Source organism: Anabas testudineus, chromosome 14 (genome assembly GCF_900324465.2).
Source record: "Anabas testudineus chromosome 14, fAnaTes1.2, whole genome shotgun sequence".
NCBI lineage: Eukaryota > Metazoa > Chordata > Actinopteri > Anabantiformes > Anabantidae > Anabas > Anabas testudineus.
Window position 1 is genome coordinate 384,211 of NC_046623.1, and position 72,089 is coordinate 456,299.

At 38.9% G+C, this 72,089-nt stretch overlaps 3 protein-coding genes across 8 annotated transcripts in view; all 3 read left to right on the forward strand.

Annotated features, from left to right (window-relative positions):
* The first annotated feature begins 18,231 nt into the window (after window positions 1-18,231).
* LOC113170860 (CXADR-like membrane protein) lies at window positions 18,232-25,066 on the forward strand. The gene is made up of 7 exons (XM_026373149.1): window positions 18,232-18,238; window positions 18,503-18,660; window positions 21,133-21,331; window positions 22,157-22,324; window positions 22,602-22,724; window positions 24,157-24,298; window positions 24,700-25,066. Exons 1-7 carry the CDS (start codon window positions 18,232-18,234, stop codon window positions 25,064-25,066), a joined length of 1,164 nt encoding a protein of 387 aa, XP_026228934.1.
* Window positions 25,067-30,473: 5,407 nt separating this feature from the next.
* Window positions 30,474-47,880, forward strand: dact3a (dishevelled-binding antagonist of beta-catenin 3a). The gene is made up of 3 exons (XM_026370336.1): window positions 30,474-30,897; window positions 43,760-43,889; window positions 44,749-47,880. Exons 1-3 carry the CDS (start codon window positions 30,607-30,609, stop codon window positions 46,389-46,391), a joined length of 2,064 nt encoding a protein of 687 aa, XP_026226121.1. The 5' UTR covers window positions 30,474-30,606; the 3' UTR covers window positions 46,392-47,880.
* Window positions 47,881-61,733: 13,853 nt separating this feature from the next.
* LOC113169876 (myotonin-protein kinase) overlaps window positions 61,734-72,089 on the forward strand; it is a 20,641-nt gene continuing 10,285 nt past the window's right edge. For 5 of the 6 annotated variants that reach the window (XM_026371626.1, XM_026371630.1, XM_026371627.1 and 2 more), the window contains exons 1-7: window positions 61,735-62,107; window positions 65,977-66,068; window positions 68,338-68,421; window positions 68,639-68,734; window positions 69,231-69,379; window positions 69,768-69,861; window positions 69,966-70,163. In XM_026371626.1, coding sequence (XP_026227411.1) covers window positions 61,942-62,107; window positions 65,977-66,068; window positions 68,338-68,421; window positions 68,639-68,734; window positions 69,231-69,379; window positions 69,768-69,861; window positions 69,966-70,163 — 879 coding nt within the window. In that variant the 5' untranslated portion in view covers window positions 61,735-61,941. Of the gene's footprint in view, window positions 62,108-65,976; window positions 66,069-68,337; window positions 68,422-68,638; window positions 68,735-69,230; window positions 69,380-69,767; window positions 69,862-69,965; window positions 70,164-72,089 lie in introns of all 6 variants that reach the window. The other variant, XM_026371628.1, reaches the window with a different exon arrangement.

A 72,089-nucleotide genomic window follows, 5' to 3' on the forward strand; every position in this document is an offset into this window, starting at 1 on the left:
TACTGGAGTAAATTTAGGATGACTGCCTATGTATTGGTACATTTCTGAAATAAAATTTTAAATTTCAAGTTAAAATGCTATTCGATATGCAATGGAAACTATTTGAAAAATGTTTTGAATAGTATTTTAGTTATTAATAGTATATAGTATTTTTTTATTATTGACTATGCGAATATTCGATAATCACTGACCATCCCCACTATCAAAGTATAGATTTTATATCTTATTATACCTGCCAAAAAATGCCTGGAACACTAAACATTAGCAACATTAGACACAATGAAGCAGAATTTTGACAGTTGTATGTTTGCATGTCTTTTTAGCCGATTAGCTCATTTTTAAATTATAAATGTTTATCCAGGCCACTCTTTACTGCGAAGAACACGGTTCTTTTATTATCAATGACTATGCCAACAATGATCAAAGGAGACTCATTAGGCTGATGCCTCTCACAGGGCCATGCTTTTGCAAGGTCTGAATTTTTGAACCTCTTCCAAGGAATTTATCTGTTATATTTAGAGTAATGATTTAAATAATTCACAAGTACAGAGGTTGTGCTAGATTTAATCAAGTATTGCTACTGTTTCTTACTCCTAACACATTCAGCTGAGTGTTTCTAAGTTAGTGGAAATACTGTTATTTCTGACTCTCAAGTGACTTGACAGGCAATCCTTTGAAGGACTCCCTTTGTTTTCTATTTATTGTGCTGTTTATTTGAGAGAAAGAGAAATGTTATTTTCAAGTATGCTGTATAAAGTTAGACATACAGTTTTCATATAATGTCTGGAAATTATTTCTTCATTTAAATCTAAATATAAAGATTTAAGATAAGTCATATATATATATATATATATATATATAAACATAAGATATATATGCCGGGCGGGTGGAGGGAGGCCAGGAGGAGGGACCGGGCGCAGCAGACCAGGAGTGCCTCTGGCGGACGGCCAGGAGGTGGCAAACAGACCAGGAGTGCCTCCGGCGGACGGCCAGGAGGCGGCAAACAGACCAGGAGTGCCTCCGGCGGACGGCCAGGAGGCGGCAACCAGGACCGGAGAGACGACGAACCAGAAGGCACAGCCTCGGGTGGACAGCCCGGGGGCGCCAGGAGAGCCGCACACAGGAGAGCCTCGGGCGGACGGCCCGGAGAGCCACAGACAGGAGAGCCTCGGGCTGCCGGTTGCGGAGCGCAGACCTGGAGAGCCGGCTGAGGAGCAGACGCCTGGAGTGCCGGCTGAGGAGAGCTGGCTGAGGAGCGGACGCCGGGCAGAAGCTCCGGTGGCGGCGTCTGGAGTGCCGGCTGAGGAGCGCCAGGCGGGTGCTCCGGTGGCAGCGTCTGGAGTGCTGGCTGAGGAGCGCCGGGCGGATTGACCCGCCTGGAGACAAGACAGGATGGGGAGACAGCGACGACGACCTCTGCGTCTACCCGCCTGAAGACAAGACAGGAGTTGTTGTGATGGTGGAGGCCAGAACTGGAGCTGTTGTGGTGGTGTTGTTGGAGGCCAGAGCTGTTGTGGTGGTGGTGTTGGAGGTCGAAACTGTATATGTTGTGGTGACCAGAGCAAAGGTGATTGCAGCAACCAGGGTAGCTGCGACCATGGTGACAGAAACAGGATCAAGAACAGGAGCGAGGACAGGAGCAGCTGCCGAGACAGGAGCGGTGACAGGAGCTTTGGCAGGAGCCGGAGCGAGGACAGGAGCTGTAGCAGGAGCCGGAGCAGGACAGGAGCTGTAGCAGGAGCCGGAGCGAGGACAGGAGCTGTAGCAGGAGCCGGAGCGAGGACAGGAGCTGTGGCCGGAGCCGGAGCTGAGGCAGCTGCGATGGCCGGAACTGGAGCTGAGGCAGCTGCGATGGCCGGAACTGGAGTTGTGACCGTGACCGTGACTGTGACTGGAACCGGAGCCGTGACTGTGACTGGAACCGGAGCTGTGACTGGAACAGGAGCCGTGACTGTGACTGGAACAGGAGCGGCTATGATGACCGGAGCGGGGTCGATCGCAGTGGCCGGAACCGGAGCTGTGGTGACTGGAACAGGAGCTGTGGTGGCTGGAACAGGAGCAGGAACCGGAGCTGTAGTGACTGGAGCGGGAGCAGGAACCGGATCTGTAGTGACTGGAGCGGAGACTGGAACAGGAGCCGAAGCTGTGGTGACTGGAGCGGAGACTGGAACAGGAGACGAAGCTGTGGTGACTGGAACTGGAGCAGGAACCAAAACTGTGGTGACTGGAGCGGAGACTGGAACAGGAGTCGAAGCTGTGGTGACTGGAGCGGAGACTGGAACAGGAGCCGAAGCTGTGGTGACTGGAGCGGAGACTGGAACAGGAGCCGAAGCTGTGGTGACTGGAGTGGAGACCGGAACAGGAGCCGAAGCTGTGGTGGTCATGATGACTGGAGCGGCCTTGACTGTGACTGGAGCAAGAACAAGGGAGGATTCAGAGATGGGGACCGGGGAAGCTCTGAGTCTCCGATGAGTATCTGTTGCATTTCAACAGGCAGAAACACCAGGACAAAGTAACAACAGAAAACCATCAGTGAGACTGGGAACAAAGTAACAAAACAAGACTCCAAAGTATCAAAGAAAACCGCTGCGCAATGGCAGGAAAGCAACTCACTGAGAAACAGGTAACAATGTCCAGAGTTCAGAGAGGGGAAACAATGTCCAGAGAAACCAGGGGAAAGCAGACAGGACTGGGAAGGACGAGCAGGAGCAGGCAGGGTTGAGCAGGCATGGAACACAGGCTGGAAACAGGTTGGGGAACGAGCTGGGAACAGGCTGGGAACAGGTTGGGGAACGAGCTGGGAACAGGCTGGGAACAGGTTGAGACATGAAGACGATCTGACAGAGGGGAAAGGGCTGAGGAGAGTTTTGTAGGGAGAAGGGAGCATAGGTAAGTCCAATGTTCAGCTGATTGCTGTGAGCAGAGGGAGAGAAGGGGCTGGTGGGCGGAGTCCAGAGAAGGATTGAGGGAAGAAAACCAAGGCCGGCCGGGGCAAGGCCGAAACCATGACAATGGACTTAATTTTGTATTTTTAGTTATTTTTCTTTACTTCATAAAATACATTACCATTTTAAATGAGCATAACCTTTACCTCCACAGTTAATCCTATTACAGAAGAAGATTTACATATGCAGTATATTTTATTTGACTTATCTGTAAGGTAGTATTGTTGCCGGGCGCTGGCTGCTGAATGTTAACATTGCCCTTGTTATTTATCTCAGTTGAAATACAATAAATACATCAAATGTGATAAAACACAACAAGAAGCAACATACTTTGTTTAACATACTTCAGCCTTTTTCTTCTAGTTTGACCTCATGACTCAGCAGTATTTTTATTAAGGCCCTTTTGCAGCTTTAGCAAAAGGGGGAGTTGAGTTTGGGGGGTGGCTGTGGCTCAATAGGTAGAGCAGTTGTCTGCCAATCATAGGATTGGTGATTCGATTGCCACGTCACATGCCAAAGTGTCCTTGGGCAAGATACTGAACCCCAAGTTGCCCCCGGTGAGTCAGGTCAGCTGCATAGCAGCTCTGCCATCAGTGTGTGAGTGTGTGAGTGTCTGTGTGCTTGTGCAACTGGATGGGAACTCCATACAGCCAGAGGCAACAGACACTTGAATTTTCTTTGATTAATTGTAAAATTAAGAGAGAATCTGCTCCACCAAAAGCAACATGGAATAATTTGGCAATTGGAAATTTTAATTTATGGACACATAGTGACACAGAAATGAAAGTTGTGCATAAATGTGAAAAAGGTGAGAAGTATTACATCAGGCTGCTGCAAAATCAGAGATTGTCTTTAGACACAGCAGGTTTGTTATTTAGTAGCCGGTATTCTCCCTGTTATGCCAGCCGTCAGATTACATTGTAAATGCCTTACAGTGCAGATACTGCTGCACATTCTTTGATATGATGCTTTAACATTAAAGTCTCTGAAGTGAACTGAACAGCTTTAGGAAATATTTGGTTACGGGCATACCATGGTTCTCTCTGTCATAGTTGTAGGTATGCGATGAAGCCATGAGGATCAATAATGTACTGTAAGTGACTGTCTAAAGGACACAAAGTGACACAATTGTCCCTTAAGATAAAAATTTTGGATTTTTACATTTTAATTTAAAGATTAAATTAGACACAGTTTACATACTTTGAATTTGAAAGGCCCTACATGCAGGCATAAGGCCCTACACTAAGCATACAAGTACTGCATGTCAAGTTGTAGGAAGCTCCATTATAGAATAGGTTGAGCCAGGCAGACAGGTTGAATATGGATAAAGGACGGAGTAGTGTATCAAGTCTGCCTGTGTTACCACATCCCATACTGAATATACAATATGTGATATGCTGTAATGTACACATAACTCACGCTCTGACGTGGTTAAGGGGGATTAAGATGTAAAGTCGTGTGTCTTGCGAGACTCTACTTCTAGCGGAAGAAAATTAAAGAAGACTCAAAGAGACACAAGGATTTATGGACCTCTTTTCATGACAAGCAGCCAAGAGGGAATTTGTTATGTACTTTGTTTAATGTGTGTAAAGTGTCTTTATTTTTTCATTTGTGTACATGCTAGCTGATGTGTAAATGTAAATACAGTTCTCACAGTGTGACTAAGGAATTGGAGAAAGCAAGCAATTAACACCTGTTTCAAAGAATTGACCTATGTGTTATCTTGGAGAGGGCCACAGATCTGAAGAACTTAAACTTGGACTCATCTATAGACAACACCTTTTTCCAGTCTTTCAGTGTCCAATGTCTCTGCTCTTTTGCCCATCTCAGTCTTTTGTTTTATTGGCAAGTCTGAGATATGGTTTTGTCTTTGTCTTAAACTACACACTCGCAGATATTTGTCTCTTGCACAGTTGTGCATCAGGGCCTGCAAAAACAAAAACTGCAAAAAGCACCCAGTGTTTCTTTCTCGCCAGCATGATTAATGTAGCTGTAATGTGTTTATGAAATCTGCTGTATTTCATAAACTTGCATAAATAAACTTGGAATATTTTCATCTCAATGTTAATATCATTTAAAACCAGGGGTATGATAGAGGCCAGGGTGGCTGATTAGGTGAATTGATAAGTTTATCAAAAGAGTGTGTGTAAGTGTGTGCACAATTGCCTCTTTAATCCCAAACCCTGTGTGAGATTCTTACTGCTGACAGGAGCAAAATGCCATGGCCCTTTTGATGGATGCTAACCGTTAACATGAAAGGTTATGAGCATCAATCTCGAGCAGCCTGATTAAATGACAGTGTTGGGGATATTTATGGATCCAGCATGAGACATGGGACCTCCAGCAAATACCCCATAACTGAACTGAGTTGTTCTTCAGGAGCTTCCACCTCTGGGACATACACAGATAGACACATACTAAACTCCAAACCTGTTTACCACCCACTCCTGTTCAATCTCATTTTAGTTTTTTTGCCTCTCCTCTGTATGTCCCTACCTTCCAGACATCGCAGCATTGAGTGTGATTATTGGTTTACTTTCACTTTACGCTTGCCAGGAAACATGCAAGAAAGAGACTAAGGCTGTGCATGTATGATAGGAATGGAGAGAACAAGAGAGAGAAACATCTGCAGTTTTCAATAACTGTTATTGATTTTTTTTTTTATTACACCAATATCTTTAAACAATTTCCCTCTGGGATTAATAAAGTTTTTTGAATCTTGAATCTTGAATTGAATCTTTTTTTTCTAAAAAATGCTTCTGTCTGCCTATCTCTCACTGAATTATTGAAAACCTCTACATTGATCTTTGGTAGAGACATGAATCATAGATTGGTTGGGATATGGCTGATCAAATTTACTTACGGTAAGAATTAAAGAATGGTCAGTGAGCCAAGTGAAAAATGCTGACACTTGAAATGGAAAGATTCATGGGCCTATAACTTACTAGTGTTAGACAGAAGGAGGAGGGTGTGGAAAAAATAAGGTAGATGGGGCGGAGAGAGGATAGGGTTAAGTGGGAGTGAGCAAGTGAAGTAGAGTAGGAGGAGAGAAGAGCGGGATTGTTCTATCATACAGCTGCTGGTGAAAAAAAAACTACAGTGACTACAGCGTTAGTTTTTACAGTAAATATTTGATATTGTACACTAGATAAGTGGTCTAATTATTATTAGATTATTTTTAGGTGGCAATAAGTTATTTTACCCTAACAGATGTGATGAGAAACAAAACAAACACATTATTTGTTTCTGAAGGGTCACATTATTGGCTACTGAAACTACTAAAACTGGGTTAAGAACTGTCCAGTGGAAGAAGGCCATATGGTCTGATTGTGACATAGTGGTTTAGTGGGCATGATACATCATTTTCACACATGGATTGGAAACCTACAGTATGGCTGGTAAATTCTTGGCGTTTGTTTTTAAATAATTTTTTAAAATTTCTTTACACATACTTTTTCTGCCTGTCTCATACCCCGTCTGTTCTCTCAGTAGTTATATCCATGTGAAAAGTAGCAGCATCTTTGTGTAGAATAACAAATCCATCTTTCTTCTGGAAGTAATATACGCTATAGTACTAGAATGTGTTTACACTAGTACCAAATGGTAAACCTTTCATCTGCTACATGAGACAGAAACAGTGCAGAAGAGTGCAAAGATATCCTCATAAGGAGCCAATTAGTACTCATAAAAGCTTTTCTCATTTTTGCTCAGAAAGTGTAGTGTATGTTATAGTTCATTATGATGAATGTGGGTGGTGGACTAGCTGCAAATTGCCTGATGGCAGCAAGAGGCAGGTCAGCGCCACTTTGCAGCAACATAATTAAGTTGGCTGGATATTAGAGTCTCTTCCCGTTTCTTCCCTTCATGTCATACTGCTCATGAACAAGCAACTGTCTATGTCAATGTCAAATCACTCGCTGAGCACCAGTGTGTTCACCCCACATTAACATTATTCATGCTGACAGAGACTCATGACACGATAAAAATCCCTCCTCCTCTCCAGGTGGACCAAGATCAGACTGAGTGTTTCTTTTCCCCCCAGGCTGGGATGCAAATTTACAGGGATCAACCTACATGACTTTAATATGATGAAGAAAAAGAACTCTCTCAGAGAACTCACAGAGGTCATAAATGAGGTGGCCAGCTAGATAATATGCTAAAACTTAAAAATGCAAAGGGGAGCTTTAGATTCAGGGGATGATTCTCTATAGCTTCAGAGTGAGTGACACATTTCACATTGTGAAATTGTTTTCACATTGTCATTTAATACTTTATTAAAGTAATTTTTGTCATTAATTACTTGGTTAAAGCTGCTTTACCCATCTCCATAAATTGCTACCTTGCATAATTGATATATAATAACACTATTATAATTTTATCCTTAATCCTGGGCTGTCAAGAGATAAAAACAGCTAAGTATTTCATGCTCTGTGATGATTTAATCACATGCAATCAATTTTTGCTGACAAATACAGAAATTGCAGAGAACATTGCTGGGCATTTTGTAAAATGATTATTACATTTTATACATGCACCAAGCACAGCTGAAATGGCAACTAAATAAAGAAATAAATAGCAATGCATACATGCTCATCATGTCAGCCTATCATGCCTTTGAAGGCGGCTCCCCTGTTTTTGTGACCCCTGGCCAAGAGTGAATTCTTGTTGGGTTGCGTGACAAGACAGTGACAAGGCTGTGACTAAGTCTGCAACACTGATGGGAAAACAGCAATGGTGATGATTGTAGTGATGATAGTGATGTCAGTGTGGTGCTGGCATGTCACTGCTGTCCTCATTAAAAGCCTCTGAATACTAAGCAGAGCTTACAGCTGACTGTGCTGCCAGATCACATAACTAGGGAAGGGGGTCAATACAATTAGCGGTCACAGGAACAGTACAGTTCTTGAGTGTGCCTCTGTTTTGTTAAGTTTTCAAAAACCTCTGACAACCCTGTACTGGGCAATTTACACAGAGGCTAAGCATAAGCAGTAAGCAATAGTTTGTTCATGTTTTGGTATCGGTAGATGTGACTACAGTGTGCACAAAAAGCTTGTCATTATCATTTTAAGGGACAGCTGCTGGCACTTGAATGAAATCCAAATCGATCAATGACTGAAAACAGCTAGGTACTCTATCATTGATTAACATCTATGAAATCCCCCTTATGCAGGACAAAGGATAGGGGCTGACCATTTAAAAAGTATTTTTATTTGTATTATTTTATATATATTTTCTAGTCGCCATACAATAATGAATTACCTCTACTTATCCATATTGGCTGTCAATCATGAACCTGATTTTGCTTATTTGTTACTGATTACAAACATATACAGTGCCTATAAAAAGTATTCACCTCCTTGAATGTTTTATTCTTTTATTGACATTATAAATCAATCATGTTCAATAAGAGTTGGTGACTTTGACAAAAAGAAATTCAGAAAAATACCTTATTAATGTCAAAGTGAAAACACGTTTCTACAAAGTAATGTCAAATAAATAAAAATATGTAAGGTGAAATCAGTGTTTGCATTAATATTCAACCCCTTTAAAATAACTAACCTAATTCAACAGAGGTCCAGATACTAGGTGCTAGTAGTCCCACAGTTAGTGAAATGGGGATCACCTGATTGCAGTGAATGCATCTCAAGTGATTGCAGTATAAAGAAACTTGTGTCTGGAAGGTCCAGTCACTGATTATTCAGTCAGGGGATGGATACAATAAAATGGAACATGTCTAAATCTGCCTAAATCTTTCTTATACTGTCTTAGATTTTTTTCTGTTCTTTTTTCTGCGATGATCGTGCCACTCTCACAGGGTCATAGCGTGGGTTTCCTTCTCAGCTCATTAAGTGTTTCTGACAGATGTCCAGTTTTCAGGGTGTATCTGCACTGACAGGAGAAGTTGCAAGTCTCACATCTTTAAAACGCATACGTACTGTCAGATGACCTTTGAACCCAAGGGCTGTATTTTCACTTGATCATAGTGACAAGTGACTAATCCTCAGTCCAGCCTTGTTTTCTGCTCATCCTGCTTTGCGATTTGTTGACACAGATTTAAGTTGACACTGCAAGGATTCTCTAGATTTTGTACACCAAAGTTGCATTTGTTGATATTTTAAGTTACAAATTAACAACAAAGCTGAACATCTGTTTGACACTGCCGTTATTCCCCTTCTCTTAAGTTCTACTAAATGATCGTTCCTATGCAGCCAAGGGCTCAGACTTCCTCAGTCTTCCTGGTGCTAAAGGAAAATGTATTTTGGACTGCAAAGAATTGTCTTTAGCTAAAAAGGCTGATGCACTCATTACATTCTAAGCACTATAATGCATCAAGTGCATGGATAGCACAGGGTTTTCCCTTTCCTCTTTAATTAAAATAGGTCAGGCAAGTATTCTAACCAGCAAAACAAATACTGAAGGAAAAAGAGAAGGAAAAGAGAAATGAAGTAAAAAAAAAAAGGTGGAACTAGTTTAGATATTAGCAACATTCTTTCTCCATATTTTCATTTTTTGTTAAATGCATCACTGTTTCACCTTAATTGCGTCACCTCATCTGTTTCTAGTGTAACTAGAGACAGTGCTGTCAGTGTCTCCTTTGTTGATGGATATGTCTAGCGCTCTTGCATATCTCTCTCCCACACAGCATATTTGATATTCAGCGAACCACGTCTTGTGGTTCCCTCACCTCACCTCAAAAAATCCCAGGCAAAACTGTTCAGCTCAGTGGTTCAACGATGGTGCACACTTCTGCAAGCTCAACTGCCTCACACTTAATTTTCAATTTGCCTAAAACCGAACTTTTCCAAACTTTACGTAATGTGATGTCACCTACAGTACGTTGTTTTAATTTGCTGTCAAGAAGCAAGATGTGTTAATTGAACAGGGAAACAGGGTTTTGTGTACCATCTGGTCATTCAGTATTTTGATTAGCCTGAAAAAACAAAAATTTATAGATGGACCACAATTAGTTTTTTGTTAAAATCAAGTAATGAAAAATGATAGCACTTTTCCATGTTTTTGTTAGAAATTGCCAATCCAATAAATAAACCAAAAGTAAATAACAGGTCTTATTTGTGTGTTGCCATGCTCGGGCAACCTTGCACATGTGCGGCTTGAATGACTGCAGCGCCCACGTAGATGGAGGGTGTATGAGCTGTCTGAGTGAAACTGGAAATGTTTTAAAAAGTTTTATTTATCTCCTTTAAGCACTGATGATGTTTCTGACCTTATCTTATCCTCGCGCCATGGACAAATAATCACTCATCTGCTTAACAGGTAAAAACAAAGGGTGTGATTATTGCATCATCATAACATGTTATAAATTGCATAAACTATTGTCTGATCGTTACACTGACACTTAGGCTTGCAGGTTGAATTTCTGCGGACCAAATGTGCATGGGTTCAGTTTCACAAATCCGCTAACTTATCTGCACTTATTTTTGAAGGAAGTCTTTTGAAAAAATGTTTTCAAATGATTTTTGCCGGTTACCTGTCTGTTCTGACAGGAACAGAAAAAAACTTAGACATTCATCCTTTTTAAGAAATCTTTTGGACTGCATTGGATAAACGAGGCAAAACAATTTCTTGTTTTTTGAATCTTGAATCTTGAATATGTCTGATGTTGGTGAAGTTGTTTTATATGATCACATCAGTCCTTTAACTACATCTACATTATAATTTTTGTGTTACAAAAACACATCTATAATATCAAAATGTATTAGGCTACATGTTAACCATACAATCAATTATTTTATTCTGTGTCTTTACTGCGACAGATTTTAGTTTACTAGTAAGGGTAAAAGCACTTAAATACTTTCGAAATTTCAGTTAGTCAGTAGTTAGCCCAGACTCAACTGCACAAATCAGGTTAAATTAAGCTGGATTAAGTTACTATGGACATTTATTCTCTGAAGTTAGCCTGATCCAGAGCAGGTTAAAAAGGAATTGAACCTGGTTTATTGACAACTGCTCTACCAAATAAGCCAACTGTCTCCCCAAGTTTATTTATATCTCTAGTTTTTGCTGTTCATATAGTTGTGGTTTGAAGAATACATGTATTGAGTTTATTAGAATTGGCTGATGATTTTGCAAAGGCAGTTTAAACTGTAAAGGTCCCATTCATCAGAGAGTTTTCTGGGACAGGACTGATCCTTATGGCCAGCCTGCAAAATGTTCTTATACTTCACCTTGACCTGCAGCTAGGTTCTTCTTTGGCCAGACATGTTTTTTTTTAGGAAGATTAAATTAATAAAATAGGTGAATTGATAAAAACTGACCAGCTAATAACATTTTAAATTTGGTTAAACAAATGCATTAACTCCTTAAAAAAAACTAAAGGGGGTAAAACAAATTAAATGGACAAAATGCAAACTGTGGATTTTCCCGAGTCACATTTAAGGCTTTTATAGTGTAGGCTGTAACTGTTTAGTGCAAATGTCCAATAACTCTATGCAATTTCTCTGGAAGAAACACTGTTTATTGATTATTTCTGCTTTACTTGTGCATTGAGCTGATCAACTATTGTTATAAGCCAGGATCAGCTTATCAAATTAGGTCAAGCTAGGACCTCTTGCCTGATGTTTTCTTTTCTCTCTCCGCTTTCCACTCCCCCAACTGGTCAAGGCAGATGGTCGCACACCCTGAGCCTGATTCTGCTGGAGGTTTCCTTCTCTAAAGGGAGTTTTTCCTCTCCACTGTCGCCTAGTGCTTGTTTAGTGGTTTTCCATGTAATTCTGTGTACAGTTATATTTGTAAGGTCTTAAACTTGACACAGTACAGTGCCTTGAGATGACTTCTGTTGTGATTTTGCACTATACAAATAACATTAAATTGAATTGCTATTTTACTTATCCTGGCCTTCTTAATTCTGCTTTTGTGCAATACCACTCTGGTCTCTTAAAAAGGATCCTGACTCTGATACAAGTACTTTTTTAAAGCTTTCCTCTGATAGCTTTTACACCCTCAAAAGACAGCCCCAGTATGCACATGCGCTTGGTTTCCCAAGCTTAGCCATATTAAGCTTAATAACAGAAAAATAAAAGTAAAATGTATTTGGTTTTGGTTTATGTACTTATTATATTACCAATTTCTAACAAAAACATGGAAACACAGTGCCATTTTTTTCATTTCTTGATTCAAAAAAAAAAAAAAAAAATGTGTGTGTGTGTGTGTGTGTGTGTGTGTGTGTGTGGTGAGGTCTTCCTGTGTGCCTGCCAACAGTATGTTAAGGGGTTCCTTATGCCAGTAATATCTACTATGTTGGTCTTGTGGAATGGCAAACAGTAAGGTACCACGTTTATGGAGTCTCTCACAAAAGTTCTTTAGTTGCTTTAGGCATTCACAAGAGTGAAACGTTACTTTACTTTACTGCAGGAGTAGAAGAAAAAAAAAGGGTTTATTAATACAAAAACTCAAAATCAGAGAAGGACTGGGAAACTAAGGGAGGTGTCAAAAGGACACGACAAGAAAAATGCCTAGAGACAAAAACAAAATCTAACTGCTGCACGACTCACTGTTACATCCACATACATATGATCTACTTCATAGTTAATTGGGGTCCATACAGCCAACTTTTTTTCTTAAATAGTAATCTTTTCCCACTATGCTATTTACAATGTTTTCAGTTTTTAAACCCTATCTGTTGGTGGTTGAAAAATGTCTTAAACATGTCACATACCCTGAGGTTGAATTGATAAAAAAAATCAAACCTACCTCATGGTTTTTGAAGTGGTATTATAGCTGAGTTCTACATAATGACAAATACACTGTCCACTCAAAATAAAAGTTAACACCTGGATTTAACTGAGCTAATAGGTAAGAGTCTACTGCATGGATAATTATTTTCCAGCTGGCAACAAGTTATTTAACCCTAATTGATGCAGTGGCAGTGAGTAACTTCTCATTTCTTAAACAATGTCGGAAGAAACATCCTGTGTTCATGGAAAATGTTAATCTTTTCAGAAGGGTCAAATTAATGGCATGCATTAAGCAAAGAAAACATCCAAGGAAATTACTGAAACTACTAAAATTGGCTTAGGAACTGTCTAATGGAAGAAGGTCATGTGGTCTGTGAGTTCAGATTTACCCTATTCCAGAGTGATTGGCACATCAGGATAAGAAGAGAGGTGGGTGAAGAGATGCAGCCATCATGCCTAGTTTCTACAGTAAAAGCCTGTTGGGTCAGTTGCTGCAGTTGGTCAGGTCTAGGTTCAGCAATGTTATGTGCCCCAAAAATGAGGTTAACTGGCTAACTGAATGTACTGAACTACAGATTATACCATCAATGAGTTTTTTCTTTCAGTTCTGTTCAGGGCCTGACAAGGTGGCTGTGGCTCAATAGGTAGAGCAGTTGTCCCCCAATCATAAAATTGGTGGTTCGATTCCTGGCTCATGTCACATGCTAAAGTGTACTTGGTCAAGATACTGAACCCCAAGTTGCCCCCGGTGAGTCAGGCCAGCTGCATAGCAGCTCTGCCATCGGTGTGTGTGTGTGAATGGGTGAATGGGTGAATGAGATGCAGTGTAAAGCGCTTTGAGTACCAGCTAGGTAGAAAAGTGTTATATAAGTACAGACCATTTACCATGACACATCATTTTCACACATGGATTGGCCACCACCGAGTCTGGACCTTAACCCCATTGAGACTCTTTAGGATGTCCTGGAGAAAACCTGTGTTTGTATGCAACTTTGTACGGGAATAAATGTTGGGGCATTGCAAAAGCTTATCTAAACCATGCTACGGCAGATGTGGGCCGTAATCAAAGCTAAAGATGTCCCAATGAAATATTAGTGTGTGACTTTTTTTGGACGGGTAGTGCATAAATCCTTGAATTCTTCACCAAAGACATGAAAATTGCACACTACACACACTACAATTAAGGTAACTGAAGTGTTTCGCAGTTTTAAGATATTTAAGGACACAAATTTATCATTCAGCACTGGACAAAATATGGCATGCACTTTCTAACCTTTGTGGGATAGATCTGCCAACAACAACCTTTTAAAGGTAAAAGGTAAAAAGTCATCATAAGTAGACAAAGACTCCTGACATGCAAGTTAAGAACTGGTATTTTTTCTATCTATGTGAAGTCTTAAGTTTATTTATTAAGAAGGAATCTGCTTTAATATCATGTATGATAAGCAAAGAGAAAATGCTTATCATTGACAGAAGCAACATCTGATGTATTTCAAATATAGCCGATTGTAAGTCATCATGATTGCATGTTTTTATTTACAATCATTTTATTTATTTGTTACAAAATATATTAACATTTGTTGTATTCACATAGATATATGTTACATTTTATAGGAAAACATAATATCACCCACATGATGCTTAATTAGCATAACAGGGAAATAATTACACTGAACAAACCTGCACATTTTTTTTTTCCTGGCATTCAGCATTCTGCGCTGTGCTCTAGGGAGAGTAACAATAGTGCTGCAACAGTAAACCCAAAACTGGTGTGTGTTTTTAAAGGGCAGGACCGCTTTCACCAACATATCCGATATCAACACACTGATTTGACTCAAGGTTGGCTCACTCCTGGCTCCAATTAGCTCTTGGAGAAGTCATTAGGCTAGGGGTTCACACCCTCCACTGTGAATGTTTACATGTTATGTTCAATAAAAACATAAATACATATAAAGTTTGTGTGCTATTATTTTCAGCAGACTGTGTTTTTGTATTGTTGTGAGTGAGATGAAGATCGGAGCACATTTTATGACCAATTCATGCAAAACTCCACATAATCCCAAAGGGTGCACATACTTTTTCTTGTATCTAGCCTCAGGGTTCGCGTTTTCTTATAAATTTACTCAGTTAATATTCGAATTTTGTTCCAGTGCTGCTTGTGCTGTACTCACACTAAGACTGGAATTTTCCAAAATGCATGTTGACAAGCTACAAAGCCTCTTGGAGAATGTCCTTTGGACAGATGAGACAAAAATTTTGCTTTTTGGCATGGCACATCAACTCTGTGTTCACAGATGCAAAAATTACCAAGAAAAGAACACTGTGCCTACTGTGAAACATGGAGGAGGCTCGATTATGTTCTGGGGCTGCTTTGCTGGATCTGGCACAGGGTGCCTTACCTCGGTGCAGGGTACAATGAAGTCTCAAGACTATCAAGGCATTCTGGAGAGAAATGTGCTGCCTATTGTCAGAAATCTTGGTCTTAGGCACAAGTCATGGGTCTTCCAAAAGGACAATGACCCAAAACACACAGCTAAAAACACCCAAGAATGGATAAGAGTGAAGCATTGGAGTATTCTAAGATATAGACCAGGATATTTCCTTTACCTCATACATAAATGAAATATCTGGAACTACCTTCTTCCACCTAAGGAATATTGCTAAAATTAGGAGCATCTGTCAGGATTCAGCCCTCAGGCCTCTGCCCTTGTCTGTTTGTTATGTTTTTGTTCATTGTTACTCCCTCCATTTTATAAGCACCCCTCAGTCCTCAGTTGATTGTTGGTTTGTTGTTCATTCATGCTCATGTCATACATGCCGTTCAGTGCATTCACTCTGGTTGGGTGGTTTGTTCGTTGGATTACTTTGGACTTTGTTTGTCGGCCTTGTGTTCCTGTCTGTGAGTTGCCTGCCTTTTGCAGTGCATATTTTTGTTGTTACTTTGTCGTGTTTGCTTAGTATGTTTGTTCCTGTTTAGTCTGCGTTCCGCAGTGTTTTTTGTTTGCTACTTTGTATTTCTTGTTCGTGAGTTTGTTTGTGTTCCGTTAGTGTTTGTGCCTTATCTTGTTTTGTGATGGTTTGTTAGTTTCTAGTTCATGTCTTTGCCTGTGTTCCCACAGCGTTTTCAGTTGTCACTTTGTATGTTTGTCTAGGGTTTTGTTTGTACTTGATATGCTTGTGATTAACATGCAGTCTATATAGTATGGACTAGAGTTGAAATGGTATGAATTTAATATCATTATTGTAGTGCCCAAACATATTTTCAAAAAGTACTGTTACACATTAATCTATGGTTGTTTTTATTATTATTTATTATATTAATATTAATATTATATTTTACACAAACACTTAAAATGTCGACAGGTATTGGAAGTTTTTAAATACCTTTTCAAGTAGCAAAGGTACAGGTCACACATAACATGATAGGACTGTATCAGTAAAAATTAGACCATTTTTTTCATATACTTCTTAAAATTGAAGCTGCCAGCTACACAAAGCTAATAATTTATTAAATCTTAAAGTCTTACTGAGTTTATATGACAGCTGTGTTGACACTTGATATGTAATTTTTCAGTAAATAAAAAATATACCAACTTGTATATAAGTTGTACTGAAAGCAGCTGATGCAAACATACAATAAAAATATTGAAAGTATAAAATCTATGATATGTTAATGTGCTGCCCTTAATGTCCTTAATTTTAAGACAAAAATAAAAAGAAACATTTTTAGTCTTTTCACTGACCAACCAACTCATAAGCAAAGTTGGATGCCTGCCTTATACTTAGAAAATAAATAAATAAATAAATAAAAATCCCTTTGGAACATCTTTTAACAGGAGTTATTGTATCAATCTGATCAGTTTTATTCATATCACCTGTCAGTGGTTTCAGTGTTGTTGGTTATTTGTTTTTCTCGCCTCAATTTTAGTCATGAGTCCTCTGGCAGTATTGATATTTACAAACATTTGCTGTTAAAACTCTTGCACATAGACGTGCCTGGTTCTCTGCAGGTTCCACATGCTCTGCAGCTGTGCACATGTGCACGCACATATGCATGCACTCACACACATTTTTATGTTCTATTTTTGTTTTGCCACACGGAGCACAAAGGTGTCCAGCCAGCAGGGCATCACAGTTCATACAGTTGATCAGTGTCCAAGAAAGGATACATAAAAAAGGGAAAACAATTGGAGGCAGAGATGTTCATCCTTACTCTCTTGGTAATGCCACCCTAGTCAGCTGTGCCAATGTAACACTCTGGTTCCTGCTTGAGTTGTAAACTGATACCCTCATTGTGTCCTACCCATTGTATACTGTACAATGTGTCCTCTTTGTTTGCTATACATGTGGCGGTAAAGTGGGGTAATATAGGGGAAATGCCCTGCAATCATATTAGCATTGTCTCAAGCTTCTGCTACTACTCTCTAACTACTTGTGCTTCCTTTTGCTTATCATCAACACATGGCTTTTTCACTGGTATGACTTCATGCAACTACTTCTTGCACTACTATATACTGTAACAGCAACTTTGTGTAGAATAATTTAATGCTTCATTTTCTCCAGGCAGCACGGTGGTGGAGTGGTTAGTGCTATGTGAAGTTTACATGTTCTCCTTATGCCTGTGTGGGTTGCGTGACTCTAAATTGCCTGTAATTATGAGTGCATGCATTAGTTGTTGTCTGTCATCCCTGTGGTGACAGGGTGGACTCTCAACAGGCAGCCCAGTTTCTATACAACAAAATGCAATCATATCAGTTTTTTGAGGGGAATGCCACTTGAAGCTTTATCATGTTTTCTCTGAACATAATGAAAATTTGTCCACAATTATTGTAAATGACAAGTGGCTCAGTATTAAATTTCATTCAATTCCGTTTTATTTATATAGTGCCAAATCACAACAGATGTCATCTCAAGGAAATTTACAGTGTAAGGTTTACAACTGTATACAGGATTTTATAGAAAACCCAACAAACCCATTTGAGCAACTTGGCGACAGTGTAGAGGAAAAACTCCCTCCAGCAGAACTAGGCTCAGGGTGGGCGGCCATCTGCCTACACCAATCAAGGACAGCAGGCGACAAAAAACTACAACAACAAGCAGGAAAATCGATAGTTACTTTTCTATGTAATATTTTTTCACAACACAATCTTTCTCTAATCCTATACAAAAGGAAACACCCTCCATCCACCCCAACAATTTTATTGTGACTTACTTTCCAATAATCAATGTATCGCTTCATTTATTCAGAAAGTGTGTTTCATTAAAACAAAATAATAAAAAAATTACTTTAAAAATGCAATTATAATGTAACCGTTTGTAAACAGCAATTTAGTGGCTTAGGACTGTCATTATCAAGAACAGGAAATGTGAAATAGATAATGGAGGAATAGTTTGATTGTCACCTTCTATCTACATAAGTCATTACTTATATGATTTGAAGTCATTATGAATCTGAGTCTTTCCTATTGGCACAGCTCATGTTGTATTCTGTTACATGCATATTAACAGTTAGACAGTACTATTAATATGTTTATTGAATATTTGATGTATTTTAGTTCTCAATATAATATAATAATAATCAATATTACAGGATGGCACGTATTGTCACTGTCAGGGATTATTTGTATTGTGTTTGCATTGTGTGAAATAAAATCTGTAGGTATTGTGGTGGAAAATGGTATAGCAAAACTGAAGTCTTCGACTAACAAAAAAATGTTGCCTTCACTTATTCCTTATAAGCTCTGATCAGATACTTTCACAGTTTTCTGGCTCAATGTAGAGGAACAAGGTGTTTCCCTATAAGTAAGCTTTGGTCAATGTTTACATTTTATATCTGATGAAATCAACACTGTGTCTCAGCAGTTCTGGTGGGTGTGCGGATAACATGCGCCCAGACAGAGATGAAGAGGGTTGTTGGAGACAATGCCACACTGCCCTGCCATCATCAGTTCTGGGTGGGTGATGACCCCACTCTGGACATTGAGTGGCTGCTTCTGAAGCCAACCAACAGGCAGAGAGTGGTGAGTGTCTCTTAAAAGTTAAACCTGAGTCATACTAATCTCTGCCACAGAAAGAAACCGAACAGATTAAATCAAGAAAGTAAAAAAATATACAATGCAAATTACTTATACATTAATTAATTTCATAGAGACACACAACATACAAAAGTCTTAACTGTTTATATGAAAGTTTTTGCTTTACTACTTGTGTGTTTTACCCACAAATCTTTGGGTCTGCTGCCACGTCCAGCCCCAGACCATCATGCTGCCTCCACCATGCTTGTCTAAAGCAGGAGTGGCCAACCCGTGGCTCCCAAATTGCATGCAGATCTTTGCCTGGTTTCTTGCGGCTCTTACATTCATTTCGAAGTTTGTGTAACATCGACCAGGAATTTCCAAAAGGGACTGAACTTCGCAAGCACAAGTTGGTCACTTTGAAAAGTCAGGCAAAAAAAGCAGATGCAGTTTTTCCAAAAATTTACAAAGCGCTCAGAGACCGTAACGCTTGCGTCGTATCAAATGGCTTGGACCATTGCATGGGCTAAAAAGCCATACAGTACAATGAAGGGGAGTTCGTTAAAAAATGCCTCATTGACGTTGTTGGAATCTTGTCTCTTCAGGAGAGTATTTTAGTGTCGCATTGGATAAAAGTTGTGACATACAAGACAAGCCTCAGTTGACAATATTTGCATGGTCTGTGTCAAACGATTGTGTGATCACAGAATAACTCCTTGATATTGTGCCATTAAAAGACAGAGCCCGTGCCATAGATGTGAAAGAAACAACGATAGCTGCATTTGCGAAAGCAAATCTGCCCATACCGAAACTAACTTCAATAGCCACGGATGGAGCACCAGCCATGATCGGATCTGTGAACAGGCTTGTGGGGCTGTGCAAAGCTGACCAAACATTTCACAAGTTTTGGAATTTCCACTGCATCATCCATAGCAACTCGTTGTCTAAATCATTGAATTTAGTCACGTCATGAAACCTGTGACAGAAATCGCCAACTACATCTGCACACATGCGCTTAACCACAGGCAATTCAAGAATCTCATCACTGAGCTGGACCAAGGGCATCCAGGTGACCTGTAGCTGCACTGCACTGTTAGGTGGCTGTCAAAAGATTAGGTACTCTCTTGCTTCTTTGAGCTTTTGGATGCAGTGAAACTGTTAATGGAAGAGAAGGACAAGGACTATCCCGGATTCTCGGATCTCAAGTGGATTATGGATCTGGTCTTTTTGGTCAACATGCTGTGTCACTTGGACAGACTGAACCTGACCCTGCAGGTCACTGTTTGAGCCAAAGTGAATGTAATGAAAGTAGGACCGAGAATGACTCCACTGTTTAAAGCATATCATAAACAAATAAACAAACAAACAAACAAAAAAACCCAATAAAACACATTTATCAACAGTGACAACGCTTTTGGGAGAATGTGCTTTAGACAGATGAGACAAAACAGGAACTTTTTGGCAAGTCATATTACCTCTATTTTCATAGATGCAAAAATGAAGCATACAAAGAAAAGAGCACTGTGCCTACAGTCCAACGTGGAGGAGTTACAGAAACTGCTTGATTGCAGTGACCTAAAAAGGTTGCGCCACAAAATATTAGGTTAAGGGCACCATCATTTCTGTCTAGGCCAGATTCATTAGTTTTTTTTTAAACTTCTGATATACCACAACTCAAAAGCAATGTCCGATTTTCATGAGTTAAGTTTTAGTAAATGTTTTATTTATTATTAATTTTGACAGTTTCAAGTTATTTCATGCTTTATGCTTTAGTGAAAATATGTTATAAAGTTTATCTTATTGCAGCTTCTTATTTATTGTAATTTAATATGAGATGTCTGTGCAGAGTGTAGATCACAGTGCAGCAGTGGTTTGATTTTGAGTCCTTTCCTAGAGGTAAAATTGCACATTGTTGTCTAAGTTCCCCAAAAAAGTTCCCCAGCCAGACTCTAACCACTGGTGGTTTAGTGGCATACGCAACAACCATGATGATACCATTGCGCTCCCTAGTAGGTGCAAGACAAGTTACATAGATACAGAAATGATTAGACAATCATATCACATGGGGTGGCTGTGGCTCAATAGGTAGAGCAGTTGACTGTCAATCATAGGATTGGTTGTTCAATTCCCGGCTGCCACGTCACTTGGGCAAGATACTGAACCCCAAGTTGCCCCCGGTGAGTCAGGTCAGCTGCATAGCAGCTCTGCCATCAGTGTATGAATGTGTGTGTGAATGGGTGAATGAGATGCAGTGTAAAGCGGTTTGAGTACCAGCTAGGTAGAAAAGCGCTATATAAATGCAGACCATTTACATTGAATTATGATTACAAAGTAAAATAAAGTGTATATACAGTTTACTGTATATTGTACATTATCTTTACATGTTACACTTTACCTTCTGTATAAATATCATTTTCAGGTTGTTTCACATACTGTATATGTCCTACCTTGTTTTCCCTCTCACAAACCTACCACCAGGTGATCACCTATTTTGCTGGACGAGTTTTTGACCCCAATGAAGCAGAGCATGGCCGTGTAGCTTTTGCCGGAGAGTATTTAAAAGGTGACGCCTCACTGCTGATCAGTGACTTGTCTCTGACAGACTCAGGAGAGTACAGCTGTAAAGTCAAGACTGGAGCACAATACCACTGGAGCACGATTAGCCTCATAGTTCTGGGTAAGTGGCAGACAGCCCTTAGGTTCAGTAAGAGAAACAGACAGAGAGAGGTCTTACGAGAATGCTTTACAGCATAGTGTCCCTTGAAATCCCAAAGTTCTCAGTATTAAGTGTAATGCAGTGCACCTAGATCAGACGAGAGTTCACATCTGCAGCTCTTACCCACTCACCTATTCCCTGGTAGACTAGTTGGATATTACTCATTACTATCCAATATGTTACTGCCATAAACAAATTTCTATCTTTATACCAGATGTCAAGCATGCTTGTGGCATACTAACCCTTGCTGTCCTCTTTCTTTTTTGCTAAACCAACCCTTCCCACATAAAGTACCAAATACTCCAGACTATCCATTTTAGTGTCAGAGAATGTTTTAGAGCTTATTTATTTTAAATGTTGCAAAAGCACAATGGAAACTTTCAGTTTAGTTTATCTTTAGTGATTTAAGGAACACTGGCTCAATTTTTGTTGATGTGACTGTGACATTTGGCCTGTTAGAAGAACAGAAATATAATCCTTGTCTAGATTTTCTTTGTCTATTTTAAGTGTACAAACCTAACATTGCCAATTGCTTCTGTCAAACTAAGTGTAATTAACAAAAATGTCATACTTGAGAAAACAGAAATTTACACTGCAGAGTTTCAAATTTTCTGCCAGAAATTATCAAAGTGAATTGGTGAGTGCCACATAAACGGTACAATTACCCTGCCTTTGCCTTGTAAGTCGTTTTGGAAAAAAACGTCTGCTGAATGTATTATTGATCGTGCATATACTTTATAAATAAGGAAAACTACATGTAAAGCTGGGTATATTATTTGTGTGCAGTGAAGCCATCCAAGCCACGGTGCTGGATGGAGGGCAAACTTTTGGAGGGAGGTGATGTTAAGATGAGCTGCAAATCTGCTGATGGCTCTGATCCCATCCACTATAAATGGGAGAGGGTACTGGACAGAGGAAAGTTTGTTAGCAAGCTGCCCCCTCTGGCCCTTATAGGTAAGTCTAGTCACAGTCATATTTGTCTGCCTCTCTCTTCCTCTTTTAAACCAGTACAAACTATCAAAATTCATTATAAACAAGACACAGCAGCTAAATAAAAGACACTAAGCAGTGTGTCACCAGACATTTGTAGCATTGACATCATCTATCAGCCAGCTGTTTCTCCTGATCTATGTGTAATTCTGTTAACTGTACAGATATGCAGTACAAATACAGTATATTTTGAATCACAATATAAAAATACTATAGTAGTGTTCTCTTTGTCTGGTCTTAGATTTGAAAAACCCAGAAACGGTGACATTGAGAAACTTGACTAAGGATAGTACTGGAGTGTACAAATGCACAGCCAGGAATGATGGGGGAGAAGAGAGCTGCACAGTGGAAGTCAAGATGCACTGTGAGTGGACTACCTTTGCTGAACACCAAACACTAAGTGGACACAACTTCAGAAAATTTAGATTCAGAAAGGAAAACCACTTGATCACATGATGTTGCACAGCAGTAGGAAAACTCCTGAAAATTTCATATGCACTTTTTATAATCCTACAGTAAAACCAACATGAACAGTGGCAAGAGAAAGTATTCTTTCGAATTACCTGGTCACAAAATGTAATCACATCACAGTTAGGGTCTGAGCTTTGAATATAATACCTGTTGCTGGTTTATGTCTGCTGATTTACAGAAATTACAGGCATGCTTGTAAATAAAATAAAAACAACTCCAGTTAGTAGCATGCTACATTTAAACTACTAGCGTCTTAACTGAAATTTCTATATATGAAGTGAATATATGAAGTCCAGGTATACTTGTTGTCTGCTATAAACACTCATAGTAACTATTTCTAACAAACATTACAGTGACATGTGTAATTGATTTTTTTAAATAATGAATTATATCAAATTTAAATTTAATTTGAAGATTAGTAAAGCATCTATACTGAATGTTAAAAATCTCCTTTTGTTGCTTATACCCAAAAAGGTGACATTAAAAATTTTTTCAAATTAAAACCTTAAATTGTAAGGTTTCACAAAGATTTGGTGCAGTAGTCCATTGTGCTTGCACTTCGTTTTACCCCAGTCATATTTAAGTAATGCTGTAAAGGGTAATCTGATTGGACCTCCTGTGAACATTTTAGACACCGTTTTATTAATCATATAAGTAATTAATTAATTTCATTTTTTGTTTTTACTTGTGAAGAAACAACATAAGTACAACTTGATTCAGACCCAGTTATAATCATATATATTATAACTACACAAAATGGCCATACAGTGAATGAGAAAAACAAGCTTATAGTTCAAAATGTAATAAAGGTTTCTGTGAAGTGTTCAGAAATGACACACAATTGTGCCTTTATTCACCCAACAACAAACACAGTCTCTAAACCTGTTCTGCTGTGGGTGCTTCAAAAACAAAAAAACTAAACAAAAAATAGGGGGAAGAATACACAATTATTTTACAGTATTTTAGGCAATCATACTTCTACTATACTATACTATACTATGGCTTTATAGTTTTGAGAATACATCACTAAGCATAAATAAATTCTATAGAATCTGTTTTGTAGTGAACTAGAGACAGATAAGAGGTCAAGAACTCCTATTTCTCTCACAAAATAGGAGAAAATAAACTTTTGTTGAAGAAATGAAAAAAGAAAATTTTGGCCAGTAACAGTCTGCACCTTGACTGAGGAGGACATGAAGACACTGGACCTCTTGGACATTTAGTTGAGGACACCTGCAATGGAAGGTCCACACTATGTGTCTCATAGTGACCTTTTATGCTCATTAATGTATTTTGTTTTGTATTTTGTGTGCTTACACGTGTAGATGTAAGGGGTATGGGGATGGTAGCAGGGGCATTGGTTGGTGTGTCCTTCGGTGTCTTCCTCATCATCTTCATCATCTGGTTGGTGTGTCGTAATAAGGAGATGAAGAAATATGAAGAAGAAGAGACCCCAAATGAAATCAGGTATTCAATGGAGAGAAAGCTGGTCTGGTAATCGTAACCATTCATGCAGCCATATAACCAAACTGAACTCTTACAGTGTCATAGGAAAGGAAACTAGCAAGTTCTTATCTCAGACTGTCAGTTCACTTACTGTGACAACATTTGGGTGTCCTACAGTGAACTGTAGCATATCCACATTCCACAAGGAGGAAATCAAACTCGTATTCCCTGCATGAAATGTTGGCTCTGTTTGAATCACTAGGTTTGTTTGCTTTTACAAAACAGAGGAGATGCTTCCATCAATACTGTTTGTTTTATCATTAATTTATCCAGGTCCCATTCAGTTTAATTTTACTAGGGAATGTTTATTTGATTTGATTAAGGGCACTCTTTCAAATCATTCAAAAATGTGTTCATTTCAGAGAGGATGCAGAGGCTCCCAAAGCCAAACTGGTGAAGCCCAACTCCCTCTCCTCATCCCACTCCGGCAGCTCTCGCTCTGGCACCTCCTCTACCCAGTCCATGGTGCACCACATAGGGCCCCAGCGAGCCTGTGTCCCGGCTGTGGCAGCCCTCAAGGAAAACTGCCAGGAAAACCTCCCTCAGTCTTCACCTGGACACACTCACACATTTCCCAAAACTCCTGAACCACATTCTACATCAACATCTACTTCTACCTCCAACTCTAGGTCCAGTGTTCCCTCTAAACTGAGCCCTGGGAACCTGATCCGCGTGGGGGGCACGCCTGTTATGATCCATGCCCAAACCAAAGCCTTCCAAACGGTGTAGAAGCCCCTGAGAGAAAAAAATTTATCACAAATTGGAATAGACCAAGGCAGTCTCAGGATATGACAACTAGCTAAACCTAAGAGTACTACTACTAAAAACTCAGTTATATACTGTATGTTCCTCAATACTGCCACTCTGTTAACACTTGGACTCTTAGGACATGCCTGTTTTTCTCTAAATTTATAAGAATACACTTTTCTGGATTGGGATTTTCAAAGAAGTAGATTGTAGAAAGTAGTGGATTGCCCTATGTTTGAGTCAATGGCATTGGGTGAAGACAAGTGTGAGACTAAAACTGTGTAAGGTTGAGGACTCTACATTGCAACTTGTATCTCACACCAGACTGCTCACAGATACAATCGAAGAGGTAAGATTAGGGCAACATGGAATTGTAGTACAATATGTTTTTCCAATCTTTGTACAGAAAGAACTCCACTTTACACCCATTGCAAATGAGAATACATGCAACAACTGAACTGATGAAAGTTTCACTGTTGGGTTTTTGACAGTACATAGACAAGATGAATGGCTCTTCATGTATCCATTTCTACCTGTGTCACACACTATGGAATCCTTTTGTCACCACTTCCTCTGCCATTACTGAAAAATAAGGTTTGTGTGCCTATTTACAACCATTTTCAGTAATTTAAAAGCGGATTTACATGGAACACATCAGGCTTTATTTTTGGAAACCTGACAGCACAGTGCAGATCACTCAGCCCAATGCATTTGCTGGGCAGGCATGCCAAGATACCAATCCATCACTCAATGTTTCATGTAATGCTGCTAGACAGGACATTTTTAAAAATAAAAGAAAAAGAAAAGGTTTTGGTGACACCTGAGTCACCGTGGGTTTTTATGTGATATAGTCAGTAACATATAAATAAGGTTGTGACTCTAATCTTGGCCAATTACTTTCACTGCTTTCATCCTCTACACACAGGGCTGTCTTCATCATAATGCAACAGGTTGGAAATCCTGTAAGTTCTACCCAAAGGAAAGTTTTTGTTGCAGAAAAAGTACAGATTTTTAAAATATAATACCGCAAGATCATGTGCAGATAGTGTCTCCTTCAAGTTGTATTTTTTAATTCACTTTGAACAAGTTAAAAACTTTACAATCCCCCTTTTTTGTACATAATAGTGTCACATTATATTTATGATCCACAACCATCTGCTATTAAATACCATCTTAGTGCCATATGTACAATGAAAGTAGTATTACAAATAGTCTTTTTTGTGTTGTATTTATTTCTAAAATAATTTTTAATTCCAGATATGCCTGATTCACATAGAAAATTATTGCTTAAACCTGATAATGACACCTCTTAATCTTCATATTGTGATAAATATGTGATCCTGTTATGATCCACAAATAAATTAGGATTTTGAAGATAACTCTCTTTTGTTGTTGAAAGCTGGATTGTCCTCCAGGATTGTCCTATATTTTGTCACATTTATCTTACCTTAACAAGCCTTCCAGGGCCAGCTGCCGAGAAGCTTCACAGTGGGGATGGTGTGTTTGTGGTGATGTGCAGTGTTTGGTGCATGCCAAATATAGCGCCAAAAAGCACTGTTTTGTTCTCATCAGACCAAAGAACCCTCTTCCACTTGATCACTCAATTCAACTCAATTCAATTTAATTTGTATAACGCCTTTAACAATTGACATTGTCGCAAAACAGCTTTACACAATTAAAGTAGCTATGGAAGTTCACATGAACAGTGAATGTATATGAATCATAATAATAAAAATAAAGCAGGCAGTCCAGTATAATAGTTAATGTCTTTAAGTTAATGTCGTATCCAGTTAGTTATAGGAGGCTCTGGTAAACTCGTCGGAAATTCCAGTCCTGAATTATCGAGCGTTGAGTTGAGACCTCGGAGAAACAGCTGGCTGTCGGGGCCAGGACCCTCTTCACGGTAGAGTGGAACCAACCCCAGTCACCACACGCATCCCAAAGGGACCATACGGGATCCAAGCAACGAGATCTCCGACCAGAAGTGGGGCACCAGGACGAGTCAGACAGGTCCAGAGGGCGAAGGGTGGAGCGACGTGTAGCTCAACAGAGAGACAGGAAGAGGGAACGAGAGAGAGGGAGAGAGAAAGAGAGAGATGAGGGAGAGCAGAAGAGGAGAGACAACAGTTAGGCATGATCACAGTCAGATAATGTAGGAGGTGAATGTATATTTAGAGTGCAGCAGGGACTCCGGCAGGACTAACTATGACAGCTTAACAAAAATGGAGAGCCAGATGGAAACACCGACATGAGGGCTCCCTGGGATGTAGAGCAACCAATCACTTCACCGTGAACAAACCTGAGTGATCAATGAGAGTGGGAGAGACAGCATCTAAACATCCCAGTTCATCATAATGCTCTATGTCCATGAGTCTTTCCCTAAGGCAAATCTACTTACAAAAATGCTTGGTTAAATAAATAGGTTTTTAGCCTAGACTTATTAAGCTGTTTGATCTCATCTGGTTTTGATGAAACATAAAACTGTGTGTTGTCAGCATAGCAATTAAAGCTAATATCATGCTTACAGATTATGTTGCCCAGAGGAAGCATGTAGAGGGACGAAAGCAGTGGGTCTAAAACTGAACCCTGTGGAACACCAAACTCCACTGGAGAGCAAGTGGAGTAATCGCCATTTAGATCTTAGTACTGATAACGATCAGTCAAATAGGATCTAAGCCAGGAGAGGGCTGTTCCCTTAATTCCTACATTTTCTAATCTGTGAAGGAGAATGATATGATCAATGGTGTCAAAAGCTGCACTGAGGTTGAGTAACAAATGTCTTACACCTATTAGCGATTTCAAATCGTGATTTAACATGAGTTTTCTTCAACATTGGTATTTCTCCTTGGCATTTTCCCGTAAAACTTTGACTGGTAAAGAACCCGGGCAACAGTTTTTATATGTACAGTCTCTCCTATCTCTGTTGCTGAAGCATCGGTGTGTTAGTGGCCTCTCTCATTAGTCTCCTTGCACTGTCACTCAGTTTGTGTGCACGGCCCGTTCTAGGCCGATTTAGACATGTGCCATATTCCTTTCATTTCTTGATGATGGATTTCACTGAACTCCTGGGGATGTTCAGTCTCTTGAAGATTTTTTTGTATCTATCCCCTGACTTATGCTTTTCAATGACATAGTGTAATGGTAGCTAGGAATACTGATTAACCAGTTACTGGACCTTCCAGGAGGTGGTCACATAATTGATTTGAAACTACTTTTTTAAGGATTTTAGAGATGAAGGGCAGTTTGGATATTGGTCTATAATTGGCTAAAACCCCTGAGTCAAAAGTAGGCTTTCTGAAGAGGTTTGACTATAGCAACCTTTAAAACCTGTGATACCTAATGCTTGTTAGTAATGTGCTGATGTGCTTATCGAAGATAAGCTATCTTTGAGCAGTCTAATAGACAGTAAAAGATGCAAGAGAGAAGACGTAGAATAAGAAGTGTCTATTTTGAAGGCAGGTGTATTATAGGGAGAAAAACCTGGGGATCAAATAGGAATCATCAGACGTGGAACATCTTAGGAGTTGTAGGCAGAGAGAATATGTCAGTAAAGCTGTTAACAGGGTAGTATGAGTGCTAACAGACTCGGTACTCACAGGTAAGCTGAGGATGAGCAGAGTGAAAAGTGGTCCAGAGTCATACACAGAGTAATGCTATTTCACAGCGTAACAGAGCCATTCCAGAGTCCTACACAGGGTTAACAGAACCAGTTCAGAGAGATACATAGAGTAAGCACAGGAATACAGGGAGGGGTCGGAAAAACTCACAGTATCTAAAAGGGGGTTGGGCAAGGACTAGGTGTAGGTCACGCAGCTGGGATGATATCATTGATGTTGTTTTTAAGTTTACGTTTGACTCTGATAGTATAAATATATAAGTTTGGGATCACTTATATCACTTAGATATTTATTTTATAACATGTATGAAATTTGTCTGAATAGGAAATATGGCAATAAAACAGGACATGCAGACATTGTCAGAGTTAGATACAATGATTTAGATCAGGGGTGTCAAACTCAAGATTTTACTCTCCATAAAAATATATCCTTAAACTACACAGTCGTGCATCAGGGCCTCCCACTCCATTTTCTGTCCCTATTAGAGCCAGTTGCCAGTGCAGCTCTCTGAATGGAGTAGTTATCAGCATGATAGGAAATTTTAGGTTTCCTTACAATTTCTAGCACTGAGTAACTTTCCTTTGTAAGGACAACAATAGACTGATGTGTCTCTAATTTCTGGCTTTCTGGCTGTTGCTACCTATTGGAATCTGTAAACAAACAACTGCTGTTGTTCAGATACCAAACCAACCTAAAGAATGCCATGCTCCCTGGTTTGCTCCATTAGTAAAACTATTCTTAGCTGTGCAACACAATAGAAAAAGGATTTTTTTTAGCCTTGCATATATAATGCCTCAAACTATGCCACTAGTACATCTAGGAATGAAAAAGTGCTAATAAGGAGGATGTTGTTCTAGTAAGCCTGTGAGTCAATAGAGGAATAAATAAAAGTAAAGCTAAAAAAAAAAAGTATGTGGAATTTAAATAATTTGTTGTTTAGGTTCTGACTGGCCCCCACTGTGTGTTTTTGTTCAGATTGTAAGCTCTCTACACGGCTTTTGTACTGACTGTGTGTATTAGGACTGCATTATTCTTGTATTGATCTTTACCATATCAAGTCTGTAATCAAATATACACGTATACGAAGTATATTTAGCAATATATAGCAGCAACACGGTGAATGGAGACGGCTGGATGGATGAATGTTGACTTTTGAGCTGTTCACATTTACAACCACTGGGTGGCAGGTGTACCTTTAAACCTACACAGCCTGCTCTACATCACGTTCACAAACCACAGGTAAAGTTGTATTTATAGTTTATGAATTTTCGGATTAGTATGTATACCACAGATAGTGAATTAAACATCTAATACAGGTAAAGGTACTTAGTGAGCTATGAGCGTATGTACAGCAAATCCCATCTACATGTGTTTCAGTAGCTGTAGTGACTCCATTAATGCAGTGGCCATATATACACGGTTCACATTTCAACCATAACTTTATTAATTTTGCATTTTTTCGATATTTAGAATACATCATAGTAAAAAGTAGTGTCACTAATAGTCGCCACAAATTTCTGTCACTCATCTATGACGTTATGAAGGTTGGCTTATGTTATTAATTTGTATTTTGTGCCTTTTTTATACTCGTTTTTGTTCCGTATTCTTTATAAACTGTTGAGCCTTCATTTATGAGACAGTGACCTAGTAGAGTGTGCGTGTCTGGCAGAACCAACAAAAGGCTGCGTGCCTTCATAAGCTCCACCAGCAGCTGTCCAAGTGAGACTACACAGCAGAGCCCAGGCGAGAGGGGGGAATGGGTTCAAGTCGGACAGCGGTGAGTTCAGCTACTGAACCCTCCAGTCGATGACGCTTCACTTTACATGTCCGATAATACAAAGAGTAAATCAAGCCGTCGGTGGATGTATTAGTGAAGTGTATTAGTGAAGAAGGAAAAGAGTCTATATGTCTTTACAGAAGCTGCTAAGCTCCTTTGGAGTCATGTTCCCAGTGTTCTCTCTACCTAAAGAGGAGCGGAGTCGGAACAAGGAGCGACTGGAGGCTAGTCTGGCCGGCTTGTGCGAGTTGGAGCTGCTCAAACAGAGGCAAGAAAGCAGAGTGCTGAGTGCTCTCTGCCTAGGGGACTCTCCTGCTATCAGCCGTCCGCCTTGGGGAGTACTGCGGTCGGCACGTTTCTCCCTGGACGCACCAAAAGGAAACGAAGCGGATGGCTATGGCCTCGGGCTGCAAAACAATGTAAGTCTTGCTTACCTACACTGTGTGTGCGTATATATATATATATATATATATATATATATATATATATATATATATATATATAGTATTTGTGTGTGTTGTTATTTCGTTTGTAATGTGTAGTATTTGTAATGAAGTCGCTGTAACCAATGCCCTGAGGTGTGTTGTTAAGGACAGTTGACTAAAGTATAGTCCTGGGCCCTAGGATATGTTTCCAAAACTTTGCTTAAGAAGGGCCCCACAGTCTGGCCGTTATTGACAGCAGAGCCCCTACTTGATACCACTTTGCTTCAGTATCTGTTTCTTCCTGAAGACAACGGATCATACAAATATATGCATTGTTATTGTCTATGCATAAAAATCAAGGCTGCTTTGCATGACATTAATCATTTATTGTAAATGATTCCAAAATCAACATCAGTTTTCACTTGGTAGGAAAGAAAACAAAGTGTAACATGTCCATGGCAGCTCCACTAGGGCCTGTTTTCCATCTGCTTAATATCCTCAGCAGATGATGCTTTTTCATTTCATTTACAGAAATAAAAGGTTTCAGTTGTATTTATAATTCACAGTACATATATTTGTGCAGTTCCAAGTTATACTAAACACCAGTTTATTTGAAGATATTATCCAAGTTATTTGTATTTGAATCATTTTTAAGGAGCAAATGAAACTGGCATTATCCAGGATACCTCCAGGCTGCTCTAAAACTGTAGAGCCTGCAGTTTTATCAGCTTTAGAGAGACAAGCAGAAAGACAAATGTTTTCCTGAAAAGGGATGCCACAGATACAAAGATGAACTAACCCCTCCCTGCTGACTATGATCTTGCAGATTTGAGTAGCACATATTAGGTTTACTGAGATTTTTCATGACGCAGCTCTGTGATTGACCAATAGTTACTAAAGAGTTCAAAAACATAAAAATTCTAGAACAACAGTACAGAGCCTTTCCATCTGTTAGATACACTTAGGAGCATTAAGGATAAATTGAAAACATAAACTATAGAGTTTGTTTGGTGCAGTGAATAATTACTGTGAACTATTTAGTTTCACATCTGTCTTTTCCCTTTTATGTAGAACATTGTTTAATTCTTAAACCAAAACAAAAGGTTTCTAAATCCATGGGATTGAAGTTGTGTGCACGGCTGAAGTTCTGTTTACTGTGGACTCATGAATATTTAAACAGTCCTGAATTCCTTAAGTAAAGGCGTAAAACTCTATTAGAGTTAAGAAAGAACTATTGAAAAATATTCCAGAACTTTTCTGGACATACTGTAGAAACACAAATCTAAAGGACATTTGCACAAAGCTGAACCACATGATTTACCTTTAGTCATCATCAACCAACAAACTGTTCAGAGAAAATATTTTAGAATGAAGCACAATTTACATTTAGATTAGAGGATATACATTTACCTTCTTTTTCATGTCTGTGACTCATCCTTTGTTTATAAGGTTGCTTGAGAATGAAGAAAACAGCAAGAAGGGAGAGACATGAAATATTTTGGAAGCTTTGCAGCCTGTTACAATGTCAGGTACTAGCACACAGGATGATACTGGACAGAGACCTGAATAAAGACCCAGAGGCAGTGACAGGACAAGACAAGTTTGCTGCTTTCCTTCATACTTAACTACTGACTATCAAAGCAGAACAAGTGGGCTAATATTATCTGTTATCTTGAACAACAAGTCGGGACCACTCATGATTTTTTTTGCACTTAAGAGAAAAAGATCTATGCACCAGACTGGATAAGCACTAAAGAACTGCAGAATGCCACAAATTCCCTTAAAATGTTCATACTAACAATTTTTTTCTTAAACAGATCTGATTTGTTCATAATGTTATCTGTTTATACAGCTTTCACAGACTAAGGTGACTCACAGATCAGTATTTATGAGCTCCCACTTTGATCAGACTAACTGTCAGGGCTGTGGTATTGACCTGCATCTGACCAACATAACTGATGGTTAAAATCCCAACTTGTCACTTGTCTAGTGCCTACAACAGGCTGTACTCGAACCAAGATGTTGTGGCATCATAAATTAATATATAATTATATTAAAATTTTATATCTAAATCTATATATCTAAAGCTAAATTATCACATGCAGTAACGTTTCTGTGCACTTTGTTACTTACAATAACAAGTAGCAAAGTATTTTTTTCTACATTTGTGTGAGGAATCTTATGAGTGTGCATAAGGACTTGAAAGTACTGTATATGTATAAAGTATATGTAATTATTTACATATTATACACCAATTAGCCACCACCGGATGGACAGGGTTTAGCATGGGAAATGCTGTTATGCTGGTAATAACTAGAAGGTGTTAAAACATGCAGTGTATCTCAGGGCTGTGTAACTGCAGATCAACATTACAACATTAAACCACCAGCTGGTGTTAAAGTTGTTGATCAGTGTACCAGTGCATGTATGTAGATATGCATGGCTCTTCTAAGCTTATCAGGCCTCTGAATCTTTGGCTGCTCTGGATAACTGGTAGCACAAAGCTGGTTATCAGAAGCTCTCTCTGACTATGAGCGTGTTCATGTGGAAGAGGTTAAGTGTGATATTGCCAGAACCTTGAAGAAGAACTCAGTATGATATGTAATGCTAATAACAGTGGACAATATGTTCACATAGCTAGAACAGATTAAGAAACTGTAAAAACACTAGAAATAATATTCCAAATATTACATATGTCCAAGACTATAAATATGAGTACATGTTGCACATAGAAAAGGTTAGGCTGTTGACAGGTTTTAATCTCATTCTCTGAAGTCAACCTGCTCTAGCAGTTAGTATTGCAGCATACTGTATGCTAGCATGGTGATCAAATTTGGTTAACAGTAGTAGTAGCTTTACAGGGAAACTTGAGAGCTGGTTAACCGATTCTCATTGGGTACAGCCCCCAGTTCCCCTATGCTTTTTGTTTATACGTGTTCATGTGTTATTGTTCTGTCTGCGATGCATAAGAAACACAGCCAGGCAGAGAAAGAATGTATTTTTGTTGATGACAGAGTAAGTGTATTTGTTCTTCAGGAGCTGCTGATAGTCTTGTGACAGCTGACGGCAGCTGAAGAGACAGTACAGCCTTCACTGTGGCCTCCTGAGGAACTAATCAGGAGGCACAATGAAATGTTGACCCAAAACCAGTAGTGTGTGTGTGTGTTTATGTGTTATGCTCTGCATAACCAAATAACAAATAACCACATAACATAGTCAAATAACATTTACTTAAGAATACTAAATAAAGCTGATGCGGTTGTGCTTCTTTATTTTTATTTTAATATATTAAACATTTTATGTATTTTGTATCTCTTGGGATATTTACAGTGTTACTCTGATACATTACATGAAATTATATGAGAGAAAACACAATAAAATAATTAAATAAAATTAAAATAAAAGGTTAATAATAGTAACAATATTAAACACGTGAGACACTAGGGCTGTAGTCAATACTGCTAAAGTTTCATCCAAGGTAAGTCTGTGTGTGAGGCAGTTTTGCCACCAAGGTAAGATTTTGTCCAAAGCCAAGTCCAAAGTCCAAGCCAAGTCCAAAGACAAAACAGAAGAGGTCCAATTCAATCAGAGAAAATTCTATGTAATACAATGCAGTACAAATATAATATTTTGTTACAGTCTAAATGCCTAAAACATAAAGAGTTTGTTTAGAAACTAGACTATTTGTCTGTAATCCATTGCAAGAGAGTTCTGTTAACTTTTGTCCGTTAGTTGTGGAATGCAGGTACATACATTTCACAGTATTAAAACATTTTCATTATCATCACTAAAGAAAAAAAAGAACCTCCCTGCAGAAATCTTTACTCACAACATAAAAAATGTAATGGGGATTGGAAAAACGACATATAAATGTTAAATAATACATTGTAAATTTGTAAAATGTTTCACTTTTGCACACTTTATATTTTAAATTATTTTGCACCTTACTGTTGTTTTGTATTTACTGTACAATAACAATTGAATTTTCCCACCGTGGGAAATATTTATCTTATCAAATTATCTTATCTAAATCTTAAAAGAACTTGCGATCAAAAAACTCTCCATTCGTCAACAGTTGCTGTTACAGCTCCCTTGAGCATGGCACCAACTGCTACAGTGTGACTTTTGTGAGCTTTCAAAAATACTTTGGCTTTCCTGGGCTAAGGCATAAGTACATTCACTCAAAAAATGAATCACTGACTTTAATTAATTTTATTTTGTGAAATAGTTCTCCAAAATCATTTTATATTAGTTAAAAGTGAACATCTTAAGATTCCCTAACTTAAGAATTTTGTATTATGGTAACATAACTTTTGTTATTTAAACAGAAGATATTTGAGATTAGCCACCTCAATAAAATTGTATTGACTTAAAAAGTACATTTACAGCCCACATGTTTAACATGTGTATTTTTAACATAAAAATTACTGTTTATGTTAACTAATTTTAGTTTGTCAACAGGTTCCACACAAATGACTTCAGTAGACCCAACAAGTTCATTTCTTTTTCTTTATTTACCAGTCTTACACTAATTCAGTTAAACATTTTAGTGTCACTTGGTCCGGGAATGCAATACATAAACTTTTGTTGCAACATATAAGAATTACAAGCATATCACAAACTTAACTTTCAGATGGAAACATTATCTAATAATGCTAAATTTTGTTCTGATTAAATAACATGACAGAGTTCCATTTTCTGTTGTGACATGGTCTTTGCAGCTAAACATAATGGCTAATCACCTGAAAATGCAACACACCTACAAAGGAAAAAATATACCATCATTCATGAGGTGAAATTCAATTCCAGAAACCGAACTTAATGTTTAAAAGTAAAAAAAAATAAAATATAAAATATGGGCTAACGCCTTAAAACATACATTTATCTGTCAATGGGCTACATGGACTTTAGGGTGTTGGTATGCGTTGGTATGTCTTTTAATGTGTTAAAAAAATGCATTTTTACATTTTAATATTTATTATTTATATAAAATAGGAATTTTTTTTTATTTGTAAGTTTGAGAAATTTTCTCTCCAAGACAACCAGTGAGGGACCACAAACAATGGTAAGTGTTTCCTGCAGAATCTTGTAAGTTCAGTTAAGAACCAAAATAGGTCTGTTCTACTACAAATTCAATATGTTCTAGTACAAATTGAACATTTGGCACAGAAGGATCTTTTAAAGCAGTTTGATGTAGGCTTTCAGTTACTGAGGGTAACTGAGCTCTAGTGCATATGTTAAAGCCATATTGTGGTGCATATGTTTATAGTGTGTTTGTGCTGTCATCCAACATACTGTAAACTTCCAGTGGAGACTGTCGCAGCTGTGTGGTCAACTTCTCACAGAAGCCAGACAAACATTCTCCACTGCAATGGATGTATTTGGTTTATGTTTCACACCTCACTAATTAACTGCTGTTTAAGTACATGAGGGGGTAAAGAGATGGGGCAAGGGTGTCATGGTGATTTGCTGGTGATGGTTCAGTGGTATAAAGAACAACAATGGACCCATTACTTCACTTTTCCACAGACTACTAAATAGATAAATACATTGACAAATTATATTTAAACTACCACTGCTAAGCTGTTAAAAAATATCAAATAAAATACATGCTCTGTGATTAATTAATATAAATTAATTGCATACAATCCAATGAATTTTGAAAATGAAAATAATTACATTTACATTTACTTTAGTCATTTGGCAGACCCTTTTATCCAAAGCAACAAGGCAAGCAAAAAATCTAAGCTAATGGGGAAAACCAATTCAATTCTATTCTATAAAATTTTATTTATGTAGAGCCAAATCACAAAAGACTACTCAAGGCACTTACAAAAAAGACCTTACAAACAGTTATTGTCTTCAGAATTATATAGAAAACCCAACAGTCCCACTTGAGCAAGCACTAAACGACAGTTGAGAGAAAAAAACTCAGAACGGAAGAAACCCCTAGCAGAACCAGGCTCAGGGTGGGTGGCCATGTGCCTCATTCGGTTGGGGTGAGCGGAAAGAGGAGAGAGAAAAGAACAGCAGGCAACAAAAAACAAGAACAGCAGGAAAAACACTGGGCAGGTTGGTAGGGTCAGTAACTGTGCTCTGGAAATATACAGCTATATATACAGACAGAGGGAGACAGAGAGGAGGAAGCTCAATTACGGGTGAGAGAGGACACAAAGTTAATGACATGCAATGGTGGCATTTGAATGGAGAGAAGAGAAGAGAGGATAAGGGAGGTTTCCCAGCTGACTGATCTATAGCAGCATAACTAAGAGTTATGAGTAATCAAGCACAGTTGAGGTAAAAAGCTCAGTATGTCACAGGGGAATGTCAGTTCACAGGTGTATTACATTGCATTTACCTCTCTTGTTTAAACATAAAGTCATTATATAACTATAACTATAACTATAATAACATTAACAGTACCTTACTGAGAAATCAAGAAAACAAATTGTTGCCAAACTAAGGAAACTATTGTTCCATATATTCCTGTGAAAATTGGAGCACAAGTTTTCTGTTTTTATGTGAAGCCGAAAGTCCAGTCCTAGTGTAAGCAGTGTCCAAGAATGTACAAATACTGTTGTCAATTTAAGAGCAGAGCTGCACAGCACTGCAAGAATATCAAGCCAGAGCAAATATTATTAAGGTCAAAAATTACACTTACCTAAGGAAAGATAAAAAAACATTCTATCTTGGTAATTATGCAAGCACTAATTAAGTCAGTGAGCTCATAGCTCTAAACTAAAGATGTACACATACTGTATATGCATGCAGTAGCGTGGGCATTCATGTATGACTGTGTGTCAGTCTATGCATGCAGTTTATGAATGTGTGTGAGTGTGTGCATTCACTTCAAGAGAACAAGAAGCCATTGAGCCAGTCTGGTTTCATATAAGTAGTTGCTCAAAGCCACACATAGCCTCTTTTTATACAGTGCCTGCCTGACATAGGCTCATCTTAATTTTGCACGCACAGACACACATACACACATAGATTTTTGTATGGCAGTCATTGTGAGGACACTCATTGAAATAATGCATGCCCTATCCGCCTTCAGTCGCGTAGGTTATGCTAATCTACTCTGTTTCAATTTTTTATTTATCCATGTGTATTGTCTTGCTTTAACCCTTACCATCACAACTAACTGCCTCACCCTAAACTTTATCCTAGTCCCCAAAACTCAGAAATTGCTCTTTAAACACCCTTTTCATTGTGAGGACCTGCTAAAATGTCCTCACTTTGTAAAAATGTTCTCAGTTCAGTGGTAAAAAATTCATGGTGGTCCTCACAATGATAGCCATGCAAACAAACACACACACACACACACAAAGTGACGAGTTTTTTAAGAACCCTTCATATTCTACATTAATCATTGCTCTTGCTCTTTAGTTTAACACTTCATCACACACTCTGTTCAGTTATATTACACCATTGATATTACACTATTAGCATTATCTACATTATAAACAGCAACATTTTAACATTAAGAAACCACTAGAGACAGCCTTTACACTCACAGATAGCTACTCCCAGCACTTATTATCAAAACACTTGAAACACACACATTACATGATGTGAATGTAAGAGAAAAGATGGCAACAACATCTGTTGTGTAGGAGTTGACACTGACTAAACACAGAGACACAGAAGGGGAAATTAAACAAAATCATAACTACTGAAGAGAAATACTGATACTAAAAAGCTACATACATATTATTAATCTAATGTACAGGTTCATGTTTTATTTTTGGGTTCAACAAAAATATATATAAATAATGTTTGTTTTTTTCACCTTTTCCCCTTTTTTTCTCTCTTTAGCTTTATAGACTATTTAACTACATTTAGTGCTATTTAGTGCTATATTATAAAAATGCAATAACATTAATACAAGCAGTGGCATACCCAGTGTATACCTATGTATGCACAGCATGTCCACAAGTGCAACATGATGATGTTGCTAATTGCTAATCAAACAATTGTAAATTGAATAGACACATTACATGTCAAGTCCTAAAGTTATCAGATTCTTTGTAAAATGAACCACTAGATAAGCACTGGCAATGTACACCTATTTTGTCGTTACCCTCTCACCAGTAAATTAAACTAATAATTATTATTCTATACTTACTCTTTGTCTGCAGTTTAGTTTTCAGAATAGTTTTGCAGCTGTTCCTGCCCACATTGGTGAAGCAGTCAGACAGTATTTAGCACACAGAGACATGGGGATTGCTGTGGCAATTTTCCCTGGGCCGCGCAGCCAACAACACTGTAGTTTACATGAACATGATGCAAGTGTGCCCAGCACTTGAGCCTTTGCAAAATACTTCAGCTGTCCAGCCACGTGTGGAGTTATGCTAAAGATACTCACATGGACAGAGACACTATTCTATATGTCTGCTTTTAATGTTATGAGGGTGATCTGAACAGTCTGCTTGCATATTTTCTGACCTTGGGTACATCTTATTTTCTTTCATTTCATCCATCTTTCACTTGCACTTTTCCCAACTACAAGGCAGATTCTTAAGAACGAATTAATGTTTAGTCATGTTTACATGTTCTCAAAATGGACTATAAAGCCATAATGTTGGTAACACTGGAATATAACAGAAAAAGTATGATTGTTCAAAATAACTGGGTATTTTTCTTTTAAAGGTTTTTAACTTAAAATCTCTGTACAGCATGTGTTGTAGGGTGAATAAACGTGTCTGCTCATCTTAGACAGTCACAATCAGAACACTTAAAATCTTTGAATCTTGAACAATTCATTTGTTTTTCCTCAATCTAACTCTAATGCAGCACAGCACAGATGCTGCTTCTCTTCTTCTGCACATCACTTTCTGTGTAGTTATGGTAAATGGTCTGCTCTTATATAGCACTTTTCTACCTAGCTGGTACTCAAAGCGCTTTACACTGCGTCTCATTCACCCATTCACACACACATTCACACACCGATGGCAGAGCTGCTATGCAGCTGACCTGACTCACCGGGGGCAACTAGGGGTTCAGTATCTTGCCCAAAGACACTTTGGCATGTGACGTGGCAGGAATCGAACTACCAATCCTGTGATTGGCAGTCAACTGCTCTACCTATTGAGCCACAGCCACCCCTAATTATGTCATGAGATTTCTCAGGCTCAATAGATTATTCTTATTCTTGTGTAGGTGAATCTGAATCACCTTACTCTGAATTTAACCAGTTATCTCTGTCTGCTGATGAATCTCAGGATCTAAGGATTTATCCTTACTTTGTCAACTGATTGGATAAGACGTAGAAACCGCAAGGATCCACACACTGCAGAAGATGCAATTGCAATTAGTTACTGTGCAGATATATAGATCTTCTTCTTCTCTTTCGGCTTTTCCCATCAGGGGTCGCCACAGCGAATCATTCTTTTCCACCTAACTCTATCGTGAGCATCTTCTACCCTAACACTAGCCAACCTCATGTCCTCTGTTATAACATCCATATATCTCCTCTTTGGTCGTCCTCTTGCCCTCCTGCCTGGCAGCTCCATCTCCAACATCCTTCTACCAATATACTCACTATCCCTCCTCTGAACATGTCCAAACCATCTCAGTCTGGCCTCTCTGACTTTGTCGCTAACACAGGCAACGTGAGCCGTCCCTCTGATGTACTCGTTCCTTATTCTGTCTAACCTGGTCACTCCTAAGGAGAACCTCAACATCTTCATCTCTGCTACCTCCATCTCAGCCTCTTGTCTCTTTCTCACTGCTACCGTCTCTAACCCATAGAGCAGAGCTGGTCTCACCACTGTCTTGTACACCTTTCCTTTGAGTCTTGCTGACACTCTTCTGTCACACAACACTCCTGACACTTTCCTCCACCCGCTCCAACCTGCCTGCACTCGCCTCTTCACCTCTTTTTCACACTCTCCATCACACTGAACTGTTGACCCCAAGTACTTAAACTCCTGCACCTTCTTCACCTCAGCCCCCTGTAACCTAACGCTTCTATCTTGATCCCTCTCGTTCAGACACATGTATTCTGTCTTACTACGACTGACTTTCATGCCTTTTCTTTCCAGAGCAAACCTCCACCTCTCCAGCTGTTCCTCCACCTGTTCTCTACTCTCACTGCAAATTACAATGTCATCCGCAAACATCATTGTCCGGGGAGATTCCTGTCTGACCTCATCTGTCAGCCTGTCCATCAGCATAGCAAACAAGAAGGGACTCAAAGCTGATCCTTGGTGTAGTCCCACCTCCACCTTGAACTCCTCTGTCTGACCTACAGCACATCTCACCACCGTCATACTTCTCTCATACATGTCCTGAACTACTCTGACGTACTTCTCTGCCACTCCCGACGACCTCATACAGTACCACAGCTCCTCCCTCGGCACCCTGTCATACGCCTTCTCTAAATCTACAAAGACACAATGCAGCTCCTTCTGACCATCTCTGTACTTTTCCATCAACATTCTCAAAGCAAAAACAGCATCAGTGGTGCTCTTACGGGGCATGAAACCATACTGCTGCTCACAAATCTCCACCTTCTTCCTAAGCCTGGCTTCCACTACTCTTTCCCACAGCTTCATTGTGTGGCTCATCAACTTTATTCCTCTGTAGTTGCTGCAGTTTTGCGTGTCACCCTTGTTCTTAAAGATCGGAACCAGAACGCTTCTCCTCCATTCCTCAGGCATCTTCTCACTCTCTAGAATCCTATTGAACAAACTGGTTAGAAACTCCACTGCTGTCTCTCCTTTCTGTTTGGCCTTTGCCACCTCCCTCTTCACTCTATGCTGCGCTTCCTTGTACTCCTGTCTACTTTCCTCAGTCCTTTCTACATCCCACTTCCTTCTAGCCAACCTCTTCCGCTGGACGCATTCCTGTACTTACTCATTCCTCCACCAAGTGTCTTTACCTTCTTTCCTCTTTCCAGATGACACCCCTAGCACCTTTCTACCTGTTTCCCTGATAACCTCTGCTGTAGTTTCCCAGTCATCTGGAAGCTCATCCTGACCACCCAGAACCTGTCTCAACTTCTGCCTGAATTCCTCACAAGTTTCTTCATTCTTTAGCTTCCACCACTTGGTCTTCTTTTCTGTCTTCCCTCTCTTCTTCTTCCTGACCTCCAGAGTCATCTTACACACCACCATGCGGTGCTGTCTGGCTACACTCTCTCCTACCACCACTTTGCAGTCACTAACCTCTCTCAAATGACCTCGTCTACATAGGATGTAGTCCACCTGCGTACTCCTACCTCCACTCTTATATGTCACTCTGTGTTCCTCTCTCTTCTGGAAGTAAGTGTTGACTATAGCCATTTCCATCCTCTTAGCAAAGTCCACCACCATCTGTCCTTCCAGATTCCTTTCCTTTACACCAAACCTGCCCATCACCTCCTCATCACCTCTGTTGCCCTCACCAACATGCCCATTGAAGTCTGCTCCAACAACAACTCTCTCTCCTCTGGGGATACTCTCTATGACCTCATCAAACTCACTCCAGAATCTCTCCTTCTCTTCTAACTCACAGCCAACCTGTGGCGCATACCCACTGACTACATTCACCATCACCCCCTCAATTTCTAGCTTTAGGCTCATCACTCTGTCTGAGACTCTTTTCACCTCTAGGACATTGTTCACAAACTCCCCCTTCAGGATCACTCCTACCCCGTTTCTCTTCCTATCAACACCATGGTAGAACAGTTTGTATCCTCCTCCAATACTACGTGCCTTGCTGCCCTTCCACCTTGTCTCCTGCACACACAGTACATCTACCTTCCTTCTCTCCATCATGTCTGCCAGCTCTCTGCCTTTCCCTGTCATTGTGCCAACATTAAGAGTCCCTATTCTCAGATCTATGCTCCTGCCTTTTCCCTTCTCTCTCTGTCCACGAACCCTTCTGCCTCCCCTCTTTCTTCGACCAACAGTAGTCAAATTTCCACCGACACCCTGTAGGTTAACAGCATCGGTGGCGGTCGTTGTTAACCCGGGCCTCGACCGATCCGGTATAAAAGTCTTGTGGATGATTCGCATAGTTATTTTGGCAATTTTTACGCCGGATGCCCTTCCTGACGCAACCCTCTCTATTTATCCGGGCTTGGGACCGGCACAGAAGTAACTGGCTTGCAACCCCTGTGGCTAGATTACTGTGCAGATATATAGATCACAACTATAAATGTGCATGGAGGTTATGAATGGTTTTCCTACATTTGCCTATACACTTCAGAAATGTTACTTTTTCCATTAAACAGTAAATACTGCTGACTGACATGCTGTTTGAAATGTTTCATTTCAATACAAATACAATTTTTCAACACCTCTGAATCCACAGAAGGAACCATGTGGCTGAAGGAAGCTGCAACACAGCATAATAAGAATATACTCTATATTCTCATATACCACTGGTCCTAATGTCTTTACAGTGTAAATATTCTTGCATTGTTAAGATAATGCTTCAATATTCTATTACCATTATTTCCAGAGAGAGAAGTTAATCACTTCAAAGTTAAGTAGTAAGATTTTAGTAGTATTTAGCTAAGTTTAGTCAAACATTCCAAGATATAGATAAAATCTGATAATTATGGAAAATGTAACATTGCAAATTAAGTTCTCTCTGCAACTAATAACGTTCTTTGAATCTTGAATTACTGGATCAGAAGCACTGAAGTGTTACTGTCTTAAATCAAGCAAGATGCTTGATATCTGACTGCTGACCATTTAAAATCTGTCACCTAGATTAGGAGACATATATGGAATGTGTGGAATTTTTTGTTTTAGCCATTTAGCATTTGACATTCACAATTACATACTGATATACTGTGTGTTCAGTAAGGTGTTCTAAAAAGGCTTTTGTAAATGACTTTCACTCTGTCCCTCACTGTGTTTCTCAGAGCAGTGTCCAGTGTCCTTCCTATGCTTTAAAGGAGTCTTTGGAACAGCAGGTGGCAGAGCTGAAGATGAACACTGAGGTCAAATCAGCACATTCTCCTGCTGATCTGGAGGACAGTCACCTCAATTCAGGTAAAATGCTCATCTTGCAGATTACAGAAAATGTTACTGCTTTGTTTTAATAAGTTCAAATGTTCAACATAAAAATTCATATGTTATATGTTTCAAGCTTTGTGTAGTTTGATATGTTTGTGTTAAAGAGAGTACAAATATCCATCATCACCTTCACAAATGTTTTGTTTTCTTCGGGAGTCAGATTTATTTAAAAGTCTACATGAGTTCCATGCTGCATGAAGGGAGCAATAGCTATTATGTGCTTCATGTACATGTAAAGAACCTTGCAAAAAAAGCTAAGGAGGTGTTGTGTTTTGGCCATAAAGCAGCTGAGATGCAATTACTGCACAAGCACACTGTTAGTTGGACCATAGAGGTGCTAAGGTCATGGTGAACACAATTAATTGATGCTATGTAGCAAGTCACTAATTCAGTAAAGTCATTAATATACAATGTGATAAGAGAAAAACACCCATCCCCTTAGGTTGTTTAGATTAAGCCATGTATACAATGGCAATGTTAAAGTACAATCACTGGCCTCTTTATTAGTACACTATAGTTATATAATTGTAAATAAAATATAATATAAAAACAACTGTTTAACTACTGTACAGCTTTTTGTTGAAACTGTCAGCAAATCACCTTTTCTGTGAAGTGAGGTTAATACTGTAACATGTAAATAATATGTGCCTTTCTTGCTTATGCGTCCTTGGAATACTGTATAGCAGACATTGAGTGTGTCATGCTGATTCACTGTATTTGCCTTCAGGATCTATAAGCTCAGAAAATGTGTAATGCACATCACAATGAGAATACATTGACTTAAATGATAAATGCAAGATTTGATTATTTTCATTGTTTTTGCACTGTTTGTCAGGAGTGGTCCTTCAAGTCAAGCAAAGTGGATCTCCAGAATCATCAAAATACCACTCTGTGCTCCCTCGTTCCCTGTCAGCTCCCATAGGGACAGGAGAGACAGAGACAGGAGGAACATGGTTTTCAGATCCAACAAGAGGGACAACCGATGCTTCTGGGGAGATGAGGGGTGTTGATAGCAATCAGGAAGATTATCAACAAGCTCAAAAGGTAGAGACTTATATATTTGGCTTGATTCAACGCCGGGCCTTACCCACACATCACTCAAAGCCCCGCACCAGCTTAGCACATGATGTGCAACCTGTTGGTATGGTGAGACAGAGTAATTTATGCTGCAAGGAGGAGCATTATTCACCAAAGCAAGAGTCTGTTTCTGTGATCTCTACTCCATCCCATTGTACAGAGGAAACTGCTTCGCAGGCTTACCATAAGCTGGATCAGGACCATTACCTAGAGATGGAGTTTACAGAGGAGGCCCCACCACCATATCACCCCCTCCAGCAAAGTGTCCAGGGTCAAGCAGGTTTTCATCTTAAGCCTAGACAGGCCTCCATGATTAACATCTCCCGCTCAACTTTGCTGGACTATCCATCTTGCAGAGTGCTGCAAGCCCACCCAGACTCCAGCAATGACGAGCTAGATTCGCCCAAACATTTTTATAGTTACCTTACCACTCCAGCTCTGTTAAAGCCTCACCAAATACCTTCTTCTGATGAGCAGCTGGTCAGTGCTGAATATATTCCAGCCCAGCCCTGTCGTGCCTCTAACAGAGCCTGTGCCCATCACCACTCCAACCCACATGGCTCTGGGGTGCCCAAAGCCAACCAAAGCACATTTTCTCCAGAAAGAGGTCATCGTCATCAAGAGCAGCAGCCCACAGCACCTCAGGTCCAACCCTCTAAGTACAGAGGGGGCCCAAAAAAGTGTCGTTCAAATGAAGACAGAAATGGCTCTAACAGGAAGCTGGGGAAGAAAACATGTAGATCTCAGTCAGAGAACAGCCTGCCAAGAGTTCCAGAGCGCAAATACAATACCATGGAGAGAGATGGTGGAGGAAGTGGAAGTGGTGGAAGAGGAAGCCGCAGTAGCCAATCTAAGGGCAAGAAACAACAGCAAGGAAGTGGAAACTACCGGCGTTGGCAGTCCACCCTGGAGCTCAGTCAAGATGAGGCTGACCAGCCACCTGTGCAGGCGCCCATGCAAGGCTCTTCAACTTCAAACCAGAGGGATCAATGTTCAAGGCGCACCCGCAAATCACGTTCTACACATACATCATATGTCTCTTCACACCGCAACCACCATTCCCATTATCATCAGCACATGGAGTACCAATTAGAGAGGGAACAAGTGCCACTGTATCAACCTAGGAATGACTACTCTCACCCACGTCAGGGTGAGTCTGAGTCCAGCGTGAGTGAGGCTGACTCCGCTGACTCCAGCTCTTTGTCCAGTGACTCAGATGAAAGTGGTGGTCTGGTTTGGCCCCAGCAACTACCCCCTCAACTTTCCCTTCCATCACCTCATGCTCCACCTGGAGCACCACTGCAGCCCAAGGCTTTTGTCAAAATTAAGGCTTCACATGCTCTTAAGAAGAAGATCTTACGCTTCCGCACTGGTTCACTGAAAGTAATGACCACTGTGTAAAGTACAAATTGGCTAGACTGAGAGGACAAGAGCTGCAGAGCTTTGGGCAATGATGAACCACAAACTCCTGTGGCTATATAGTGAAAATCGATGTGTATATGAAAGTGCTATGATCTGGTCTGAATTAACTGAATGGATGGTCCTATATAGGTCTCAACAAAATGGAAGCCATGGCTATCACTAAACTAGCCCTTTTGAAAATGAGGTAAAATTGTATATGAAGTGATATATTACCTATTTTACCTAGTCTCATGTATGACTCATGCTTTCTCAAAGTATACTCCAAATTGGCCACACTGATGAAAAATGTATGGTCCATGCTGCCAGTGGGCCTCAGGCAAGGACATTTTTGTACTGTTGTTTTGAATTTCTCCTACACTTGTGAAATTTGTTGGGATAAATGTTTGAATTCAGATTTATCCCACTTAAACTGCATATACTTGTTGAAAACCTCTCTTTCTCGTGTGTATCCATAAGTTTTTATCTGGTGCTATTACGTGCGGTGATAATATGAATTTGTCATTAAAGAAACAATATGTAATACATTTACTAAATAATAAAACCACCACTATAGGTCACCAGACATTAAAGAAACAAGTTGAGCTATTGGCAATGCTACAGCCTGTAAATTCTCTTTCAAAATGTTTTTTTCCAGGATGGAGCATTTGTTTCTATTCGACCTGTGTGATACTCTGCGCTGCGCATTGGACCAGCAGTGCCAGACATAAAACAGCATAAAGCCCTAATGAATTTTAAGATGGACACAGAGATAGCAAATTGTCTTATAGGATAGCATTGAGCTCCAGCTAAGGATAGCTATCTTTAATTTATCACAGTTACCTGTAAGGATGGTTAATTGAAATAATTAAAAAGTTCAGGTTCTGGCATTCATACTCTGTAGTTTGTGGCAGAAAGTTTAGCAGAGCAGTAAGTATTTGAGACACACAGCTGATGAAGTGATCCTAACTATTGCTGGTTAGCGGTGCGATTCTAAATCTATTAATAATGCTGGGGGAGCAGCCAGAACTGAAATCTCTCACCTTCCTCTTCACACTCATAAGTGCACTTTGTTACTTTATAAATGACGTTGTATTGTCAGAAATACATGTGAAATGTTTTTTTTACCTTTATCTGTTTAAATATATCTGGGACATAGAAAGTATAACTACAACTTATAAAGGCTTGAGGTTAGTCTTACGTATTGCTCCTTAAAATAGTCTTAGTTACTGCATTAATATTTCTTGATCATTTTTAAACTTCACATTCATTCATATAAAGCAGCTACAATTCTTAAATCAAACTACTGTTCTCTCCCCTGACAGATATACAACAGTCTTGACTACACATGAATTTTATTCATAATTACATGAAAAACTGAAGGAAAAAATTGGTCAGTTCCACAATTCCTCTTGAATCACTCTTACATGGCAGTTAAGACCATCTGATGCTATCGAAGAGGAACATTTTTCTTACAAGTTGCTATGGCAAACTGCAGCATGTCAAAAAAATAATAAAACCTTTAAAAGAAAATGACATGGTGTTTTCCATACTTATTTGTCTCCTATAGCTGCTGGATAGTGTAGCAGTAAGATCGCCGCCCTCCGTGCGGGCTGTGGCCTACCTCCAGTAGGGGTTCTTAGACAAGACCACTTTACACTTACCCTTCCTGTGCCCTTGTAAGTCACTTTCGATAAAACGTCTACCAAATGACTAGGAATGAAAATGTATTTATTCTTGAGCAAATATTTATATTTTATACTCTTTCTACACTGCTCAGAAAAATTAAAGACCTAAACACCTAAATTGCACATTGAATCTTGATAAATATGTTTTTATGAATTTAATGAACTGATTCCATCTTTTATTTTAGAGCCATGTACCAACACAGAGGAGGGCAGTCATTCGAACGTTACTCTAGCACAAGTGGACTATCTTGTTTATAATACTGCAGCCTCACTCTGAACAATACTTGACAATATTGGCGTTCTACCAATTTAGATGAATATAGTTAAAAACTATAGTTGATAGTTTAAAAAAAAAGGTTTTTACTCGTCATTAATAGAAGCAATTAAGAACAACCCCCGGTTTCTTTTCAGCACTGGAGCTGAGATAGATTGATAGATTCTATATCCATTCAAATGCCACCATTGTATGGTATTAACTATGAGTCTTCTCTCTCCCGTAGTTGTGCTTCATCCTCTCTGTCTCCCTCTCTTTCTGAACTTTTCTGCAGGTATCCTCCGCCTTGGAGCTGTGTATCTCCAGAATCTAGTTGACCTGCCCAATGCTCTTGCTGCTTGTTGTTTTTGTTGCCAGCTGTTCTTTTCTTTCTCCTCTTTTCATTCACCCCAACCGGCTGAGGCAGATGACTGCCGACCATGAAACTAGTGCTGCTGGAGGTTTCTTCCTCTAAAGGGAGTCTTTCCTCTCCACTGTTGACTAAATATTGCTCAAATGGGATTGTTGGGTTTTCTGTATAATTTTTTATTTAATTATACTATACTCTTAAACCTCACACTGTAAAATGCCTTGAGATGACTTCTGTTGTGAATTGGCACTATATAGATAAATTGAATTGAATTGTGACCTATTTAACTGTTCCTCCTTGCCTCTCTGTTTACACTCATACTTATTTAGGCCATGCCTCTGCTCCGCCATTACTTGGTCCTTTGCCATATAACACTCAGTCTCTCTCCTTTTTGCTTTGCCTCGTCCAGGTGCTGACAATTGGCTTGTTGTGAAGTAGTGCATTGTTTGTACAGTATAAAGTGCCTTTGAGACATTTTGTCAGAATTTTGTGGTTAAGATAGTAAATCTCACTGAAAAAGGAAACAACTTTCCACCACAAAGCAGGCTATGAATTTAGCAAATTTTACTGTATCAGCAGACTCAGACTAGCCGACAAGGTAAGATCTACTGTACATAATTATGTGTGTGGTGAGCTCAAATGACTCAGGTCAAATAAATAAGCAATCCAATAAAAATATTATATAGTTTTAATTGCTTTGTTTAAGTGATGACAATGACTCAACCTTATTTTTCTCAGGCAGATCATTCAAAAGTCATGGTTCTTTTACAGAAATAGCTCTGCCTCCTTATTTTTAAGCCAGGAACAAAAAAACGCTCACTGCCCAAGGATCTTGGAGGAGAGTGAGACCTAATGTATAGGATGTGTACGCTGGACCTAGGCCATGAATCCTAAAACAAACAGGAGATAATGAAGAGAGGCAAAAATGGGTGTAATCTGGCCAAACCTCTTGTTGAAATAAGCAAGGTGAGGGAAGATCAAAGCATGCAATATTTTTTGCATTTCTTTAAATTACAAAATGATTAGATTTTTGCAATAGATGATAAAACAGGATTAGGGGCAGCAGTGGTAGTGAAGTTGCACAAGCCCAGTGACAATTGGCATTAGCTAAAATTCTAGCTAACGTCTCTAGCTAATATCCTATAATTAAACACTGGCACACTCCCTCACAGGTACAATAGAATACACCTTCTTTGCACCAGTGCACCACTCACATTACCATCTACATTACTTTTTTTGTTAGTTTGTATTGCCTATTTAGTGAGTTGTAGTGTGTGCTGAGTCGTCCTTCGTTATGTTAGTCAGTTCTCTGTGTGTCTAGGTTTTTGTAATTCGTATTTTGCCTGCCTTATTGCAGTATGTTCAATTGTTACTTTGAAGATACTGGGTTTGTCAGGGTTTGGTTTTGTTTGTATTTATCCAACATGTTTTCGGGTCTCTTTAAGTTTCTACTTTGTTAGTTCCCTGTGTCCCCTGCCCTTGTTGTTAATAAAATATCCTTTTGTTCTTACCTGTTTGGTTCCCCGTCAGCCCTGTTTGTAACAAATTTAGTCTAAACAGATATTCCATACACCAGTATTCACTCTGTCACAAACAGTGATTATGCACCAGTCTCCTTGACTATGATGATGGCATTCCTTGCCCATAGCACTCATGGGAAGAATTGACACATTGTCCTGTATAGAATCTGTTCTCCGTGATCCCAATCCAACCATCCAGGTATGGTTTAAGGCATTGGACTCATACATCTCAAAATGTTTTATGGAAAAATAAATCACTGTGAATCAGCTTAAAAACACTTCAAAAGTCCAAAAGTTGTGGCGGCTTAGAATCCTTATTAGTACTTCAACAGAAAAATTTAAGAAACAATTTACATTTAAATTTACATTTGGTCATTAGGCAGGCACTTTTATCCAGATGGCTCAAATAATCCTAATACTGGCAATACACATCTAGAAATTGACAAGCACCATTGAGGACAAAATTAAAAGAGGAAAGGGACAAGAAATTGAAATAGGATTATGTCACTATCCTTCACTATTTGATCATAAAGAAATAGAAACTCTTTTGAATCTCTTGCCACATTAAGCAGTAAGATTAGTGGTAGCTTGTTGTATGTGTTACCAAATTGGCAGCCTTTTTAAATGCCCCCAGGCAGACCACACATGGTGACACAGCTAAAACATACACAAACACAAATGATACAAATGAGGTAGCACAGTTGTCTGCCAAAAATGGGATTGGTGGTTAGATTCCTGGCTCCTTCTGTCATATGCCATTATTTAATGCATGCTAATTTTTATATTTCTCTACAGTGACTACTATTACTGGTCTTATTATTATACCTTTATTATTATTATTTTTATTATTATTATTATTATTCACACAGGAGTTATTGATTCCCAATTATGTCACTTGGAGGTCACTGAAATTAATGTTGAGTCAGGGTGTAACTTTGCTATAACAGTGTCAGTCTCTTCAGTTTTCTCTGGACCCTTACCCAGTCTGACCAGTGATGATGAAGTTGCATGTTCTCATTCAGTTCAATTGAATTTTATTTGTATATCAACAAATCACATTAGTAGTCATCTCAAGGCACTTTACAATGTAAGGTTTAAGACCTTACAGAGAATAATTGTATAGAAAATTACATAGGAAACAGAGAAGAGGACGCACAACTACGGGAAAGAGAAGACACAAAGTTGATGACAGACAATGGTAGCATTTGAGTGAATAGAGGAGAAAAGAGAGAGGAGAGGAGTTCGGTGTATCAGTTGAGATCCCCCAGCAGACTAACCTATAACAGCATAACTAAGAGATGGTTCAGAGCCATCTGAGCCATCTCTAACTATAAGCTTTTGAAAAAAAGCTAATTTTTAAGTCTAGTCTTAAATGTAGAGAGGGTGTCTGCTTCCTTAACCTGAACTGGGAGCTGGTTCCGCAGGAGAGGAGCTTGATAGCTAAAGGCTCTGCCTCCTATTCTACATTTGGAAACTCTAGGAACCACAAGTAAACCTGCTCTCTGAGAACGGAGGAATCACAAGTAAACCTGCACTCTGAGAACAGAGAGTTCTGCTGGGAAAATATGGAACTATGAAGTCTTTAAGATAAGATGGAGCTCGATTATTAAGTACTTTATACATGAGGAGAAGATTTTTAAATTCAATTCTGGATTTTACAGGGAGCCAGTGGAGAGAAGCTAACGTAGGAGAAATATGATCTTGCTTGCCAATTCCAGGCAGAACTCTGGCTGCAGCATTTTGGATTAACTGGAGGCTTTTTAAGCAGTTATTGGAACATCCCATTAGTAGAGAATTACAATAGTACAGTCTGATAATGCAGTAACAAATGCATGAACCAGTTTTTCAGCATCACTTTAAGGCAGGATGCTCCTAATTTTAGCAATATTTCTCAGGTTGAAAAAGGCAGTTTCAGAGATTTCTTTGATGTATGACGTCAAAGATAACTCTAAGATTTCTCACAGTGTTACTTGAGGCCAATGATAAGTCATCTAGGGTAAGAATGTGATTAGACATAGTGTCTCTGACATTTTTAGAACCAAACAAAATAACCTCTGTCTTGTCTGAACTTAGGAGAAGGAAAGTGGGGGACATCTAAGCCTTTATGTCTTTTAAGCATGCTTGATTAGTTTCTTCTGGTTTCATAGATAAATATAGCTGGGTATCATCTGCATAGGAATGGAAATTTATAGTGTTTCCTAAGAATATTGCCTAGGGGGGATATATAGATATATAGAGGGGATGTATAGAGTAACATATATAGAGTTTACATATACAGAGTAAAAAGAGTCGGTCCAAGCACAGAACCCTGTCCCATTCAGCTGCTGGCTTTCCAGTTGGTGCTTAGCAAATCATGTGGATTACATAGACTAGCCATAAACACTTTTTGGGGAACCCTGGACTGAGACAGCATCCCTTCCACTTTAGATGGACCTGCTTTTTTAACTAGATGAAACAACTTAATTAATCAAACTTCAAGTATGCTTAAAGACATAAGGATCCCTTGTAATTCTTTAGGACAGAGATTGTTGTATTTGGGCAAACCTCAGATATGCTATCTACTCATATAGTTACTCTAGATGACATAGCGCTAGTGTCATTGTCACTATCAGCTACTTCATGTCTAGCAGCCTGTATTTCCAGTTTTGTCCCAGTTTCCTGCATTACCATTTATTTTCCACTCTAATCCGCTTGATTTCTTTCTCCTATTGCACCCCTAATATAAGCTGCAACTCTCACAGTCTTACTTCTGCCAGATTGTCTGCTCTTGTTTCACAGAAGCAACTTTCCAGCCTGTTTATGCCTCCAGAGATTCTGCCAGTTTTGAACATCTGCATGTTTTTGACCTGCCCCTGCCTGTCTGCCTGTCAAACTGAGTAAGTCTGATTCTCTGATCTTAAACCTCTGCTGGTTTTTAAAGCTCTGATTCTGTCTCTGGCCCACTCTGTCTAACTGTATTCTCTGACTCTGGACCTCTGCTGGGTTTCTGGAGCTAAGGATTTTCTGATTGTGGATTTTGTAGACACTGTCCTTACTGACCTGATTGTGCTTTTTGAAGAGGATTTTCTGGATTATGCAGTGTGCAATTCTATTCTGAAGCAGCTCAGTTACCGTCCGTTTTTGTTGAGTTTTGGTTTTGTGTATGGTTGCTGGTTTGTTTCTCCCTGTAACTCTACCTAGTGACCACACGGTGGACGCCATCTCGGACCATGTGGCCAATGCCGGAGACCTCTATCTTGCCTCCTCCTGCCACTCTGCCATTTTGGGGACCTACCTTCCAGCTGCTTCACCCACTCCTGAATACAATCAATGGGATGTTCTGGGGCTACTTTGGTGGTGGTAAAATGAGGGATTTGTATAGAGTAAAAGGGATCTTTCTGACAGCAAGAACTATTTTGACTGGTCCACACTTTCTCAAACACGTTTCAAGGGTTGTTTGATGGATAAGACTTAGTTTAAGAGGTTGAGTTAAAAGCAGCATTATGTACTGTAAGTGAGTCCCAGCTGGATGTTTATATTAGAGTAAAAGGTTAGGGAATGCAGTATGTCAATAAGTATCCTCACAAAAGTAGGTGTGTGTCCATTAGAGAGAAGGAGAGCAGAAGGGGATTTTTATGGGTTGCTCTGTTTTGACATTAAGATTTAATTCCAGCAGCCTTAGTTCATCAAACTGGATAGAGAGAAAAGGGAGTAAAGAGTACAGAAAAGAAAAGTAAAGGAGGGACAGCTGACATATGCCCCCAATGCTCTGAGGGGAAAGCAACATTTGAAGCTCTTTATCATCTCAACTATTTCAGTATTATTCGCATTTTTGATGGCAGCTGCCATCATTTGGCCCTTATATGATTCCTTTCCATCCTTTATCCCTCCATCTGTTAGTGGTTAGAAGAAACATGCTTCCTTCAGGGCCAGGAACCTGGACTATTTCCTGCTTTCCAAGAGAGCAAGGGGGAGAGAGGAAAGAGAGGAGGAGGGACTGAAGAGAGAACAGAGAGGCACTGAGTCTGAGTAGGAAACCCAGACTGAGTAACAGTGACACATAAGAGGCAGCTGAGCGAGTGAGGGAGGGGTGGGGGTGGGGAGAAGAGGAGGAGGTTGAATGAAGGACTCGTGAGCATACATACATCTGGTTTTGATTAGCCAGGAGTTAGAATCAACTTTTAGTCTGCTGTCTCTGCAGACAAAGCAGCAGGAAGGCAATTTTAGGTGCGGCCCATTTATTTATCTATCATTGTGTATTTTCTCTTTCCATACTCCAGTCACCTCTGTTTCATTTTACACACAGATGGACTCCAAATCTACATAGAGAAACAAACTACATGCTGTCTATATTTCTGACCTAATTTTATACTCACACACATGCTGGCAAACATATCTTGATGCTGTTATCCAGTGTTACATATCAAACCAAAATTGTATTGTTATCAGTATATTGTTACACTTTTGGATTTAGATCTTAATATCAATTTATTATTTTATAAAGTATCACATAGTAGTGTCCAAAGCCCAGTGTATGAAAACAGATTGTACAACTTCTGAAATACTGACATTCCCATATGGGTTTGATCAGCTAGCTTTTGATTACTTTGCCACAGCCTTTCACTCTGATGTTTAGTCTCAAATTAATATAAAAACAGGCAAAGTCCTGAGGAAGAGCCAGAACTATAAAAGTAGACAAAGAGTGAAAGTTTAAAAAAGACAACCTGAGTTTGGCTCAGTGTCAGCATAGTTTCTTCAATGGCTGGGAAATGTCAACTAACCGCTGATAGTTTTTCCCCAGAGGTCCCCTCCCCCCAAGTTTTAAATTGAGGTCTGGTAAATGTGAGACAGAGCAAGATGTTCACACATAACAGTTGAAACATGGACACATTTCAGGCAGGAAGTTGACCATACTGTCTATATATTTTAAATTATAGATGTTATTTATCTATAATTGTGTGTAATCTGTCAGTTAGGGGAAAAATAGAAAATCTTTATGTCTCAAGATTTCTCATTTCAGTCTCTCATACCTCTCATACCCCTCCATGAGGGTTATGTGTATATATGAAGGAAGTGTTTGTTTCTGCTGACATCATGAAGTCTGCAGGGAACAAGGACATGACAGGCAAAATGTAAAACTTGCTGACAGGATATGAACCTCCTATCTAGCATTTAATAAAATTTCTAAACAATCCTTTCTTTCAATTTGGCTTTAAAGTTTCAAATTTTAAAATACTGTATAGGCTGTTATGTCTGTCTTTTATATCTCACCATGCAATGTACATTTAGAAATCATGTGTCCCATTTTCTGTACTGGTAACAGTGTTATACTGTTTCTATTATAAAAGAGTATTAAAATGAAGTCTCCTAAATCTGACATCAAACATTGTCAACATTTCCTGTGTTTTTCCTGATCAATATGGTCAGCACAATATAAGATGCACTTTGTCAGCATTACTTTGTGACTGACTATCATCAACTATGAAAACTGAACTTTTCCATGATTCAGTAAAGCAATAAAATAATATTTGACAAATTCATCATTATGATGACCCATCACAAAATGTGCTGTTTACAGTTTATTACAATTTCCATATGTAAGAAATGGTTGTGAAGAATTATAACAGGCTCACCATTGTTTTTCTGCAGAGAATAAAAAAACATTTAATTTACTGGACTTCATGCCAGTGTTATGTGTTGCTCTGCTTCCCTCTACAGGACATGTGATTTAAACACAAGTCAATAGTGTAACTTCACCTTTGACTTCTAACTTCACCAAAAGGACTCTTATTGGTTACTGATTCTAGGTTCTGCATTCAATAGTGTCATACAGTAACAGCAAAACCCAGCAGCTACCAACAGATCTTTTGAATTTCTGTGCTGGAATTGGCTTATTATTATTATCATCATTATTATTTTTGGGTGGGGGGTGGGTTTCACCTGAGTTCCCTGGTCAATAGACTTAACCTTTCCAGTGGGTATCTCTTTTATTGGGATAGTCAGACACACAGAGGTTACTCATTATAAAGGTCAAAGATCACAGTTCAAGTGAATTACACTGGTATCAATCCATACTAGTTGTAATGGTTCAGCTCTTCAGACTGGGTGGGGCAGCTTCAGGAGGGGTGGGGGGCGGAGGTGGGGTCAGCCGGGAGATGGACAGTTGACTCTGTGATGGTCCAATTGAGGACTTCCTGGCAACCATGCTGCAACAGAGACAAGAGACACTGGTTACATAAAGTGATACCTTGCATCATGTCAACCCTAACAGAGAATGGCTAAGGAGAGATGGCCTTGTTTTTACCTTCCCTCCAACCCTACATCCTCCTGCTGCTCTCCATCCACAGAGCCCTCTGTGTTATCAACACTGCTGTCTTCCTCCTCTTCCACACTGTTGCTCATTTGGTATTGTGGAGCCCAGGACAGCTCCCCAGTCTCCAACTCACTGAGCTCTGTGGGTTCCACAACAATAGAGGGGAGGCGCTCTCTTCGATAAAGGAAGTCTTCAGGATAGGAGGTGGAGTCTGATTCATCCAAGTTGATTTCAGGAAAGATCTGAAACAAAATTATTATTTTTTTTTTGTTTTTGTAATTAAATGCAAATGAGAGAAACTTTTGGCCACAGAGTTGTACCTAGTATTTTCATCATACCATGCATAACATCCTGGTTTTTGGTATTGCAATGATGTGTTGGAAAGATTTTAAACTAGATGTAAAGATGTAAAGAACTGAAAATTACAATTTAAAGTCAGATTAAGTTGGTTTAAATAAATTATGTGTTCTGTATCATCAGATTGTTAGACTGTGAGTTTTAAAATAAATAAAAAAAAAAAAATAGAGCAATTTGTTGAAAGTAATATTAGAACAAACACAACATCTTGAGTTTAATATAAGTGATGCTATACAAAACAAATTGAGGAAGATCACTAGAGTGAAGTCAAGATGTCACTACCTGGTAGGCTCTGCTTCCTCTTCTTTCAACTGTACTCTCTTCCATCTGAGAATCTACTTGACTCAGAATAGCATTCATGCTGCAAACAAACATACACCACATTTTGGTTTCCTTTCTGGGAAGGAATTAAAGTTATTCAATCTCTGTCACTGCTAAATGCTCAAAAGGTCTGCAACATTGAATTGAAGTTAAGGGTTCAGCAAAGGAACTACACCTGTTGATCCCTGTATGATACTGCTATGGTGGCTATGGGTCAGCATGGGCACTTTGACTCCAGCATTAAATGTTTATCATGCTGACCCCTGTCCATTATAACATTAAAGCCATCCGGTTGTGTTATTGGTGAGGCTGACTGGCGTAAACCTAAACCTCAAAACCACTTTTAAATAACAACAAAATACAGTTAGACTCAGGATGTAATTGGGGAAATAGAAAATCTACTGTCAGGCTAGACTGTATATTCTAATTTAAACAAAGTGTGAATTCCCAGCTCATCTTGACTGAACCACTGGATGGAGAAGTGTGTTACCATGTGATTCACTGTGATACCTTCTAAAACAAAAGTGGACAATGCTGACAATGATTTTAAGGATGGAGAGGGAGCTAGCAGGGAAAGAGTTTCTTCTGCTGTGTTAATCTGCAGGTAAGCACTTAATGACATAAGAGACTTGAACAACAAGGTAGAAAATAAAGAACATAAATGAGGAAGAAAAAACAACTAATTTCATTAGTTGAAGGATATGAAAGTGATTTACCTGGTGATAACAGAAAAATTTGACCTGGACATTACATTTGTGTTAGGCATAAGTACGTATTTATGAGTGTACAGCCTGTGGTCTTTTGTATACATCTAGTATCTGAAGTAAAAAATCTATTCAGAAGGAACATATAAGTAGTTATAGTGTTTACATTGGGTCTCCAATAACCAGTACTTACTTTATTCATGCTTAACAGAAAAGTGAGAGGATGTTGATTAATGCTCACTTCATGTTTTCAGTAAACATAGTTCAAGTAAATTAAACCTTCTCAATCAATTAACTTGTTAGGTTAAATAAAATCTACTAAGAACATGATATTAGACAATTTCTGACATGTTGCTTACCTGTGAGAGGCAGGAATACAGTTCATCCTTATAGTGAGGATCAATATAAGATGGTTTCCTGAAGGGCTTCTTTAAAAATAATTTACTACACTTGATGAAATTGGATTTTTCTTTACTGTCACTTTCTTTTCGTTTTTCACTTCCCGACAGTTAGAAATTTGACTTTATATCTTTCATTACCCTTTCCTCTGCTCCTTTGTTTCTCTCTTCCTCTCCTTTCATTTTCCCTCAGTGTCCTCTTCAGTAACACACGTAACACTTCGCATTCACACTGACGTGCAAACCTGCTTTACAAGCTGACAAGCTTAGTGTCACCTTCAATTACAAGCAAAGCCTTGACGTAACATGTGAATGTGCAGTAGCATGTCTTCTACATACTGATAAGTAGGTGAGCTCTCCTGGCAGTACACTTTGGAGATTATTTTACATCATAAACAATCCCTAAGGCTTTCCCGCAAATACGTATTCATTATTCAGCAAAATTCTATTGAATGAGGTTGCTTATTTATACCTTGTTGCATTAGCATGATTTGCCTGATAAAGTCTCTTAATGTTAAATTCTTTAGCAACAGCAACATCTGCTGGCAAATGATAATTGTTTCAACATTCAATAAAGAAATGTTGATCATTCCTTTTACTCAGCTTCTGTTGCTGAAGTAGCCATGGTAAAACTACAGCTGACTTGATAGGGGCCATGAAAGAAAGAGGCTGCTGTATAAAATCTGGCCTAATGCCATGATGGACTTGCAAGCCAGGAATCACAGGGGATTGTGTGTGTTCTTTCCAGTCAACAAGATTTTGAAATTTGCACATCTTTCTTTCATATTCTAGTCTAGTCTTGTCTCTAGTTTTGTCTTTTTACTGACTTCCGGGGGCATATCTCAGCTGGTGTTTAGCAGGTGTTTCATCACTGTTTGTATTTAAGTTAGTTCCTTTCTGTTAGTGCGTCACATGTCCACCTCGTTTCTTCCTTGTTCCTGCCACTTACCTTTTTCCTGACCTCTAGCTTTTTCATCATGGTTATAAGTACTCTTACAGAATAGTCGGCTTGTTTGTTTCATAGTTTGTTAGTTCCAGTCATATTTCATACTGTGAGTTAGTCCCAGCATTTGCTGTGATTTTGTTTTGTAGTTACTTCCAGCTATTGCTGTGGTTTTTCTTAATTGTCCCCGTTTTTTAGCCAGCTAGTTAGTTCCAGCTTTAAGCTGTGTTTTTATGTTCCTCTGTTTGTCAGATAGTTAGTTCCAGCCTTGAGCAACAATTCTGTTTTGCTTTTCCCTACTAGATTAGACAGTTATAAGTCTGTGTCTGTGTCCATGCAGTGTTTCCCTAGATTTTGGGTTGTACCCAGTAGGTATGATACCCATTGCATGTTGCCTATCAGCTCTGCAAATTGGTGTATATTCTATTTGTTAATAACGTTGTTAATTGAGCTCCTCTCCTCTCTCCTTTCTCTTGTATCAATGCAAATGCCACCATTGCATGTCATTAACTTTGTGTCTTCTCTCTCTTTTAGTTGTGTTTCCTCCTCTCTGTCTCCCTCTCTCTGTACTTTTCTGCAGGTATCCTCGGCCTGGAGCTGTACATCTCCAGAATCCAGTTGACCTGCCCAATGTTCTTGCTGCTTGTTATTGTCTTATTGCCTGCTGTTCTTTTCTCTCTTCTCTTTCCACTCACCCCAACCGGTCGAGGCAGATGGCCGCCCACTATGAGCCTGGTTCTGCTGGAGGTTTCTTCCTCTAAAGGGAGTTTTTCCTCTCCACTGTTGCCTAAAGCTTGCTCAAATGGGATTGTTGGGTTTTCTCTATAATTTTTTGTATAAATATTTTCGGTAAGGTCTTAAACCTTACACTGTAAAGTGCCTTGAAATAACTTCTGTTGTAAATTGGCGCGATACAGATAAACTGAATTGCATTGAATTGAATTGAAATTAAAATCATTTGGGAATTCGCACTCTGTGCTCACTGTGTTTCTGCGTCTCCGCTTGGTTGCCTGTTCGTATCAAGCAGTGGTGCTAGCAGTGGTGCTAGTGAAGTCAAGATGTCACTACCTGGTAGGCTCTGCTTCCTCTTCTTTCAACTGTACTCTCTTCCATCTGAGAATCTACTTGACTCAGAATAGCATTCATGCTGCAAACAAACATACACCACATTTTGGTTTCCTTTCTGGGAAGGAATTAAAGTTATTCAATCTCTGTCACTGCTAAATGCTCAAAAGGTCTGCAACATTGAATCGAAGTTAAGGGTTCAGCAAAGGAACTACACCTGTTGATCCCTGTATGATACTGTTATGGTGGCTATGGGTCAGCATGGGCACTTTGACTCCAGCATTAAATGTTTATCATGCTGACCCCTGTCCATTATAACATTAAAGCCATCCGGTGGTGTTATTGGTGAGACTGACTGGCGTAAACCTAAACCTCAAAACCACTTTTAAATAACAACAAAATACAGTTAGACTCAGGATGTAATTGGGGAAATAGAAAATCTACTATCAGGCTAGACTGTATATTCTATTGTCCTGCCACTTACCTTTTTCCTGACCTCTAGCTTTTTCATAATGGTTATAAGTACTCTTACAGAATAGTCGGCTTGTTTGTTTCATAGTTTGTTAGTTCCAGTCATTTCTTTGGATGCTGCGTATAAGCTGGTCATTCTCTAGACTCTCTCTGACAGACAACAGTTAAACATGCAAAATCCTCAGTTGCAGAGAGGGTGAGCAGATGAACAGACAGAAGTTAAGTAAGGATTTTAAAAACCAGTGAACTGGGTGAGCGGAAACTATCTCTGCAGAGCATGAGGGGAACAGAGCAAAGAGAAGGACTAGACAGTAGAATACACACACACAAAATCAGTGTAACGGACTGAAAAGGATCCTTGAGTGGTTGACAAAATAGGAGATTTGCACTCTTCAAACCATGACTAAGTGTAACAGCAACAGCTGGTGCTGATTCAGGTCAGTGGTTCCTGTTTGCTCTGTCACAGAGGGAAGAAAAAAGCAAAAGCAAACACGAATAGACAATAAACAATGAATTTGTAATAAATAAAAAGAGAAATTGTTTCAGAGCAGTTATATAGTTCATTACTAGTACTTCATTGTTGTAGTAGAGAGGCTGGAATATTTTGAATAGGGAGAGTTAGGAGAGAGAGAGTGAGAGAGAGAGAAGGGCCCGCAAACACCAAAAAAGGTCTTAAGTCAGAGCTGGAGAAATTGCAGGCTTGACAGATGCTGCACAGCAATGGGGAAGCATGGGGAGAGAAAAACAGGGAGAGAAACAGACAGGCACGAAGGAGAGCACAAAAAGTAAGTGACTGTAGAGAAGAATCCAGGGTAAGAAGAGGAAACATTAAACTGTTAAAAGAGGATGTTTACATGAACAAAGTACAAATTCAACTGTATGTACTGTGATCAGGCACAGTAGGGATACAGAAAAGACATATTAGGAGGGGCAGGGGGTGGGGTTACATGCTAATCCAGAAAGAAATCCAAAGAGTTAGTGTGTCTCTCACAGTGGAGGGCGCAGTCCAAAAAAGCTAGTGAGGGTGGAGAAGAGTCCAGAGCAAATGTAAACCCAGAGAAAGAAGAAGATCCAGCTCATCTCCCTGTAAATCCCAAACACCATGGACTCCACCAGGATTTGATTGCTACTCTAAACCTGGCCTAAACACACACCTCATCTATTGGGCGTCATGTCGACGGGCCCTGGCCTTGGTGCACCCGACCTGGCTGAGGGCCCTCGAGCCACAGGACCTGTTGGGCTCCAGACCCTGTTGGACCTACTAGTGGGTGTCTATCATGAGTTCTACTCCTCTCCCTTCGCAAGGGAGAAGTATGTCTCTGGTTTCCTAAAATGGGGTTAGTGTTTTTATTTTATTAAGTGTGTGTGTGTGTGTGTGCGTATTAGGGGGTGTAAGGTTTCTTTTATACACCCAGAACATCTACTTTACCTTGAAGCCATGGGGGCTTTCCTGACATATACAACTTCATTACTTTGTTTAAATATTAACATAGCAATCTTAAACTCACCACACATAACACAATGTGTGACTAAGCAACCAGTCTGTGTTTATGCTGTTCACAAGGTACATTCTTGGGCAGCCACATGAGTCTTTTTATTATAAATTAACTTTGTCACTGATTAACTTGACTTATCTCAGCAGAAGACAAGAAGTACAAGAGAAGTCCAAAAACTGCTTTGTTGTTAATGAACTGAGATATGTTAGATCGCTAAGAGCTATGTCTCTATTGTAACAAGCAGTGACACCTGTTAACCAGTGGCACTAGTAGCATTGAGGACATGTCAATCATTTTGCCTGTGGCTTTTGTCATCTTCACTTTTAAAAAAACAGTACTCTACTAAAAATCGGGTTATGTTTTTGTCAGAAACGTGATGCACTGAATAAATTGATCTAATGCATTATTTAAATGGCTACATGTATTATTGGAAAACAAGTTGCAACGGTTGGCATCAATACACGGATACCAGACTCCTGTTTGTGGCAGACTCCTGTTTTGTTTATAAAGTTAATAAACATACATCTTGTATGTGAAGTGACTGTTGCATTTTTCCCTATTTAACTAAAACCAAGTGCTGCGAGAGTCTAAACAAAACCTTTAAAAAGGTTTATAAAGCTTTAGTCATGCAAACTTGATGTTTTGCAAAGATTGAATATTTTTGCAGAAAAAATTTGTAGTCTGTGAATAATTTACAGTACTGTTTTTATGAACATATTTGCATTTTGCTTTCTATGTTAATTGCCAGCATGTCAGTATAATTAGGTTCCCTAACTATATGTGTTTAGGATTGTAGTTTAGCTGTGCAGAAACATAACTTTTGAAGACAGTGTAGGCTATGTATAAGGTTTGGTTTGATTAGGACACAAGATAACTTATAGGGTTCACGGAAGATCATAGTTTGATAAACAACTACTTAACGACAATAATCACTGGATAAAAATTACATGCTGCTTTGTAGCTTTGTAGCAGGAGTTCTCTCATGAGCGACAATCCCATGTTTTTTTCCATCCATTCACGTGAAACCTCCTCATTCTGTAGAGTTGATCTGGAAATTGTTGTTTTGAATTGTCTTAAATGGCCACTCCTCCAGAGGCATGCACAGATGTAGCTAAAATGAAAAAGGAGAATCCCTTCCATGGACAGGTTTATATCTGTCTTTGCATTAAGTATCTGTTAAAAGCAGTAACAACCAAGTGGCACAAACTACTACTGACTCATTCATTCCTGTTTATTAACCATTAGTTACTCTTTCTGAGAACCTCCTATTAAAGGTACATTATACTTTGTGGTTACTAAGTAGTTCCTCATTACTTCATGATAATCTGACCAATCTGTATCCTTTGTACCCTCTTAAACTACTATACTGAGTAGTTACGTAGTAGCTAATTGAATTTTGGAATTTGGGGAATTTGTTCCACAAAAGATATATTTTATATGCAGTGTTTTGTGTGAAAGCTCTCAAAAATTGTCACAAACACACGCATTTTTGAATGCTGAATTGAAAAAATCTGAATGTCAGTGTTGTTCAAACACAGAATGTGTGTGTGAAAATAGCTTCCATCAAATTGCATCCTTGATTTCTGGTCAGATGACACATCTCACTTATCCAGTGTCTGTATATTGTCACATTGTTTGTGACTGTGACCATACAGACCATAGATAGTTAACGTTTGGCTCTAACGTTAGTTACGTTAGAGCCAAACAATCTCCTCTTCAACCTAATCCAACAGTGCCGATAGTAGGGACATATTAATGCGTTCTTAGTATGATATTATTCAATAGCATCAATCTGCATGGTAAGACAATTATCTACAAACTGGTTTTATAAAGTGCTGCTGAGCATTAATCTGGAAGTTAATCTATGAACTAATCTAATAGTTCATAATTTTGAGTTCGGGATTGTTGGGTTTTCTATGTAATTTTCTATACAATTATACTCTTAAACCTTACACTGCAAAGTGCCTTAAGATGACTTCTGTTGTGATTGATACTAAACAAATAAAATTGAAAGAATTTACTGTAGGTTCTACAAATTAAGCAACACATGCCCATCTGACTAATCAGAGAATTGTAACAATGACTACTATATGATGAGGATTTTTTTATAATTTCAAGATTTATGAGAAAGTGATTATTATAATTGTTTTATAATTTTGTTGTTATCACTTTAAAACATATCAGGATCGCTAAAATATTACTAATTAACTACATACATGTTCACACTTATCACATACAAACACAAGCTCACACTGCTAAAGTGAAAGCCCAGTAGGACCACAACTCTAAGACGACCCTCACAGTTTTGGGTACAGGATGTGAAAACATTTCAAACTGAGCTGAGCGACTGCACAGACCTGCATCATTAACCTCTGTCTTATGACTCAGAATACATGGTGTTTAAAAGTAATTAGTAGTTAATGTGTTTGAAAAATAATACACAGATATAGAGTGGTGTGCCATAACTACACTTCATACAGTAAAGACACTGAATGGCTCATCAGTGTTGTCTATTGTAGTACTTATTGCTCACTGCCTACCACTCAGCTTTTACCCCATGTATGCCTTGATCATGTGTCCCCAGTGATGAGACATTCTAAATTTAACTGCAGCATGTGTACAGGAATGAGGGGCCTGTGTTGGGTTTGGCCAGCCAATTTGTGATGACGCTTCAGGGTAAATCTGTTTCCCACAGCTGGCAAGGCTTAAAAGGCATCAAAGGCAGGGGCAAAAATGATTGTCCGAAACAAGTGTCTGAAATATAAGCTAGCACTGTTAGATCTCTGTGTGTCTGGTGATTCCCTACATGGCTTCTTAACAGGAGATGTCAGTGATACACACTGAGCCGGACTCAACATTTACAGGAGCGAGCAGTGACGCCATTGTTGTTTTGTGTCATCAAAATATCCTTAGTGAAAGCAAGTTACTAACTTTCAATCACAGTGTGTTCACAATCAGCATACAAGGGAAGTACCAAAAAATTTATTTTTATTATTATCATTATTATTAGATCACATAAGCTGCTTGTTAAATCAAATGTATATTAATAATTGGGATATTCCTTATTTGTCATAAAACGTAGCCTGCCCTGTCTCCCTCAGTTGCTGCTTTTTAAGGGGATGAGCCATGACTTACTGTTCATAATGAAATCCTCCTCCTCCTACTCCTGAAATTGAAAGTCCACTCCTCATCAGTATACATGGCAGCTCTTAGTCAACCCTAAACCATGCTAAATCCACACACAGATGTCAGGTGTCCAATTACACAAGCACCTTTCAGCATGTGAGGAGGAGGGAAATTAAAAATTCAACTAATTCAATCTAAGTAATTAACATTGAAGGGAATATGTAACTGATTTTAAGCCGGAAGCCATATAGCTTCACTTAGCATAAATACTGTGAGCACCCTGAATCTGTCCAAAATCTGCCTTGAACTTCCTCCTTCATTTTAACTGTGTTACAAAGAGGACAATTTACCCACATAAATACAAATTTAAAATTAAATATTTAAATAGTATAATTTTGGTGGTGATTTCCACTGTGTTTTTCACAATTGGATAATACATTTCGTGCTTAATGAGGTTCAAACTCTTCCATCATAAAATCCAAAACAAATTTCTTAAATTACTATCTGCCATTTTCTTGGTATAGATGTTGAAACATAGACATAAAAAAAAAAATCACAAGCTCTCTTATGTCCTTCAATCACAGCTGATCCCCTGGTGAGGCAGGTGAAGAAGACTCGCATCAAAAGAGAAGACTTTCACATCCTAAAGGTGATTGGTCGAGGTACATTCAGTGAGGTGAGCAGGTTTGGGATGTGACCTACAGTATGTATTGAGAATTAATGACATTTGTAAGGTTTGTAATATTTAAGGGATATTTAAATGTGAAGAACAAGAAACCTAAGCTTTAGGCTTCTTGTGCTGTGAAATTACTAAATTCTATCTCAGTCTTCCACATAAATTTCCTTCCTCAGTACTGTTTAGAAACAGTGTCCAAAGTGACATCACACCTAAATAATAGAGTGTGTTTACAACTTTTATTCATTTAAAGTTTTCTGTGTGAAGCAACCCATGTCACAATTTTTTTCCTTATGTGAGTGCCTGAATAAATCATAAAAACAATAATGAATAACCATAACAAACTGATATTTTTTATGTTAGCAGAAATTAATCATGATTTCAAAAACAAATATATGATTTTGCAAGGTTGGTAAACCTGGTAGGAGACAAGATTGGCAAAGCAAGACACTGTTGTGAGCTTTAAACTATAGTTTAATGACATGCACAGCTGAAAATATTGTTTCTTTCTGTGATTCTGCTACTGCTATCATATGCACTAAAGCTATAGCTAAATTAGAAAAAATGACTTTTACTTTGTTAGGCAACTTAGACATGATCCTATCATTCTAAAACATCCCGAAGTCTCAACTGTACAACAGTAGATTCTTCTGTTCAGGATCAGACTCCACGTTATAGATCACTGTTGAATTACATATAGCTAGATAAAATAATATGACCCTGATTTACTCCCAAATAGCAAGTACTAAATTGTGGGTTCAGTCTTGAAAATTAGATGTTTGCATTTTTGTTTGTGGGCTGGATGATGTACAGTACTAAGAAAAATAGTGTGATTAACAAAAGGGGAAAACAAGGTGGAAGTGGCATTTTCACTGGTGTCTGTTATTGAGATTTTAGAGCAATGGTTCCCAACTGGTGTACTCTGCTGTGGATCTGGACCCCAAAAAGTATCAGCAAAATAATAAACCTCATATTAATGAGATCTTATGACCAGTGTCAGGAAGAAACTCGATCCAGAGCTATTAAAGCTGTTAGTTGGAGAGGATAATAGTCACTATGATGAACTACAGGCCTTTTTCAGTGCATCCTGAGTGCACAGAAAGCAGATCATATCAGTGGCATAACATGTGCACGCACACACACACATTTGGACCATAGTCCAGCACAATACTCCACAAAACAAAGTCCTATTTGGTTTAGTCAGTTTTTGAGAAAGACTTAACCCAGAAATGCACAAATGAGTTTCTACTCATTTGTGCATTTCTGGGTTAAGTTACAGTTTCTAGGAGGTTTTGCCTGCATCTCTTATCAAAGCAAGTAATATGTTTAAATTATTGGATGCAAGACAGAATTTGTACATAAGTGTGTTTGTCAGAGTAAAGAATTATTTTGCTGTAGATGTTCCAAATGTTAAGGCATAATGATTTGTTTTAACTAATAAAAAACTTCAAATGTTCAGCTTCTGGGCACAGTAACTCATTTGGAGTGTATGGTTCACAAACGCCCCCCAATAAAGCCGTAGCTCACCCAACAAGTCTAAAATTGGATCAATAGATGGATATTTGTTTGTTTGATATTATTCCAATAATATCAACATGAGTGGTAAACATGTGTTTTGAGTATTTCTCCTTTTCTTCAAACATCAACACCCTTCCTAGTGCAAGCAGATTGCACTATTAAATTCAGACACAATCCCGGCCACCACAAATTGCTTGATAAATTACATGCCAGGTCTATTTGAATGTTCTTCTCACTGTATTTTTTACACTTGGGCAGAAACGCCTTATTTTGCTTATTTATGAAGACCAAGGAGAATAATCTACAGCATGTGCTATTTCGCACTTTTCAAAGACACAGTCTGCATCAGCTTGTAGATCAGCACATGCCTTTATTAAGTTATCAAGTTTGCATTGTTTTTGCACATGCAAACCTCTTGTAAATCAGACCGTATATCTCTTGTGTTTTAAAGCTTTTAAGTGCTTTTACAAATTAACTACTGCCATAACAATATTTGCAGATTTTTCAAATGTGATTTAGGTCATTGATCTCTCCTTGTTCTGTGTTATTTTTTTTCCTTGATTTTCTTTACTGATCTGTTGGTTTATAGCCCTGCAATCAGTCCTACCTTTTGAAGGTTATGTTTAGTTTTTGTTGACACTGTGTCCTAGACATGTCGATTGATCGGCTGTATTCAGTGGTGGAAAGTGTCATAACAAAACTAAAATATCTATATAGTTATTGTAATTTTTCTATCTTGTCATGGTTCCAGGTTGCTGTGGCAAAGATGCAAAACACACAACAAGTGTATGCTCTAAAGATTATGAATAAGTGGGACATGCTGAGGCGAGGAGAGGTACTGTACACACAAAGAAATCTGTGCTCACATTCATGGCATAAAGAAGATAGACAGATCTGTTTCTGTATATGCTTCACTGACAAAGAAAATTGAGGCACATACACATTATTTTAGGTTGTTTGACTTTCAATTGTTTGTAGGTCAGTTTAACATTTATTTTGCCAGCTGTCTATCTACTTGTATGCAGTTATTTGTATGTTTCTGTCCTTTACAGACAGCATGTTACCAGGAAGAGAGAGAGGTTTTGTTGAAGGGTGACAGACGCTGGATCACTGAGTTGCATTATGCCTTTCAGGATGACAACTACCTGGTATCTAAGAGCACTGGCAATCAATTGTCTTAAGTTCCTGTAAAATACAAACATGCCCTGCTAGTTTTTATCTTATGCTATATTTTAACTTTCCAAAAAATCGCTGTTCAGGGGCAACTTGACTTATTCAAGTTCTCTAAGTTTCATGTTCCATTCAGACAACTTAACCAGTTTTGAGTCAAGGCCAGTGGCCAGTTACAGTTACAGTCATTCACACTGTGTCTCTGCGACACACATGAAGACCATGTAGAACAACAACTCACGGGTTGACAGTTACAGCTTTAACAACTTGATGATTCCACCTGGTTTGTAAGTCTGCTTTTCCAGCCAGTCATTCAGACTGAAGGTGAAACATCCTCAAGAACTTAAATCAGATCCATTTGTTACTGAACAGCATTTTCTGTGATAATCATGACCTGAATGACTTATCTCAGACATATATTTAAACTGAATTTTGTTTTCATTTTCCTCACCCATCCACTACCTCCTCCTTCAGTACTTGGTGATGGATTACTATGTAGGGGGAGACCTGCTGACTCTGCTCAGTAAATTTGGAGGCCGGATCCCCGAGGACATGGCTCAGTTCTACCTGGCTGAAATGGTCATGGCAATTGATTCAGTCCACAGACTGGGATATGTTCACAGGTAACTTATTTACCTCTTAAAAGAATAAAAGTCAAACTGGCATGATTTACAAATACGTTTTAACATACAGCCATGTAAAGTTCCTATGGAAATAGGTGATTTATTGACCCTTCAGCTGTGTAAGAGAGCCACAGGATTTAATTAAATAAACTTAGCTAAATTCTACATTAGAAACTGGATTATATTAAATTATCTATGTGGTCAGAACAAGTTAGCTTTGGATGATTACTTATTTTTCTTATATAATATTTATGCTGTTTTCATGCTCCTCTGTCTGAAGAAGTCAAGTCATTGCTCAGGATGTAATTTAAAAAATCATGCTATTATTATTAGTGTAATCTGACCTTTAGAAATAACAGTGACCCCCTCTACCCCTTTTTTTACACAGAGACATCAAACCTGACAACATCCTGCTGACAACTGATGGACATATCAGACTTGGGGACTTTGGTTCCTGTCTGAGGCTCTTAGAGGATGGGATGGTGAGACGCATGGTTTCACACAGAACAAATGTAGAGAATTAAGGCCATGACTTTTAGATGCTGCTAATGCCTCTGTTTTTGAAAAGTCATTAATTTCATTGCAGGTTCACTCATCCTTAGCTGTTGGAACGCCTGACTATTTGTCTCCAGAGATTTTAAGGGCAGTAGAGGGAGGTGGCGGTTACGGTCCTGAATGTGACTGGTGGGCTCTGGGTATCTGTGCCTACGAAATGCTGTTGGGGACCACACCCTTCTACTCTGAGTCGATCTCTGAAACATATGCCAAGATCATCCACTTTCAGGTACAAAGTACTGAGATAATGTCTGCTAACAACTTTCAGAACTAATATGTCAAAAACTAAGCGATAAGTGCCATGTTCTTTGTACATCACTAAAGATATACAGGATCAAATGAGTAATATTTACTTTTGTAACTTTGTTATAATGGAACAGTTTATCTAGGTATGTCAAACTTAACTGAGAAGTGAAGTACAAAACCTTTATTTAATCATCTGTGATAACTGTATGCTCTGGTGGTTGTTTACTAGACCATATACACTGCCACTCACAGTCATGCCTGTACATCTAATTCAAAACAGTAGCACCAACCCCTGTGACCAAGATTGGGCTTAATTAACTAAAGGTTTTGTTTGTACAAAAGCGTGGTTTTTGCACAAACTGATCTTCAAGGGTGTGTACTGAGGACTGCACAATTCAAATGTGCAAAAATAGTGCATGCTATAAATTTAGCTAAAAATCTTTTGCCTTCCTATATATGCAGAGTGGGTTTTTCTTTCTAAGTGTGAAAACTACAGAAAGGTGAACATTTAAATTCATAGATTCAGTACACACATTGTGATTTCTCAAAGCTGAAAGCAATTGCAGTGGCTGTGTATTTAATATGTTTAAAAAGGCAGGCGCAATTCGCTTGTGATAGAAGGATAGAAGAAACAAAAGAGTGCATCTAGAACATGTGCTTACCACTAATATTTAAAATGATGGAAGAAATAAGAATACAAACATGTCATAGTTCCAGTGATGCAGTTTTGAAGTTGATGAGGTGAGCTACAGGCTGATATGGAGCCAGTTACAAGGAGAAACACAATACAGGTCATGCCAAAACTTCTTGCATCTCTCCCTATCATTGTAGCTGGGTCATTCCAGTGTACTGTTGCTGCTGCATTCTTCTCATGTATTGTCCCAAGTCCTGCCCATTCTCTGTCACAGAGAATGTTACATTTTCTGCACACTCAGGACACACTATATGAGGTCAAACCAGGCTTTTATATGGTTGCTGGTTTTCTGAAAGTTGTAGGAGCATGTGTACAAGAAAAACTTCTGGACATGTAAATTGTAAGCACACACACATTCTCTTAAATGTGTGTGCTGATCTTCCAGAAAAAAATCAACTGAGTGAAAATCTACCAAGAAGTGGACGGCCAGTCAAAATGACTCCAAAAGCACAACAAACACACATTAACAAGATAAAGAAGCAACCCAGAGTGACAATCAAGATTCAAAGGCATCATTTGAACTGAGTAACATATGTGTTCATGAGTCTACAGTACGTAACACATTGATCTAGCAGGGTGTCAAGGGCAGGACACCACGAAGGAAGCTGCTGCTTACTAAAAAGAAAATTGTTTCATGCCTGAAGTTTGCCAAAGAGCACATTGACACTCCACAGCAGTATTAGCAAAATGTTTTGTGGACTGATGAAACTATATTAACCTATTTGGAAAGAACACTCAGCACTACATTTGGCATAAAACAGGCACTATCATATCATCATGAAAACAAAACGTCCAGCCATGTGTCGTATGGTGGAGAAAACATGATAAATGAAAATCATGATTTGGGCCTGCTTTGCTGCATCAGGGCCTGGCCAGCTTGCAGTGATTGGGGGGAAGGTAAATTCCTAGGGGTATGTAAAAGATTCTAAAGGATAATGTGCGAGTGTCTGGAAGCTGGGTGATGCAACAGGACAAGGACCCAAAACACACAAAAGAATAGCTTCAGAAAACAAGATCTGCCTTTTAGATTAGCCAAGTCAGAGCCCAGACCTCCACCCAAAAGAGATGCTATGAAACGGCTCTTCAGCAGTTCTGCCTGAAAGAATGGGCTAAAATTCCTCCTGAACAATGTGCAGGTCTGATCCAAAGCTACAGGAAGTGCCTGGTTGAGTTTATTGCTGCCAAAGGAGGTTTTTATTTTTTTTTCCTTTGTTT

Excerpts from the sequence above, each read along its gene's own strand:
- LOC113170860 (XM_026373149.1), top strand. Across the intron at positions 18,661-21,132 it reads CAACCAACAGGCAGAGAGTG|GTGATCACCTATTTTGCTGG; the intron begins GTGAGTGTCTCT and ends ACCTACCACCAG. Across the intron at positions 24,299-24,699 it reads GAGACCCCAAATGAAATCAG|AGAGGATGCAGAGGCTCCCA; the intron begins GTATTCAATGGA and ends TGTTCATTTCAG.
- dact3a (XM_026370336.1), top strand. The coding sequence starts at position 30,607 with ATGTCTTTACAGAAGCTGCTAAGCTCCTTTGGAGTCATGTTCCCAGTG. Across the intron at positions 30,898-43,759 it reads GCCTCGGGCTGCAAAACAAT|AGCAGTGTCCAGTGTCCTTC; the intron begins GTAAGTCTTGCT and ends TGTGTTTCTCAG. Across the intron at positions 43,890-44,748 it reads GGACAGTCACCTCAATTCAG|GAGTGGTCCTTCAAGTCAAG; the intron begins GTAAAATGCTCA and ends ACTGTTTGTCAG.